This window comes from Carettochelys insculpta, chromosome 30, assembly GCF_033958435.1.
Source record: "Carettochelys insculpta isolate YL-2023 chromosome 30, ASM3395843v1, whole genome shotgun sequence".
Classification (NCBI taxonomy): Eukaryota; Metazoa; Chordata; order Testudines; family Carettochelyidae; genus Carettochelys; species Carettochelys insculpta.
This window is the reverse complement of record NC_134166.1, coordinates 4,997,013-5,067,129: the sequence shown is the minus strand read 5'-3', so window position 1 is coordinate 5,067,129 and position 70,117 is coordinate 4,997,013. Positions and strand designations below refer to the sequence as shown.

Sequence of the window (70,117 nt, the reverse complement as noted above, 5' to 3'; positions counted from 1 at the left end):
GGTATTTATCCAACCTGCTCTTGAATACCTCCAGTGATGGAGATTCCACAACCTCCCTAGGCAATTTATTCCAGTGTTTAACCATCATGACAGGAAGTTTTTCCTAATGTCCAATCTAAACCTCCCTTGCTGCAATTTAAGCCCATTGTTCCTTATCTTATCCTTAGAGGTCAAGGAGAACTGTTTTTCTCCCTCCTCCTTATAACATTCTTTTAGATACTTGTACGCCACATTCATGTCCTCTCTCAGCCTTCTCTTTTCTAAACAAGCCCAGTTCTTTCAGTCTTCCCTCAGAGTTCGTGTTCTGTAGACCTTCAATCATTCTTGTTGCTCTTCTCTGGACCGTATTTCTTGAAACGTGCCCCCAAACGGGACACACAACTCCAATTGAGGCCAAGTCGGTGCAGAGTAGAGAGGAAGAATGGCTTGGTATGTAGAGGTCTTCCAGTGGGTACATTAACTCATCTAGATATTTGCCGAATTTTACAATAGGCTACATAACAAGCACTAACCAAGTCAGTACAAACTAAAATTTCATATGCTGATTTGCTTATTCTGCTGTATCCACTATATGCTGAAACAAATACAATATTTATATTGCAATTGATTTACCTTACAATTACATAGTAAAAATGAGAACACAAGCAATTTGTCAGTAACAGGGGTGGGGCTCAGGTTTCATCTTTCTGTCCTGGGCCTCAGCAAGTCTAACATAGGGCCTGCTCTCTGGTTGATTTTAGAGAACCCTCCTGAAATTCACTCACAGCCTCACTGGGGGGTGTGGTCCCCTAGTTGAGAACTACTGGGTTGTCTAGCACATGACCAACACTACCACTGCTTACTGGGCTCTTAGAAGACATTTAGGGGTAAATTACAGCTACATAACAGCACAGAACACTGAGAGCCAGGGCCGGTGGCTTTAAACAAATTTTATGGTACTGTGGGAAACTTGGCCACACCTATGATTAGCGGTTGCCTGGGTGGCTAAAATCATGCCAGATTACGGCTGGTGCCAGATGAGAGTGTGCTGGATTAGAAAGGTTCAACCCATATCATGAATCCTGAATTAATAATTTCACATTTGCCCAAGTTATCGTGGAAGTCTCCATGTTTCACCTACCTGCATAGAAGTGGTAGAAAGGCCACCACACAGCACTGTTGGGAATATAGGTGAGCAGCGAAGCCACATAGCCCCTGTAGAAGCCTTTCAGGCCATCAGCCTTGAAGATCTGCACAAGGATGTCCTTGGTCTGGCCGAAGACCATGTTACGTTTGCAGTCTTGGTACCTCACTTTGAACCTGCCCATGCTCTCCCCATCACGCTGCATCATGAGGTGCTGGGAGACAACATCTATTGGCACTGTGATGCTCTGCGCCACCAGGGAGGCTGAGCCCCCAGCCACCAGTGACTTGATGACATTGTTGTTGTTGTACTTGGACACGTACTTGCGGGTGAGCTCGTAGGTGGTCACATAACACTGGCCTGAAATCAAGGTGAAGGTGTTGACCAAAAAGCCCCGGTACAGCCCAATAGCCCCTTCTGACCGCAGTATCTTCACAAAGGCATCAAAGGTCCCGTTGTAAAGACTCTTGCCCTTCTGGACCTGCAGCCGCGTTCGGATGAGCGTGAAGGGGTAAACGCTCACCCGGATCATCATGGTCATGCAGACGCCGAACACGTAGAACTTCTTCTTGTCCAGATGCTCCCACTCGATGATCGGGATGTTGCGTTTGTCCTCCATAATGCCCTGGAAAGCAGAGGAAGAAAACAGTGTCCGCTAGATAGTCTGCTCGTTTGAAAGTTGGAGCAGGTGTAAGACACTTTTGAGATTAAGCCTCCCTTCTGCATCGGGCTCATCATCATCAACATCAATAACTGTGGGCTCAGTAAACTTCCTGCTAGCCAAAGACTGGACTAAGCCTGCTTAAGAACCAGTCATTATTATAAAGAATGATCTCAGTGGGACATGAATGGAAATGAGTAAATTAGCCTCCTGGCAGCCAAAACCTAAACTTTGCTTGTGGGACAGTGACGGGGGAATCTGAGGATTCCACAGTCTGTTACCCATCAATGAAAGAGGAAGCTTTCGCAATTACAGATGAACACACATAATCAGAAGACGGCTGGGGGAACTCTGCACATGAGGACACACCTGGCTTATTCAGGCTTCTTGAGCTTAGACAAGTTTATGCTGAGATGGTCATGCAAGAGGTTTTGCCACAGACCTTGTAGCGGTGTTGCTGAGTAGTTACCCCTTGCCCCAACTAACAGGAATTGATTTCCCCCCAGCTGCCATCTTCTGGGATTTGCCACTCCAACATACCACAAGCAGAAAGCGTATCAGCTGCTCACATCAAGTGGGGTGTAACATAGCCCACTTGTGCTACACCAACTGGTTTTCTGTGCATCCAGTAGAAGTCAGGGTGTACCAGTAGATTTTGTCCACTTGAACCAAATTTTTAACTCATAGATTGGAAGAGAAGTGCAAAGGACATATTAAGCTGCAAATCAATGTCATAATGATCACTGACCAATGAAAATCAAAATTTAGGAAAATAACTAAAGTACAAATGGAAAACGTGACTTAAATCATGATTAAAATCCATCCTGCTCTCTAGAAGGAAGGAGAACCCATCACTTCAAGGTATCTGGAGTGGCATAGCTACAATCCATTGTTACAGGCAGGGGACCGACTGGCTAAGTGGCAGTGCAGCAGAAAAGGACCTGGGGATTACAGCAGATGAGAAGCTGGATGAGAGTCAACTGTGTGCTCTTGTAGCCAAGAAGGCAAATGGCATATTGGGCAGCATTAGGAGGAGAATTTCCAGCAGATCTAGAGAAGTGATTGTTCCCCTTTATTCAGCACTGGTGAGGCCACTTTTGGAGTATTGCATTGGGTTCAGGGCCCCCATGTGGATGCACTGGAGAGGGTCCAGCTGAAGGCAATGAAAATTATTAGGGGGTTGGAGCACATGACCTATGAGGAAAAGCTGAGGGATTTGGGCATATTTAGTTTGCAGAAGAGAAGAGTGAGGGGCGATTTGATAACAGCCTTCAACGTCCTGAGGGGAGCTCTAAAGAGGATGGAGAGAGGCTGTTCTCAGTAGTGACAGATGGCAGAACAAGGAGCAATGACCTCAGGTTACAGTAGGGGAGGTCTAGGTTGGATATCAGGAAAAACTTTTTCCCCAGGAGAGAGGTGAAGCACTGGAATGTGTTACCGAGAGAGGTGGTGGAATCTCCATCCCTAGAGGTTTTTGAGTCCCAGCCTGACGAAGTCCTGGCTGGGATGATTTAGTTCAGGTTGATCCTGCTTTGGGCAGGGGGTTGGACTCGATGACCTCCTGAGGTTTCTTTCAGCCTTTGGATTCTATGATGCAGCTGACAGCGCACCCGCTGTTAGGAACAGTAACAGAGAGGAAGCCCAGATTCTACTTCAGCTCTGCTACATCATATTGAAATCTTAGGTGTGTCACTGCATCCAGTGCCTCAGTTTCCCCCTGTAAAATAATACTTGTGAGAGGTGTTGGGAGCTGTGGCTGAAAAACACTAAGTGTTAAATATTACCTCTTATTGAGCATGCAGAGCAGGAAAATTCTTTCGCAACCGGAGCAGTTTCTCCCTTGTCATTCTGAGTTCACTTGTGCGGCTGGCCTTCACAATCCAAACCTTCAGGTCCTAAGCTGTTTACAACATAAAGGGAGATACGATCTGAAATCTCTAAATTAGATCCTAGATTCACTGCATGAGTCACAGCTGTGTTTTTCCATGCACCTCTCCTGATGGTGTCGACTGGAAATGCAAGTCAAAGGGTAAAGTTGAGACTAAGGATTAAAAGGAGGAGATGTAAACAAGTACAGAATGAAAGAGAAGATAGAGAGCCTGAAAAGAAAGTTAGCAAAGGTCATGGTTCCAGGAGCCCCCGGCCAAGGACTTCCAGGTTGTACTTAAGACTAAGATGAGCAAGTTCATCAATCACTTTCATTCCTAGATAATCTTCTCTTGTGCAATTATCCTGAAATACCTGTTATGCCTCCAGCTGTGGCAACACTTGCAGGATCAGGGAGGCAAGAGGCTCTACTGACTTTTGGTACAATACAATGGACATTCATGCTGCAGATCACAGCAGGAGAACACAGGAAGAGGCCACTCACACTTCAATGTTCCCTGTCAAGCTGGACAATCCGATTTAACCCAGATCTCCTCACCTAACCTCCAGGGCCAGATTAAGTCTTCTGGGGATGAAGGGTACTAGATTTTTGTGGGGTCCCTAGGCTCCAGGATGGGGCCAAAAATGAAGTGACCAGCAAGCAGGAGCAGACTGCAGGTTGAGGCAGGAGGATGGGTGCAGGAATGGGGAGGGTCTGATTGGGGGGTGTGATCTCTGTGGTAAGACTGGCGTGAGGCACTTGGGGCACAGGAGAGTGGTCCAGGCTGGGGCCAAGGGGTTTAGCGTGCAGAAGTGGTTCAGGACAGGAGGTTGGGGTGGGAGTGCAGGGTCTGTGAGGGAGTTAGCATGCAAGAAGGGGCTCAGGACTGGGGCGGGCTGCAGGGTGCTCATCTGAGGAAGCTCCTATTTGATCGTGGGGGAGGCGGGGCTAGTGGCCCTGCACTGTCTGGTGATAACCTACGGGCACTGCGCCCCTGCTGCTCCCATTGACCACAGTTCCTGGTAGGCAATTCACCTGATCTCTGTTGAATTGCCTACCATGCCATAAGACAATAAGTTCCAACCTTTGAGGGGATGTATTTTTCTGGGAGAATATTCTGAGCTGTTGGTCCCACCTCCCATTGAATTGTTGAGCTCTCGCCAGCCCTGAAGCTTGAGCTGATGGTTTGATGCAGGCCTAGCTCCTTGAAGGGTCCAGGCACCAAGGAAGGAAGAGAATAAAGGCAGCAGGGGCATCCCAGAGGCACTTTGCTGAGCTAAAAGGGAATGCTAGAGCACAAGTCTTAGTGGTTGAGAGACCTCTCCACTGTCATCAGCGTCCCCAGATGACAAAGCCAGACTCTGCTCTCCCACAGCTGGGAGCAAGCGCAGGTGGGGAACACATTACAGGAAAGGATTCTAGCCTTGATGCACTTGAGATCATTCAAAACCACCAGCCAGTGGATTCCATTTCCTGTGCAGGTTCTAGGAGCAGGGATGGCACCCACCTGGGTGTTCTAGAAGCCAAAGGAAAGCTCAGAATCCGCACAAGAGATCGGCATAGTGGCGAAGAACAGGCCTCCCAGATTTATCACTTGGAAACCTGTTTCCTTTCTCAAGCAAAGCCCCGGAAGGCAGCAAGCGGCTTTTCCTGCTGGTTCCCTTATTCAGTTTCAATCTATCAGCAGAATCAGCTGTTATTTGAATTCACACAATTCCTGTAAAGCGAGAAGAACCCCTTTCCAAATCAGAGCTGAAAAGGTGGGAAGATACAACACCCAGGCAGCAGCTGGAGTGCTCCTAAAAAGCATACAAATGAAAGATGTGACAGAGAGCCATGGCAGTGCCCGTGATTACATCCCTCTTATGTGACATCATTTCTGCTATGGTATCCTCCATGCCTTGTTCTTTGTAGGCTCTAAAGCCTCATGCTAAGGTTGGCCACATAGCCATGGCTTGCAAGGGAACTCTCAGGAGTTTAGGATGTGCCTTTCGCTTTGAAGAGGTGACTGGCAGTGGGCCTGACCCATGAAAAGTGTGTTTAGACACATTCCTAAATTCTACAGGGAATAAAACAATCCAAGCATGCAATAACTTGGTTTCTATAGCATCTATCACCACAGGATCTCAGACAGGACTCTTCACGCACCCAGATATGGACAAGTACAAAAGAATACACCTGTTAGAGAACGTCCTGATTATAAAATATAAAGGGTAGAGCCATTCAGCATCACACACAGTTTGTATAACCTGCTTCATAAGGCTTGTCTACACATGAAAGTTATTTCATATGAAAGCAGGTTAGGAATTTAAAGAGCCAGAGTGCCCTGTGTGGACATACTTATATAAAAGTGCCTTTCTGCACTTTTGTTGAATTTCTTTTTTAAAAACAATAGCTATTCTGGTTAATTTCCCTCTGTAGACAGCCTCTAACTATACTCATCAAAATAGATGTGATAATGCCAGTGACTGCCAAGACCTTATGTTTGCAACCTACCAGGAAACCCAAAGGCAGCCAGGTGGACATTGACATAATTGTCAGTATTTAGTATAAAAGGCCTGATTCTCAGGTACACTAAGGCCTCTTCACATAACTCTGGAAACGAAACTGTCAAAGTGGGCACAACTGTAATTCATGCCTATTTTAAAGCCATTTTATAGTATCAGAATGATAAAAAGAGGTCTGAGTGCAACTAAAAACAAGGCCCCAAATTTCAAGCTGCATCAAGAAAGATCAAGTAACCATGATTATGACAGAAATTCCCTTGATAACGCTATTTACATAATTGCTTATTCCCTTGGAAGGAACTTGAGGATTTTGATGTGATGAAATACCTTCAAAAGTCCTTCAATTTTTTTAAAATGTTTGGTTATTATCAGACAACAAAATATTTACAGGACATCAGCTCACATTGTTATAGGCTGATAAAAACTTCTACTAAGGCTCAGACTGCAGAGGTATTTGCAAACTAGTTCAGGAGGGATTGTTTATGTGTTGCATTTGGAGCCACAATAAACCTGCAGAATTCCCCGAGGACTAGCAAACCAACAATCTGAATGGACAAAAAAATACATCCTATTTTACCTAATACAAAAATAAAACCCTAATTCACTTCTACCACCAACTGAAAGAGATAAAGGGAATGTATAAAAAAGCTAAGGGCTTGTCTAGTAATAAAAGTAATACCACTTCAACTACACTGGTGTAAGGAGCACCTTCTTACCAGAATACTGTGTCCACACTTGAGCTTATACCAGTGTAACCAGGGAACTTTCAAGTGCGGTCCAGGCCTTCAACCCAGTCTGTAACTTTCAAGGCCAGAGAGTTAGAAGTAATACAGCTACGTCACAAATCATATTGACTTTACCTGTGTTGTTAGTACCACCATTGATCATTAAATCCATGAGGGTAGGGGAGATCTAGTTTACTTTCCAGAACATGCTCACTGTGGAGATGATACACTGGTCACTTTCACTTTTGGATTTAGTTAGTTTCATTTGTTTGGCTCACAAGCCTGGCAGGGACTCCTGTCTTCAATTTGTAATGCCTTACCTTCACCTCCACAGAGATTTCAACAACCTGCATCCTACCACCAATTTCAGCCTTGACTATTACACATGAGAAATACATTTCCTGGATACCACAGTACAAATCATTAATGACCACATCGACACCACTCTCTACCAAAAACGTATGGACTGCTATACTTACCTACGTGCCCCCAGCTTCCATCCAGCACACAACACATGATACATCATTTATAGTCAGACAGAGACTGAAAACTACCAGACCTCTGCCAAGCATTCATAAAACAAATTACCCACCAAGAAAAAGAAGGAAAAAAAATTGACAGGGCCAGGCAAATACCCAGAAACCAGCTACTTCAAGATAGGCTCCAGAAGATCAATAACAGAACACCACTTGTCATCACCTATAGCCCCTAGCTCAAACCCCTGCAGTGCATCATTAAAAGCCTACAACCTATTCTGGATCATGATGCTATGCTCCAGAAGGCCCTAGGTGATAAGCCTGTCCTTTCCTAAACACAACCTCCTAACCTAAGAAAGATTCTCACCAGCAATCACAGGCTACACCACAGTAATACTAATCACGAAACTCTTCCTTGCAACAGACGCCGCTGCCAACTTTGTCCACATATTTATTCTGGGGATACCATCACTGGACTTAACCATGTTAGTTACAAGATCAAAGGCACATTCTCGTGCACTTCCAGCAACATTATATACGCCATTATGTGCCAACAATGCTCTGCCACTAAGTACATTGGACATACTGGGGGAAAACCTTCACCAAAGAATAAATGGACACAGAGCAGACTTCAAGAAACTCCATACACATAAGCCGGTCAGTGAACACATCAATGGACTAGGCCATTCTGTTAAAGATCTAAGAACGTGTGTCCTGGAGCAAAAAGAATTCAGAAACAGATTAGACCGAGATTTTTGTGAGTTGGAATTCATATTTAAATTTGACACATTAACATGTGGTATGAACAGAGACATCAATTACTTCATGCATTACAAGGACTACTGCCCTTCCTTTGATGCTCGAAATGATCTCAGGCAGGACAATTAACATCCCCCCTTCCTCCATCTCCCTGTGTCAGTTTTTATTAGGTTGTTTATTTTTTTTGTTTTTTTTTCGGTCCTTTGTACTTATAAATGTCAGTCTGTATTGGAAACGAGATTGATCTGATGAAGTGGGTCTGTCCCACAAAAGCTCATCACCGAATAAATCATTTTATTAGTCTTTAAAGAGCTACATTTCTGCTGTTTTGTTCTGCAGGGAACTGCTCTCCCTGGAGTTTTAAAAGTTCAAGGAAATGTTTGCATTGGTTTTAGGTTCTAGACTGTGTTGATTTTATTACTGAGGCCATCTGCTCCTTGCCAAGAGACCACATTTTCCTTTGTGTCTCGTTAATAACCAGCTTCCTTTGGAATCTAAATCTAACAGACACAATGTTGCTTTAATCACAGTTTGCAGGTGATGGAACCAGAGCTGTGGCAGTGGATTAAACTGGAGGGGGTGTGTGTGAGAGGACTGCCTGGCATCATAGCAGGCAAATTCCTTGGCTCACTGAAATCAGTGGCAGTTTTACCTCTGACTTCACTGGGGCCAGGATTTCACTTCTTATGCTTCCAGAATTTAAACCTAAGGCTGACATGAAAGCAACCATCTCATTAGACTTATTTGTGCCTCAGGCATTCATTCCCTTCCCACCTTTTTAACATCAGCACCAGCAACAGAAAACAGATTTAAAAACTTGCCAAATTCCAAAATAGCCAAGTGCTGCCTAAAAAGCCACGCATTAAAAAACTCAACAACTCACACTTCAATATGAAATTTCCAGATCACTCTCTTAACTCTGCTTGTACCTTCTGTACCTTTCTTCTATCTTTTGCCTTGTCTATTTAGATAGCAAGCTCTTAGGGGCAGGGACTGTCTACTACATGTATTTTAAAGAGGGGTCTCATTCTCAGGTTGCCCCCAGACACTACCATGATTAATGGCTCCCCACCTGGGAGTAAAGATTTGGAGACTTAACTTGCTCTCTCATCTCTCCCCAAAGTCCATGGAATTTGGGAAGCCAGAAATCCAAAAATACCTATGAATAAGTCTCAGAGATGTAGCCGTGTTAGTCTGTAGCTTTGAGAACAACAAGAAGTCTTGTGGCACCTTATAGACTAACATATTTTGGAGTGTGAGCTTTCGTGGGCAAAGACCCGCTTAAAGTCTATACCTTTAGACCAATCTGAGTGAATCACCAGTGAGAACAGAAGGAACTAATTTCTTGAAGTTTTGCCTGTTAAGGCAAATGATTAGGAAGCAGGACTCTCAGGTTCCAGTTACAGGCTCTGCCATTGCCTGGGTGTGTGATGTTAGGCTATTTCTCCTCCCCACCTTTCCATGCCTCAGCTTCCCACAGCTCTAAACTGTGGGCATTACTTACCTATCAATAGCATGTCTGAAGAATTAAAGTACTATGAAATCCTCAGCTCAAAATTAAGTAGAAATGCAAAATAATACAGAATCTGATCATCCCAGTCCTTTGGAAAAATCACTGCATCCTGTAGACTTGGGTATAGTTGTAGCAAAATTTGTGCATTACAAGGCTTTGGTAGTATGTGTCAAAGGCGGCCAACCAATGACTGCAACTAGAACCCAACCTAGTCTCAAACAACTGATCAGCAAAATTTGGACTCCTTTAACACAGGCCAGCCAATCTGTGTCATAAATTTTTTTGCTGCCACTGAGTTTAAACATGATTCTTTGGCAAATGAAGACAGGCCCTTTGTTTGCTCAAAACCAGGAGAGATGTCTAGCCCGCATACTAATGCCTGAGTCTGACATCATGGGAATCATCCAGAGGTGGGCTGGGCAACTGCCTCCACAAGATCAGTGCTGCTTCTGGACTCCCTCTAAAGCCAGAAGGTCAAACGGTCCAGAAAGCAAGGCCACAGAGTGTCTCCTCATCTTAATTCTTATCTCTGCGTTAAGCCAGAGGGACCCTGCACTGGGTAAGCAGCTTGGTGTTACTAATTTTTAACACATACGACACCATTTTATACCATTTTCATCCAAGCCTCAAAAACTATACTTCTTTTACACACATAAGGCCTTACAGTGCCTCTAAGTATCACCCTCTTTTTACATAGTCTGAAAGTGAGTCACAGAAAGGTTAAGGCCCATAATTTCAATCACATCCACTGTTTCCAGTTGTTTCAATTATGAAGCACCCAAATGTGAACATCCCATGGCTGGTTATCAGAAGAGGCAACCACCTACGATACCATTTGAAGTTGAGCGCTGACTGGGGTGACCTGCTGGCTGTGTGGAAACCTCCAAAGCTGCTCTTCTGATCTAGGTACAAATTGTGAATTTCCCTTTGATTTGTGAAATGTGCAGATCAGTTCAAGCAGTCATTGGTGATAGCTTCTTCTTGGCATGCAAGGGCAGGTGCTATATAATTCCTGTTTCCAGCACCAACTATAGGTCTTTAATTAGGGGAACCCAAAAACTGATGCCTCCAGGAGTTAGTGAACATCTAAAAGTTTTGGCAGAAAAGACTCGAACGGAGAACAGAACTCACATGCCCCAGCTTCTCAAACACCACCCATTTTTGACTCCAACATTATAGCTTCACCTGCAACCCTTACACCCAACTGCGCCTCCCCAGCACCCCAGGCTGAGCGCTGCACCCCAGATCCACCCATCCCAGCCTTGTCACCCCAACTACCCCTTTCCCCGTGACATCCCCCAGCTTGGGTCCTGCCCCATCCACCCTTCAAGCTGCCTCCTGGCCAACCCCCCTCCAGTGTTTTCCTCAACTGCCCCCATCCTCCCTTCAAAATGCATCTCGCCTGGATGCCTCTCCTCAACTGCCAGTCTCACTAGCCCCGCCCCCAGCTCAACTTCCCCCACTGGCCCACCCCAGTCTCACCCTGCCCCCTAAGGTAGGCCTTGTCAGAGAGCCCCCAACTGCCGCTCCCCATCCCAGCCTACTCCATCCCATCCCACCCTGCCCCCCAACTGCCGCTCCCCATCCCAGCCTACTCCATCCCATCCCACCCTGCCCCCGTCCTACCGTGCCCCCCAACTGCCCCTCCCCATCCCAGCCTACTCCATCCCATCCCACCCTGCCCCCGTCCTACCGTGCCCCCCAACTGCCCCTCCCCATCCCAGCCTACTCCATCCCATCCCACCCTGCCCCCCAGCTGCCGCTCCCCATCCCAGCCTACTCCATCCCATCCCACCCTGCCCCCCAGCTGCCGCTCCCCATCCCAGCCTACTCCATCCCATCCCACCCTGCCCCCGTCCTACCGTGCCCCCCAACTGCCCCTCCCCATCCCAGCCTACTCCATCCCATCCCACCCTGCCCCCGTCCTACCGTGCCCCCCAACTGCCCCTCCCCATCCCAGCCTACTCCATCCCATCCCACCCTGCCCCCGTCCTACCGTGCCCCCCAACTGCCCCTCCCCATCCCAGCCTACTCCATCCCATCCCATCCTGCCCCCGTCCTACCCTGCCCCCCAACTGCCCCTCCCCATCCCAGCCTACTCCATCCCATCCCACCCTTCCCCACAACTGCTGCTCCCCATCACAACCTATCCCTTCCTATCCCACCCCCCCAACCGCCCCCTTCCCCATCACACCTTGGCCCCCACTGTTCCTCCCCTCCCCACCCTGCCCCTCAAAGGGCGGCCCTGTCCCGAATGCCCCCCGGCCCCTCCCAGGCCCCACTGACCCTGCCCCCCGCTCCGAGCCCTACCGTGGTGCCCCCTAGCCCTGCCCCACCCCACCGCGCAGTCGCGTCTCACTCACCTCGGGCGGACGCCCCCAGGGCCCCGCTCCGCCCCCATGGCGCCCCCGAGACCCGGGCCATCCGCAGCCAGCACCCGCCCCACCCCCCGGACGGAAACAACGTAAGGAGGCGCGGCTCACGCAGCCGCCCGCTTAGCCAATCACTAGGCTGGTCTCGCCGCCATCTTCGGTGCGGGCAGAAGCCGGTGCCCCTTGCGTGATTCCTGGCCTGAACAAAGATGGCGTCCTCTCCCCCCTGCCCTAGTCCAACATGGCCGCCCTCAAGCCTAAAGCGTGCAATGAGCATGCGCGCCCACAGCTTCTTCCCCTCTGCCCCCCCCAGTCTCCTTTCTTGACTGCTGCATGTGCCTTGCAGCCTACAGGCGCGTTGCACGTGGTTGCGGGAAGGGGCTTAGGCAGGAGTGTTTGGAGGCTGGGCTAAGGGGGTCAGTAATATTTCTTGCAGGGTGCGACTGTGTGATGGGCGCAGCAGAGGTGGGAGGGGGCGGGAAATGATATGTAGACAACAGGTTTCTTTTTCTGTGTTGGAGCAAGTTATCTCCAGGTGTTTGGGGCTGGGGGTCGCACATCCTTGGCCTGTTGGGCAGGACGTTCTCGGAATGGCATGGGCCTGTTCCTGCTGGCGTGGCTGGAACACATGGTGCCTGCAAGGTTTTGCTGCACAGAGGGTTTCCTTTCCGAGAGCTCGCTGAAGGGGGGGCGCGGTTTGTAGGTCATCTACAAGGAGGCTTATAGATGACCTGTGCTCCACCCTGACTGCAAGCGTGACATAGAAGGGGGGTTGAGAGGCATTTTTAAGAGCACCCCACCTCTGCGGGTGCAGCCTTGGACACATGGTGCACGCAAGAGAACAGTGCACATTTTTAAGAGCGTGCTGCTCCACTCCTGCCAGCCTTGCACTGTGCACAAGTTCATGCTGCCAAGGTCAGAGAGGCGTGCTCTTCCAAGCGGCATCCCTCAGGCCAGCGGTCTTCACCAAATAGTTTGGGGCCCTTAGGTCAGATTTCTGTGGATCTGCCAAGCAGGGCCTGCGATAGACCCGCTGAGGCCTGGGGCAGAAAGCTGAATCCCCCCTGCATGGGGCTGCAGCCCAGGATCTTGAGCCTTGTCACTTGGGGCTGCAGGCAAAGCCTGAACCACTTAGCTTTGAGACAACGGCGGTATCATGGGTCCCAAGCAGCTGCACTGCTCACGACCTCCTAATGGCAGCCTGGCAAAAACTAATTGTGATAGGAGATTGTTATAGCACTTTTGGGAAGGTCTCGGAAGAGGTTGAGAACCCCTTCCCCAGCCAATACTTGGTCAAAACATGTCTGGTTTTGCCTGAGTACCGGATGGGGGACAAACGGTTGAAAAGCAGGACTGTCGGACAGGTGTATGATGTAATCTGCTCTGGTGGAGTGGCTTTGTTTGGTGAAGGTAGTGGTCAGTATGTGAGGGTGTGTATGCTGGAATCCCTCCTTGCTGCGTATTCTGATTCTTTGGGGTGGTTATTGGATTTGTGATGTTAACTCTCTGCAACCTCTCCCTGCTCAGCCTCAGAAGTGAGCTCCCCCTAGACTAACACCAAACCCCTTGAAGCAGTATCAGACCCTGCTGTAGCAACCTGCAAAGCATGCAGCTATATTGCCCTGGCTACAGAGACCTACCATCCCCACCCCAAATCTTTCATGATCTGGGCGTCCTGCACCTCCCTGCCTCTCACAACATGGGGTGTACCTCACCCAGGGCAGCTGGCTGCCCTGATAACTGTGTGGGTGAAAACAATTGGGTTTGGTTTTGATTTTCTCAAAGAAAGGATGGCTTAGTGGTTAGGGCAAGAGCCTGGGATTTAGCAAACCCGGCCTCAGTTTCCTCTCTGCTGCAGACTTGCTGGGTGGCCTTGGGCAAATTGCTTTGGCCGAGCTCCTGAGAAGTATGTTGGTGCCTAAACACGTTGAGGATCTGGGTGTTAGTCACTCTGTGCCTCCATTTCCCATCTGTCAAAGGAGGATACAAGCACTTCCCTCCCTCGCGTGGTGTACGGTACATGACGATCAACTGTTGAGTGCTGAGATGCTGCAGTGATGGGAAGCAGAGATTGAGTGGCACCTGTAATACTGTGCTCTTGTCCCATCTAAGAGACTAAGATGGGGCAGATTAGTGCTTGGCTGGGCAAGCATGATGGCTGAGCCCTAACCGGTGGGCTGGTGACGCCATAGGGTAGTGCTTGTCCCTGTGGAGGATCTCAGACGCTGAATCAGTGCTACAGCACAGAGTGATGAGCTGAAGGGCACAAAATTGTGGCTCTTTGGAATCTCGTGGCTCCTCAGGGGAACTTAGGAGCCTATCTAATGCTCAGAGTAGGCAACTGGTAATGCCAACCACCTTGGGAGAGTCCGTTCTGCTGCTCTGTGCCTTATTTCCCCTGTGTCAAATGGCGACAAGGAGACTCATTTTATCACTTGAGCGCTGCAAGCCACCAGAGATGTATTAACATACTGGTCCTTCTGATTCAACAAATGGCTCCTCCACTGCTTCCCATCCTATAGCATTGCTGAGAGCTGTGAAAAGACCTTCACCCCAGAGCCGGATGCCTTTCAGTGGCATTTAAGGTAATTCCTACAATATAAAATGATTTGTAAATGCAGTTCCTTTAAGACCAACAGTCAAAGTAAATAAAAGCCAGTTCTTGGCTCTTAAACCAATTCATAGAATCATAGAACACTAGAAGTGGAAGGGACCTGGAGAGGTCATCAAGTCTAGTCCCCTCCCCTCATGGCAGGACCCAGCACCATCTAGACCATCCCTGATAGATGTCTATGTAACCTGTTCTTAAATATCTCCAGTGATGGAGATTCCACAACCTCCCCAGGCAATTTATTCCAGAGCTTAACCACCCTGACAATTAGGAAGTTTTTCCCTAATGTCCGGCCTAAACCTCCCTTGCTGCAGTTTAAGCCCATTGCTTCTCCTCCTATCCTCAGAGGCCAAGGAGAACAATTTTTCCCTCCTCCTTGCAACCCTCTTTTAGGTACTTGAAAACCGCTATCATGTCCCTTCTAAGTTTTTTCTAAACTAAACAAGCCCAGTTTTCAGTCTTCCCTCAGAGCTCATGTTCTCTAGACCTTGAATCATTTTTATTGCTCTTCTCTGGAACTTCTCCATTTTCTCTGCGTCTTTCTTGAAATGTGGTGCCCAGAACTGGACACAGTACTCCAAATGAGGCCTACTCAGCACAGTGTAGAGCAGAAGAATGACTGCTCCTGTCTTGCTCACAACACTGTTAATACATCCCAGAATCCTGTTTGCTTTTTTTTGCAACAGCATCACACCGTTGACTCACATTTAGTTTGTGGTCCACTCTGACCACTAGATCCCTTTCTGCAGTACTCCTTTCTAGACAGTCACTTTGCACTCTGCGTGAAGCTGATTGTTGCCTCCTAAGTGGAGTACTTTCATTTCTTCTTATTAAACTTCATCTTACTTACCTCAGACCATTTCTCCAGTCTGTGCAGATCATTTTTAATTTTAAAAAAAGCTATTGCTACCCCTCCCAGCTTGGTATCATCTGCAAACTTAATCAGCGGACTTTCTATGCCAATATCCAAATAGCTGATGAAGATACAGAATAGACCTGATCCCAAAACAGACCCCTGAAGAACCACATTTGTTATGCCCTTCCAGCATGACTGGGAATTATTAATAACCATTCTCTGGTTAGCCAGAATCACAGGGCTGGAAGGGACCTCAGGAGGTCATCTAGTCCAGCCCCCTGCTTCAAGCAGGATCAATCCCTACTAAGTCATCCCAGCCAGGACCTTGTCCAGCTGAGACTTAAAAACCTCAAGGGATGGAGAATCCACCACCTCTCTAGGCAATGCATTCCAATGCTTCACCACCTGCCTGCTGAAGTAGGTTTTCCTAATATCCAACCTACACGTCTTCCTCTTCAACTTCAGACCATTGCTCCTTGTTCTGCCATCTGACACCACTGAGAACAGTTTCTCACCCTCCTTTTTAGAGCTCCCCAACCAGTTATGCTCACACCTGATAGTTATTAAACAGCTAATTTTACACTGGCGCAAAGGGCCATCAGTTCAGAAGGGTGGTGTTTTATACCCATTTGTTCCAGTGTAACTGTCACGAACGATGCTGGGCCATGCAGAATAAGTCCCCTTTCTCACCTATTAGCAATGCACTCTGTACCGTATGGTACTTAATAAAAAAGCAGCACGTGAGTGTGTCATTCTCTTTTTAATAAAAATAAAATGTTTGAAGACAAGGAAGATGTACATCTTTTTTTAAAAAAAAAAAAATAAGGTTAAACATAATAAAACAAGTAACGAAGGGCCAGATCCCCAGCAGGTGCAAACTGGCCCAGCTCCACTGAAGTGAATAGGATCAGCTCCGTCGCTGTAGATCAGCATAGCTCCTCTGAAGTCCAAGGAGTTATGCTGATGGACACCAGCTGAGGGTCAGGCCCAAGAGGTGCGCTTAGCACTGCAGTACACGCAGCCTGGCGAGACCCTGACGATCAGCGACAAGGGCAGACAGAAGGAGCTTCGTTCCGACTAAAAGCTCAGGCACTGGAGTGAAGAATCCGGACACTGCTACGGAGCAGAAGGCAGTGCAGGACGTTGCACAAACGTGTCTACCTCAGCGCAAAATCCACACGCTGATGAGGCTCAGGTAGCTTTTCCCTCAACGTGGCTTGTCCGAGTGAATCCTTCCCCTCCTGGATTTCCCCCGATTAGCACCATCAAAGTAAGAACTACCTGGCCTTGTCTCCAGCAGGATGTCACAGTCGCATCGCCCTCTCTAAGGAGATACACCCAGTTTTCCCCCCCCAGAGACCAGACTCAAAGAGGGGAAGGTTCCAGGGAAGAGGTTCACTTGGGTGCTTCATCAGGGCACCCATTCTGTCCCAGAGCTCAAACAATACTCTTGCATCAGCTCAGGTGGCTATCGTACAATAGGCTGGGTGGGGATCTGCCCCAGTTACAAGCATCAGTGACGTTGCACGGTTGCAACCCCTCATGCCAACAGGCATTGCCGCTTGAAGTGACAATTTGCAACCCAGCAACTTTCCTCCATGGTTGAAATCTCTCAGGCCTAGTTCGTATGTGTCCTGCAAGAGTGGGGTAAAAGTGGGGTAAAAGGTGTAAATGAAAATCAGGCTCTCAGTGCCTTAGAAGCCAGCTTTGCACAGAGCAGGGTTAATCGGAAAGAATCCTGGATTTTCCAGGGATGTCCTGGTAGAACCTAGCCCAGCGATGGGCAACTGTGAAGGGTGTGCAGGGTGCAGGAGTCGCCTTCCTTTACCTCAGTAGGCTGCAGCTGCTTGTGGCCCTATGGGGTTCCACCTGCAGCCCCCTTGTCTATCCATCTCCTCCATATGCCTCTCATTCACAGGGGCCCCTGAGCTCTGCACTTACCTGCTCCTTCCCCTCCCTCCCAGCACTTTCCACCCACTCGGATCACCTGATTCGTGCTCCTCCCCCTCCGTGCCAGAGATGGACTGCTGCAAACAGCTGATTTGAGGTATTCCTCTTCTAAGAGTGTGAATCAGGCAATTTGCACACGCCAAAAGTGCTGCCAGGGAACAAGGAAGTGCGTGGCTCCAGTGTTCCGGATGCACAAGAGGCACATGGGGAAGGGGCAGCAAGGGGGGTCCATGGGCGGCAGGTTGAGTCCCAGTGGGCCACGTGTGACCGGCAGGCCATAGGCTGCCCACCACTGACATCGCCAGTTTGCTGGAAAATGTAACAAGTGAACCTATCCTGTCTCGCAGTCACTTCATGGCAGTATAACAGCAACATCAGGGCTGCAGCAGACCCACAATGCAGGAGTGAGTTTATCCCTCCCACAGTAATACTGACGCGGTTGAAGAAAGGTTTTAGAACCGAGCGAACCCGTCCCATTTGAGAGGGAGAAAGCCGAGGCTTTTCCTGGGGACATCCACTCACCTGGCTGCATTTAACCCAAGTGCAACTAAGTGGGTTTGTGCAAAATTTGCGCTCCCGCCTGCGAGGCTGCAGAGCTAGCTACCAGGCATTCTCAGTGCGGCTACTGGCCAGCACAAGCTGGGAGCCGCTTTCAATGGCTGCGTGGCTCCCTGGTGGGCAGATGGGGTGAAACAAAGGGTAGTTCGTTGGCTCGTTGCTGCTACCAGAAAAAGGTTCGTTTGACTCTAAAAACATTAAATCACTTAAAAACAACCCAACAACTTCACATTTGGTCACAGCCTCTGTCTCCTCCCCAGCCCCCAGAGCTGCTTGCAGCTCCTCCTCCCAAGCTGATTTTTCAGGCTGTTGACTCCATTACCCTTAGGACTCAGCCTGGTTCTCTCTTACACAAAGAGGCCTCTTTATACTGCCCTGGCAGTGTGGAGGGGGCGTAGCTGTACTCAATGCCCTCTTTACTGGTAGAAAGAGACCTAAGTGTAAATAAGAATCAGGCCCCAAAGCCCTTGGTGTGCACACAGAGTAGGGAGTCACAGTGCAATGCCCTCCGGTAGAAGGATGCTTTCCAGAGCAGAGTGCATTGCAGTTTCCCCCATCAAGGGGCCAGCTAGCAGTGGCTGTTGTGATCCAGACCTCAGGCCAAACTGGAGCTGGACGGGGATCCCAGCTACTCGATGCCCACAGGCCAAGGAGGATCAGGATCGCTAGCAGCCAGGGCTGGATTCAAGGTGCTGATCCTGCACTTGAAGACAGAGCCTCAGATCCTCTAACCAGAGCTGTAACTATCTCATCAGCGCTACACCCAGCCCTGGACGGGCACCTCCCACATCCCACACTAAGCATGTTATGTGCTGCAGCAGCATCCCATGTTCTAATACTTGTCCTTCATTCACAGCCCTTGGGGAGGGACGTGGCAGCTCCCAGCTAGTCCAAGCCAGCGCAGAGATGTCACCAACAACCTACTGCTGGGGCAACAGCTGGAGAGGCGGATGCTACACACACACACCCCTCGAGGTATAGACACAGCAAAGCAGTACAGTCGGCTCCCCGGAGGGGATCCCTGCTGGGCACTGCCAGGAAGGGCTCATGTTCTCTCCAGCACTTCGCCACCGTCTTTGCACTTGGTCACCCAGAGCCCCAGCTGTGCTCACATCTGGACAGCGGTTGACCTCTGCTGGCTCTTGGTGCAGAAACAGAACAGCGAAGGGCTGGCTGTATTTTTCAGTGCTCTGCCTATGGCTCAGCCGCTGGTGATGCCCCCGGTAGGGCAATGAGACATTCTGGGCCCATTGCTTCAGCAGAGGAGTGCCCCAATGTGGGCAGCGGCAGCAGCTGGCGGACTGAGGAGGAGCAGGTGCAGTTTCTGGGCATGCTGCATTCAGACAGAACCAGAAGGTCTAACCAGCTGCTCCAATGTCTTATGCATTTGAGGACTGGACACACACTGTTATTGGAGGGTTGCTCCCATGCGCTGAGCCACCCACACGGGTTTGTTATGGTAGGGTTGTGCCACGCACACTGGTTTGTTATTGTGGGGCTCCTCGTTACCACAACGCCTCTGATTTTGAGGCAGATGCCATCAGCCTAAGCTTTCTCTGCAGGCGCCCCATGGGAATCCTCCCCAGGCCCCAGGCTGGCCTCCAGCTGGTTGTTGTCCGCGTCTATGTTCTGGTACAGCCCTTCCATCTGGATGCAGCAGGCTTTGGCCCCCTCCTGGAAGGACCCTTGTAGCTGCGGTTCCCCCACATACTGTGGGCTCTGGCTCCCATTCAGTGGCACCTTCTCCTGACTGGACACCTTGGTGGCCTCGGGGGTGTTGCAGCCCTGCACCTTGCTCTTGGCATTGAGCCTGTCATGGTAGGAGAATGCGGCCATGGCCAGGACCATGATCAGTGTCACCGCGAGCAACACCGTCACCGTCACAAACTGCGCCCAATAGGAGCGGGGCCTGCCCTGTTGCCCCGCTCCCTGCTCCAGCACCCCCCCAGCCACTTCATCCTGGTTCCAGCCCTCGCCACCTGTGGGGTCCTGCACCACATAGTGGGCCACGACTTGGCGGTGCCCGTTCTCGTTGGCCCAGCACTGGTATTCGCCCGCCGTCTGGCGCTGCATGATGATCACCAGCGTCTTGTCGTCCAACACTGTCAGCTCCGCTGCAGGCTCATTCCCCGAGTAACTCCAGGAGTAACTAGCCAGGGCAGAGAACTGTGGGCACATCAGCCGCACTATGGAGCTCAGCTCCGGGCTCAGAGCTGGAAAGACACAAGGAGGGGAGGGGGATGGTGAATCACTATAGGCTGAACCCCTCTGGTCCGGCACTCTCTTGTCAGGCAGCATCCATAATCCAGCATGATTTTAGTTAGGTGATCAACCTCTTATGGTGGGTGCGGCCAATTTCCCATCCATCCCATAAAATTTGTTTCCAGCCACCAGGCCTGGCTCTCAGTGTTCTGTGCTGTAATTTAGCAGTAATTTACCCCTCAATGTCTTCTAAGAGCCCAGTAAACAGTGGAAGTGTTGGTAATGCTGCTAGGCAATATTGACCTCCCGTGGTCCAGCAAATTCTCTAGTTCAGCATCGGTCAGGTCTTGAAGGTGCTGGATTAGAGAGGTTCAATCCATAGCTGCCCACTCAAACCACTTGATGCTACTGTTTTAAGAGCTGGCCTCTGCCCTTTGCAACTAGACTCAAGGGGGGATGTAGAGTGCAGCTCACTGGGAATTCCCAAAAACCCAGGGAACAAAATTCCTTTCAAATTGGACCAAACCTGATCATTTTCATGTCCAATTAAAAAGTTTAAAAAAAAAAGTCTTTTGGGTCCAATCACAGGTTTTGATTTCCAGCATTTCTGATGTCTAATAAGTGTTCAGATTAAAGGAAGCGTTGAACTGAAAAAGGGAAATGTTTCAATACTTTTGGACGTTTTTAGGGTTTTTATGGACTGAAGCAACTGGGCAAAACTGACAGGAGGATGCACAAACTTCTAGTGTCACTGAATCATTGTTTTCCATTAAAATAGGTTTTTGCAAAACATTTAATCCAGCTCCATGTCCAAAGCTGGGTGATTTAACCACAGCACCTGGTGAGCAAATTGATTTTCAAAGCTACTGAGCAGAGTTCCCCACTAATGATTTCCATCCAAGGGCAGAATAAATTTTGTTAAGCGCACCAAATCATAAGAAGATGTGCACCACCCATATAGCTACATGCTGCTGGCTGTGGGTGCTCTGCTAATCAGCTGGACTGCACCTGTATCCTGGGTGGTTGCCCAAGCGCTCAATTAGCAAGGAAAACTGCTATTGGGCAACCTCCAACCCCCTACCCCTAGACCTGGTCTGGACCAGAGGGACGTGGAGGCTGGCGCTGCTACAAGAGCAAAGCACTTTGGAAAGTCAGGCCAGGAAGAGCTAGATTCTGAGCGCAGTATAAACTGCACAGAAGCAACTGGAGTCACTGGATTCATGCCAATGTCATCGATAGCAAAATCCAGGCCAAACTGGGAGTCCAGGGCCCTGATTTCCCCATTGCCCCCGACCTTGGGCAATCATGATTATTTAGGGCACCCTTGCACCAAATGAGGTAGAAACAGGGAGCAAAGATCTGCACTTCAATGGGTATCTGAGTGCAGCACGAGCCAGTTTGCTGCCAGTCCAACACACTGACTTTTGGTTATCAGTGGCATTTTGCCCGGAGCAGATCCCGTCCCACTGGGTATCCAGCTGGCCACAGGCAGGCTACTGAGTGTTGCCTGGGTCATAAGGTTGTCTGGGAGGTCTGACACCCTGGTGCGGTGTTGTGTGGTTGTCTGGGAGGCCTGACACCCTGGTGCGGTGTTGTGTGGTTGTCTGGGAAGCCTAACACCCTGGTATGGTGTTGTATGGTTGTCTTGAGGGCCTGGCACCTTGGTGCTGTGTTGTAAGGTTGCCCAGGGACCTGACAACCTCACGCAGTGTTGTAGGGTTGTCCGGGGGGCTGGCACCCCGGCGTGTTACTTATTATTGGGCCAAGTGCTGCCTTGGTGACATTTTTGAATAAAGATTTTGTCCTGGGATTTGCTCCACGCTGTTTGCGAGAGCAGCCATGGACTCTGGGCCGAAGCCCGCTGGCAACGCAACGCCGCAGAAGCACTGAGCTCCACGCCCTCCATGACTTCCAGGCTCCAGCTTCTCTCTGTAGCTGATCACTGGACTTGGCTCACCACGGGGCCCCCCAGCCCTGGACCATCGCTGCCATCAGAGTCCCACATGCTGGCCCACACGTGTCCCAAGCGCAGCAAACCTGGATGCCCGATACTCAACTTTTCCCCAGGCTGTTGCGCAAGTCATCCTGAGCCCTGGGCGTGGCCCTGCCTTTCCCGCTCATCCGCTGGCACGTAGTCCCCGGCCTCCCCGTTTCGACATCCTGCAGCCAGTCGCTCCTAGAGACGGAGAAGCGAACCCTTGAGAACTCCCAGCAATGAAGTTGCTCGCGAGCTGCAGGGACCTGGGGATGGCCGGCAAGCTGGTTGCTGTGCTCGCTCCGGGCAGCTGGTTTCAAGTTTCAGGACAGAGCCGTTCAGTTCTGGGTGTCATGGGGCGACCCAGCAGCGCCTGCCCAGCCCTGCTCACACAGGGTGTTCTGCCAAAGCCCAGGCACTGGCCAAGCTGGGTGGGTGGGGGCTCAGGGCTGGGCCAGCAGGATGGGATGGGATCCTGGGGGTTGGCCAGGAGGCATATGGGCTGTGAGAAGATGCTACGGCAGCCTGTGCGCCTTTCTCTTCCACTTGCCCAATGGCACCAGCAAATTGTGTCAGTTCATTTGCTTTTAAAGCCTCCCTGGACGGCGGGATGGTCTCGGGCCTGACCCACCAGTGCCTCAGCCAGGGCAAGGAGACGAGGCCGCCTCGGAGGGTATGTCTGGCCAGTGGTCGGCTGCTAGTGAGGCTACAGGGAGTGGGTTAAAAACAGCAGCGCGGGCGTATCCAGGGAGCCTCCGTGGAAGGGAGGACGAGAGCTGGGATGGCACCAGTCTGGTGGGAGCCTATTGCAGCATAAGGAGGAAGGTCCTCCAGCTGCTCAGAGCAGTGTAGCTAGGGGGGCACATGGCTGTGGCTGGGATCCTGCCTGACGCCCGCAGGGGAATGGGCCATGGCACGTGCCCTAAGCACACGGTGTCCATGGACGCCTGTCAGTGCTGGCACAGGGCAGTCGCGACACCCCCAGGGCTGTGTTCCCCTGGCTTGTGTACAGGGAACACAAGAGGCTTTTCCCCTACCACTCACAGAGACCCAGGAATGGCCCATTGGCCCTTCCAGTGCAGCTCACCTGGCAGGATCTCCAAGCATTTGGCAAGCTCTGAACTACCGGGGAATGGGGGGGAGTGTCGCAAGTCACTTCCTTCAATTCATACGGTGTGATAAGGGAGAACAGACCACAGGGGTCCTGATTCCCCATCCCCTGCTCTAACCACTCCACCCTACCCGCTTTTGAGTTGGGAACAGAGCCAAGAGTCCAGCTCCCTTCCTCTGACCCCCAGAGCAGAGAACAGAACCCAGGGCTACGTCTACACGTGCCCCAAACTTCGAAATGGCCACGCAAATGGCCATTTCGAAGTTTACTAATGACGCGTGGAAATGCATATTCAGCGCTTCATTAGCATGCGGGCGGCAGCGGCGCTTCGAAATTGACGCTCCTCGCCGCCGCGCGTCGCGTCCAGACGGGGCTCCTTTTCGAAAGGACCCCGCCTACTTCGAAGTCCCCTTATTCCCATCAGACCCCTGGGGTCTGTTCTCCCATCAGCTCATGGGAATAAGGGGACTTCGAAGTAGGCGGGGTCCTTTCGAAAAGGAGCCCCGTCTGGACGCGACGCGCGGCGGCGAGGAGCGTCAATTTCGAAGCGCCGCTGCCGCCCGCATGCTAATGAAGCGCTGAATATGCATTTCCACGCGTCATTAGTAAACTTCGAAATGGCCATTTGCGTGGCCATTTCGAAGTTTGGGGCATGTGTAGACACGGCCCAGGTGTCCTGCCACACCACCCTCTGCTCTAACCACTAGTCATGGCTGCCTCCCTCTCTGGGGTTCCCCTGAGCTGTTCCACACCCTGAGCTGCTCACGTGTTTTTATTTGTGGCTCGGATCTCCTGGCATGACTGGCTGTGCCCATCCCAGGCGCAGTAGGGGTCTCGGGCGAGGATGCAGTCGGCACAGCTCCGGTATATGCTGCAGTTGGCCAGTGGCACCTGCACGACCCCTGTGGAGTACCCCACATACAAGAGCCCCTGTAGGATGGGGGTGGGGGACATATGGAAAACATCACCGTTACATCTATGTCACCTACTTAGCACCACCCCGCTGCACACCAGGCAGTGTCTCCCGCCAGCACCGTTCCCGCGTGAGTATCTGCAGACCTCCTACCTTTCGAGGGGAGAAGAGAAGGTTCTGCACGGGTTCCGGAGCCTCAAACAGCTGGATTGCCTCAATGATATGAGCACCGCTGGCCAGAACCACGGCTTTGTGCAGGAACCCTTGGTCTGTGGAAGGAACCACAAGCATGTTTCCCAGGGGCTGAGACCATACAACTTGTCTTGGAGGAGCCAGTCCCTTCTCTAAGCTGGCTGCGTGTAGCACAGCTTCCCAAGTTCCTAATTTCAGTGGAAGTGAGTATGCAGCTCTAAATGGCTAATCTATGCAATTCTCTCCTTCTTAATTTGCTTAATTAAAGGAAAATGGGCCTTTGTTTATATGTGGTCTTTTGCCCCCATATGCCTCCAAAACACTTGGCTAATTAGCTGCCACCAATCTTGATCAGGCTTGTACAAACCACATTGTCCACCAGTAAAATGCAACCACTTCTGGGGTGTGTTTAACAGTGAGCAGGACAGGAAGTGGAGGAGAGCCACGCCTAACTGAAAGGACAATGGAGGCAGGATGAAATGAACTGAACTGGGATTGGCTGGTAGAAGGGGGAAAACACCCCCACTGCTCTGCTAACAGCTTCCATAACAAACACATTCCAAAATATGGCCTAACAACTGGGAACATACAGACTAACAGAATTCAGAATCCCAAAACGGGCCAAAAATAGTCAAAATGTGTCATATTTCCCATTTCTTTTTTTTTTAAACAAGTAAAAAAAGCTCTGAACTTAAATGAAATTTTTTTACACCTTTTTTGTTTCATCCCAAAGCCAAAATAGTTTCATTTGGGTAAACAGAAATGAACTTTTGCTTAATTTTTCAGGTTAAGTCACCGAACCAGAAAGAGAATTACTCAGCCAGCATGTGTTCCGGTTTGCTCATATCATAGAGCTGGAAGGGACCTTGGGAGGTTATTGAGTCCAGTTTCCTGCCCTCACATCAGGACCTATCACCATCCCTGACAGATTTTTTATTTTAAATCTAACCTGCCTCAGACCCTTGAAAGGCCCCCTGAGAGAATGAACTCTCAGCCCTCAGCTGAGGAGGCCAATGCTCTAACCACTGAGCTATTCCCTCCCTGCCTTCCTGCCTCTGTCCCCCCTGAGGTCAGTGGGAACTTTACATTGGGTAACATCAACTGGGTGCAGAATCCACCCTGCGCACAGACAAGGTGCTGTCACAAGGAGCTGCACCTTGCTTCTGGGAGATGTACCTGTTCCCAGGAACATCACCTCGTAAGAGGTGCCCAAGACGCCCTGAGTCCGATCGATGGCAATCCGCGTGTACTTCACGTTCTGCTTCACCAGCAGCGGCAGCTGGTTCATGGGCTTCACCTCCTCATCCATCAGGAAATGGTCCTTCATGAAGGTCAGGGTTTTGTCCATCGAGGGGACCACCGAGCACTGCAGCGGGAGGAGGTCAGAAGGGCTATCAGCACTAGTGGCCGGCTCAGGGGTCTTTTTGATTTACTAGGCACCTTGGCAAAGGGTAAAGGCCAGCTGATTATGCCAGGGTCCTATAAAGAGCAAAGCAGATGGACTACTGTACTGTCCAGGGAAACTGAGGCACAGAGCCATTCTGCTTCTTGCCCAAAGTGGACCCAGATGTTCCAAGTCCCAGCCTCCTGGTTTACCCTGAACCGGTCCTGCAAAGCCATCCTTTGGGGCAGACCCATCCGCCACCCCCCTATGTGCACCTCCCATGGAGTTAGATGTGCTCAGCAGCTGATACTCACACTGCCCGGCTGGGGCTGCATGACCTGCTCGCTGTACGTCACCCAATGGGAGCTCTCCTTTTTCCGTTCCTTGTACTTGCCGTTGAAGACTTTTTCGATGTCCGCCAAGCTGAAGGCGCACACCGCTGTGCTGCTCGCGTCCCCCACCTGCCTGCCGAGGGATGAGCGACCCTGTTATCAGTATACGCCTGCACTACGGGGAGCCCCTCAAGGGGGCAGGTCAGAGGCGGAACCCAGCCACCTGTCTGCTGTGGGTCCCTGAGCTTGGGACGTGCACCTCATTTGAGGCCCCGTGTAAGTGCAGTTCCTCGCCCATATAAACGTCTCATCCTTCTGAAATAATAACTCCAGGTGCTTCTAAACAGCAGCCTCCATCCAGGGCTTCAGCCCTCACCACCCCAGTCTGCCAGGCACTGGCCTAACCCAACTCCTGCCTCCTGCAGCCATGCGTAATCGCTCGCAGATAGACTTGAACTGGGACCCGTGGAGCTTAATGCCAGAGCCTCTACAGTTGGAGCGAAAAGCCGGCTGGCTCTCAGCTAAGGCTGTGGAGGAGACTCGTTCTTTGCCTCTGTGTGTAAGTGGGCTAGGTGCCATTACATGGGACAGCAAACCTCACCTAAGTGTGTGAGTGACACATGCTGCTTTCTAGAGCAAGGCATAGAACCCACAAGCACCTATTCCCAGCGCTCTAACTGTTTGATCACACACACACACCCAGGACCCAAGAATCCTGACCCCCTAGCCACCCGCTCTAACCACTAGACATCAGTCTCATATCAGTTCATTTGGAAATTTACTAAGCAACTTGCTTCAGCAAAACCATGTGGCAAGGAGTTCCACAGGTTAATTACATGTTCTGTAATAACAAAATATCCAGACTGAATCATAAGGCAGAAGGAATCCTACTTTCTGGGTACAGCACGTGCATCTGACTGGGCAAGCTGGATAGACGCTCCCCCAGAAATGGTCCTTGGGGGATTTCTGAGCCCCTGGGGTGGGCGGGGAAAGTTCCTTGTCTTACCATTGCGAGGTGAAGACTCCATAGAAGACAGCGCCCCCTTCTGGCTGAGGTAGGACAAAGGCGTGATGGATCACGTTGAAAGGGAAGTGGCCGGGCTGAGAGCATGTCAGCGGGGCTTTCAGAAAGGTGGTCCATTTCTTCTGTAACACCTTCTCCCCTCCCACGTCACTCTGCCGGAGAGAGGAACGCCCGGTCTCACTGACTGCAGCAGGGCCTCGGCTGGCTGAGAGCACGCCTTGCACATGGGCTCAGCATGCAGCCCTGTGGCCACTGTGCTGAGGTGGGCAGAGGGAGGAGTGAGCTACTCCAAGCAAGAGCTACTCCGAATAAAGGGAGGGTCTGAGAGAAGGAGACCTGGTCTCAAAGTAAAAAGGGGGAATTTTAGTGCCACCACTGTGGTGAGGAAACCAAGCACTAGGCTTTGATCAGCTGATGTCTCAGACAAGAGTTATTGTAGGAGGTCTCCCTATAGCCAGTGGGGAACTAACAGGGTGGAAACAGGAAGGAAACCACCCAGACAGTGGTTAACGAGCTCTTAGGAGCTAATGGCTTAGACCAGGCTCTGCAGCACGTGGCTCCGGAACCACATGCAGCTCTTTAAGGACGACTTTGTGGCTCCCAACCCCATCATTGCAAAGTGCAAAAATCCCTCCTGATTATTTTTGATAAACAGTGAACATTTAAAAGCCTCATACCAAACATCTCCCGGCTAAATAGCACCCGGCGTGTGGCCTCGAATCGTTGGCTAACCCCCACTAGCATCCTCCAGAGAGAGAGAGGCTTCAGGAGCGAAAGTCAGAAGACAGTGGTACAAATACACATGTAAAGTGTGAGGAAACAGACTATCTAACTAGCTTGTGAACGTCCTGCAGTGACCGTGTAACACACGGCAAATCACTGTGTGTGCGCTGTGCTTAAAAAGGGGGTTCCAAAAAGTAGGGTTTGCCATTATTTATTCAGGCACTTTTATAATATTTATTATTATTATTTATTGTTATTTATTTATTTCTTATTTATTTCTTATTTATTAAGCCACATGCACTGTGGCTCTGGAATGCCTGCGGTTTTTACCGAATTGGAAAAATGGCTCCTCCTGCTATTTTGGTTGCCGAGCCCTGGCATAGACCTTTCCCTGACAGACGGACAAGCCCACCATTACATTTCCTTATGGACTGTGCTCCAGCCACTCCATAGCGCCTATGGAGCTATGGGTGCTCAATGCAGAGAATGGCTGCAGGGAGCTGGGAGGCAGTGGAGGCCAGCCAGCTAGTTGGTTCTTGGGCCCTGGCTGGTGCTGAGCAGGGAAACAGGACATCAGCATGAGTCCATGTCTGTAAATAAGCCGGTGACACCAGCAACCAATCCCAGCTGTTGTTAGAGAGGCAACGCTGGACTCCCCACCAGCCTAGCTCTGGGAGGGGGCAGCTGAATTTCTCTCATCAGTGCCACTGTCTCTAATGGCCCCACCTGCTCCATTAGTGCAATGCCCTGGGCACAGATTTGGAGGCAATCAGGCTAGTGAGTCAGATGTCCTCCCTGGGGCAGGCCACAAGGGGGAGAGGCCACGATGCCAGGGTACAAGCCACTCGAGTATGTGTGCACCCATGGCCAGCTTGGACCTGCCTCGTACCTTGCACACGCGAGCCACCCGGGAGACTGTGAGCTTCTCGAAGAAATCAAACTCCTCGGCCGTCTCCTCAAAGAAGAAATAGACCTTCTCGTCACCGGGGACGTTGGCAGAGGCCACAAAGCCTGCGTCGGCTGTGGGGAGGAGCGCAAGAGACCTTAGATACCTGATCCCCACATGCAGCTTCCCAAGGGGGCTGTGTAAATCTCCATGGGAGGCTTGTTGCCTAGGAGACACACCCCTGAGGGCCAGTGGGCATCGGCTCTTTGCCTGTTGGCTGATGGGTGACGGCAACCTGATTAAAGAGTTGTGGGTCTGATTCTCAGTGATGTGAGGCCCAGTTAAGTTACTAATGGCCTTAAAGTGGGAGGAAATGGCCTCCCGAAGAAGGGTCCTCTCCAGCCATCATGGAGCTGTATTTGCCCTGGCTGAGGCACAGACTGTGGGTGGGGTTAGAGTGTATGGTGCTTTGGTTATTCTCTGCTTCCCAAGGGACTGTGGGGGCCATGGTGAGCCCAGTAGATATTAGAGCAGCCCCAAGGCTGCTCTAACTAGGTCCCAGAGCCAGGCCCAGCACAGCCTTAGCACTGGAAGTGTACAAAGGGTGAGGTAGCCCCTCACTCCAGCTCTGCCAGGTAACAGAGTCAGGCCCATAAATGGGAAGCTGTGGATTTCAGATGCCACCTCAGCCCCTGCCCTTGGACCCCCTATTCCCAGGAGAAGGCCCTTCTCCCCCATCCTCACCATTCAGCCACCTGAGGAAGGCATCTGTCTTCAGCAAGGTCCTCCTGCCCAGGGTGCGGGAGATGATGGGCTCGCTGCCATGGAAGTTGTTCATGGTCCCCGTGTAGAGTTCACCGTCTGCAGGTGGAAAGAGGCGGTGAGGGAAACCTGGAGCGGCAGCTGTGCCATTTGGGAGGGGTTATATGTCGGAGAGAGGTAAAGTGCTTGGAGATCACTATAGGAAACAGACCAGGTGAGACCTGGGACTTGTTATCCTGATGGGGCAGAGTGGGTTTCCCAGGCACAGGGGGATAAACCTACGTCTCTGACTTGGCAGCACATCAAAGGAGGACAGCAGGACCTTAAAGGCCTCGTTCAGGCCAGCCCGAGGCCTTTGCACCCTGGACCTGCAGCCACAAATACGAGAGGCACAACTGATTCAGCTCAAGCCCGATCCTCTGCTTTGAGGCACCAGGAGACCCAGGACTGTCCAGGGGGCTGAGCCATGTGGGGCAGCGGGTTCCGCCGTCCTCCCCAGGGAGAGGTTGCTGCACAGCCCAGGGTTCCACAGAGCTCTGTACTCACCCACCAGGATGGCTGTATACTTGTGGCGGGGATCGAAGGGGCACTGTCCCTTCCCGTCCTGCAGGACAGGAACCTGGCTGAAATTCTCCAGCTCCTACGAGGAATTAAACAAAAAACAATCAATCTCAGGAGCAGAACCAACTGACTAGCCTGCGCACTAGGTTGAACACCCCTGGGACTGGGGTTGGGGAGAAGGGGAAATCCAGTGTTCATCATTAAGATAATTCTCCATATTATAATCAACGTGCTTTACCACGAACAACAAGAAATCTTGTGGCACCTTATAGACTAACAGATATTTTGGAGCATAAGCTCTCGTGGGCAAAGACCCACTTCGTCAGATGCATGAGTGGGGGAGTGGTTTCAGAGGGGTATTTAAAGAGTGGGGTCCCAGTAAGAGGGAGGGCCAGAGCTGACAAGGTCTATTCAGCAAGGTGGAAATGGCCCAGTATCAACAGTACTTATCAAAAGAGGAAAAAACAAGTCAGATCAGACAGGGGGATATGAGCCTTTGTCAGAGTCTAATGGAGAGATATTAGCACCCAGAGCAGAGAAACGGCCTTTGTAAGCTGTGAGCCACTCTCAGTCTTTGTTTAATCCGTGGTTAATGGAGTCAAATTTGCAAATAAATTGCAGCTCAGAGATTTCTCTCTCCATTTGATTTTTGAAATTTTTTTGTTTCAGGACTGTCACCCTTAAATCTGCCACTGAATGTGCAGGGAGATTGAAGTGTTCCCCCACAGGCTTCTGTACATTACCGGTCCTGATGTCTGATTTACGTCCATTTCTTCTTTTATGGAGAGAGTGTCCAGTTTGGCCAATGTAAATTGCAGTGGGGCATTGCTGGCACATGATGGCATCTATTATATGAGTAGATGTGCAGGTAAAGGAGCCCCTGATGGTATAGTTGGTGTTAGGTCCTATGATGATGTCACGGGTGTAGATATGTGAGCAGCGTTGGTCCAAAATATCTGTTAGTCTACAAGGTGCCACAAGACTTCTTGTTGTTCTCGAAGCTGCAGACTAACACGGCTCCTCTGTGAGACTTGTCATGGTGCGTTACCATGGATGATGGCCAGCAGGCAGTGCTGGGCATGGACACCAGGCTTCTGAGTCTCAGCCTCCAGGTGTATCCACTACACCACACGCATATAACCCCAGTCAAGGCAAACAATAACGTTAATGGAACCCGAATCATCATGAGACGGGGTCAAATTGGGACACCTGGAATGCTGGAGCAGTTCAGAGCCTAGGCCAGAGCATCGGAGGCCACAGCTGAAAATGTTGACCCGAGATCCTAAACTCACCATTTCTCCCACAAAATGGGCCCTTCATCTGGAAACAGAACTAGCCAAGACCAGGCACAGAAAATATAAGACTGCTCAATGCAGGCGCAGAGGGAGCCAAAAGGGGGCAGGGAAGTTTCTTCTACAGAGACTAGAACTTGAGTCTTGACTCCTCCCCCCTTACTCTGACCACAAGACCACACTACCTCTCAGACCTGGAAATAGAACCCAGGAGTCCTGATCCACCTCCCTTTGCTCTGACCACTAGGAAGTACTACCTCTCAGACCCAGCAATAGAACCCAGGCGTTCTGACTTCACCCCCTTTGCTCTCTTTCTCTGTCTTGCTCACACAGACATGCATTGTCCCTAATAGAGGCCACAGGGAGGCATACATTGAGATCTTCAAAAGCACCTTGGTACCTAATTCCCTTTGAAAACCAACAGGACTTAGCTACCTAACGCACTTAGCTGCTATTTTAAATCCTGATAGACACCTAAGCCCCTATGTCAATTTGGCCTTACATCCCTTCTGTGGCCCCTCTCCATCCAGACCAGGATTTACAGAGACCCAGTGGGACAACCCTATATACTGTCTGGGGAACTGCAGGGCCAGAAAGAACCTCGGGGCTGCTGGACACAGACAGGCTGCAGGGTCAGTCACAAATCAGCCTCTCCTCTGAGCCTGGAGCCATTTCTGGACCCATATAGTCTCTGAAGCTCTGTGAAATGCAGACAGACAGTGCTGGTCTTAGAGCTTCCCCCAGCCCAAACCAGACACTCACTATGTAAGAGCAGGTGGGGCTGAAGGCATAGGTCCCACAGGTGTAGAGGTGAGTCTGGTTCACTGGCACCAGGACACGGATGAAGTTGAAGCATTCGGTCTGTGGGAGATAAGAACACGCCACTTGAAAGAACAGCTTAAATTTCAGATTGCTTCCCAGGCTGCATATAACAGGATCAATATGACCAGTCCTGACCTCTGGGGTGGAATCCAATGGTGAGTTAACAGCTCACAGCAACACCTCACTGGCATCAATTACTTATAATTAAAATGCAGCTGCCTCCAAGGTGGAGTATGGCAGCAGTTTCAAAAGTACATGACAACACTGCACAAGGATTGGTCAACCAGCATTAAAATACAGCCACCTCTGGGGTGGAACTTGGCTAGTTCAATATCACATAGCAACACTACACGGGGATCCTGCTCAACACTAAAGAGCAGCCACCTCTGGGGTGGAGAGCAGCACAGCAACACTGCACAGCAATTATTTACCCAGCATTCAAATGCGGCTACCTCTGGGGTCGGACTTGACAACAATTCAGTAACCTGGAGCAATGCTCTACAGAGATCACAAGTCAGCCTCAGACAGCATCCACCTCTGATATGGAACGCCAGAAGCTGTTGAACAGCTCATAGCAACACTGCAGAGGGATCACTCTGCCAGCCCTAAGAAGCAGCCACCTCTGGGGTGGAGCGTGATAGATGCTTAACACTTTAGAAGAAGAAGAACACAAGTGAGCTGAGCTGCAAGGGGAAGTGAGGGAGGCATATGAAGGGTTGGGCTGCCCACCCGGGTTAACACCCCTATGCATGGGATAGTTTAAAAGACCCCCAAGCACAACTCAACGTGGCTGGGCCCCAGGCTGAGACCATGAGAAAAATGCTGCCTAGTATACCAGCAAACGCAATTACTTCCTGGTTAGCTTGTGCATGTGAGAAACCAGCTCCAGGAATTGCCCCTAGGTGGGACCACTTCTCCCAGCACCACAAAGCCACCAACCCCAGTGCTATCACCCCCTATTGTCACCAGTGCTCCAAACTGCACTATATATGTGCCAAGAATAACAGTGCTCCCTAGAGGCACAATACAACAACCCCACAGCATCTCCACCTCTCCTTACCAGGTTACTTTTCTTCTTAAAGACACACTCCTGCTTTTTCTCAGGGCTGGGCGGCCAGCTTATCTGTAAAGGATTGGGGAAGAGAGAGATTTCTGAAGTGATGAGAGGAAGATGCGGCTGGAGAAAAGGTCAATGGCCTGGCTGTAGAGTGCACTGGAGGGAAAAGAAGCTGCTGAGAGCAAAATTCTGAGGAAGTCAAGTATGGTTTAGTGGTCAGAGCAAGGAGGAGGCAGAATCAGGACTCCTGGGGTCTACTCCAGGTCCTGAGAAGTAATGTGGTCTAGTGGTGAGTGCAAAGGGGTTAGGGAGTCAGGACTCATTTCTATTCTCTCTAGGGGATTCCCCTTCAGGTTCATGAATTACTTCTCACAATCCCTCATCCCTGAGTATCCTTATCCCCACTTTACAGGTGGGGAAACTCAGGTATGGGGAAGGGGAACAGAACCCGGGTCTGACTTCCACCACCACTCCCGGCTAGCTTGCCCCCTTCCTGCACCCAAAATGCTTCCTATTCCAGGGAAACCCAAGGTCTACTCACCAAGTCCATCAGCTCCATGGTCCTGGTGCTATCCACCTGGATGGAGAGGATGGTGTCTCGAGCGCCCACGTACAGTGTGCCCTCATCTTCACTCAAGAGGAAAGTATCGTAGTTGAGGACTCCATCCTGGCTGAACCTTGTCAGAGTCCTCTGGGGGTCTCCTGGTGGGATCAAACAGTGAGTGGTATCATCATAGAGAGGCATCAATATCCCCCATAGTGTAACATCCGCATAGATAGAGTAGCACCTGTATATTGTAAAGTGGCGACTGCATCCCATAACTTAGTACTTATAGTCCCTAACTCAGCACCTTATCAATAAAGAGACACCTACACACTGTAACTTTGCATTCAAGTTGGCTGAAAATTTCCCCACGGAATGACATGCTGCCGGAAACACGTTGATTTCAACAGAATTTTGGTTTGAGGTGAAAACCACCAACACAAAGCATTTTCATCATGGGCCGGAATGTTCGGATTGCTCATTTTGCCCTTCATTTGATATGACGTTTTATACCATTTTTTTTTCAAAACACCAAAATCGGTTGACTCGAGACAAATTTTTTACAAGAATTCATTTGGGAGGAAACGTTGAAATTCGACGTTTCGTTCCAATTCACAACTAAAACCAGTTCTGAAATGGTGAAACTTCCTGAAAAACCCAAAAACTTAACTTCCTACAAAACTCTACATAACACGTATCTGCTGTAACATAAGAGATGATTCATCACAACTTAACCTAGCGTAGTTTGTAACCTAGGGTCTACGTGCAGCTTTTGAGCAGGTATCTATCACAATTTACCATGTACATACTGTAACATAGCGTTTATATGCAGCTACTTACATTTATACATGATAATTTAGCATCTGTATGCCAGAACATAAAACTTACACATGTACCATAAGAGAGCATGTGTGGGCTTCAGTGGTTAGACCTCTGGGCCAACGTACCCTCTAAGCTTTTCCATCCCTGTGCAGAATCAATTTTTATGGGCACCAAGGCATGTGAATGTGCTGCACCAGTAGAAACGCAAAACCTGTCTGTGGGTGCTCTGATAACTAGCTAAGCGGCATCTGAATTTCTTCTGAACAGCCACACAAGCGCCCAGCTTAAAGGAAACACTGTTCTGAATTATGACTCAGGACAGCGAGGTTCTAGCCCAGGTTCTGGTGCAGACCTACAGGGTGACCTGGAGCAAATCACTTCCCCTCCCATAGTTGGTTTGCCTTGTATATGGATGCTCTACAGGGCATGGCCTGGCTGTCACTGGCTGTATGTACAGCTCCTAGCACATCAGGTCTCAGAGCTCAGCCCAGGCCTCTGGGAGGGTAATGCAGCTAAATAATAAATGACTGTACTGTAACAGATCACCTACACACTGAAACACAACGTATATAAATATACACGCACTGAATTACTTAGGGCCCATACACTGTAATATAGTTGGTATATACAGGTTGAACCTCTCTAATCTGGAACTCTCCTGTCAGGAAACACCCATAATCTGGCATGATTTTAGTTAGCCAGATGACAACTTTTCACGGGTGTGGCCAAGTTTCCTGCAGTCCCACAAAGTTTGTTTCCAGCCACCAGTCCTGGCTCTCAGTGTTCTGTGCTGTTTTTTAGCTGTAATTTACCCCTCAATGTTTAAGAACCCAGTGGGCATGTTGGTAATGCTGCCTGGGAAATTCTCTCCTCCGACACTGGTCAGGTCCCGAGGATGCTGGACTAGAGAAGTTCAACCTGAACCACAACGTGACACTTACATGCTATAACATAACATAGATAGACTGCGACTCAGTGCCTATACAATGCCATGCAGCTCATTGTATCTCATAGGCTTTTGGTGCTCTAAGCACCTGACCTGAAGCCCACTGAAATGAAGCAAGGGACTCCCATGGGGTTTTGGATCAGGGTCCATATGCCGTGTGAACATGGGCAGAAGCAGCAGCCAGCATATGCAGCGGGAATGTCCCTGGATCTACAAAGAGTCTGGAGGGGAAATGCGCCCCCTTTCTCAGCAGCAGGAGGTTAAAGATGAGCAGGAAAGAAGAAGGCGGAGGCTGCTCGTCTCTCAGAAGGGGGCCCTTGTCCTTCAGAGTCAGGGCTGACCCCAGTGCCCCACCAGGGTGCTGCAGAGACTGGGGTGGGGGCTTAGCAGGAGGCTGTCTCCCTTCTGTGCCCACCTCAACCTAGTGTTAAGGGACATTGTGCTGGCAGGAGCATGAGCCAGAACAGGTCCCGATCCTTTGTGGATGCTGAAGATCCTGCAGGGCTTTTGCAAGCGTGAGAGCTGCTGCCTGGCCAGATGCAGCCCAGAGCTTTACAAAGCCATTTCCAGGAGGTTGTAGAGCACCGGAAACGCTTCACAGGCCTTTATGGTTTATTTATATCCACCCAAAGCAAACAGATAAAAAAAAGAAAAAAAAAAGTCCCTCCCAGCATTTGCATCCCAAACTGCAGCCACATCCTAGGATTTGTGTGCATGTGTGTGGGAGCTCCACAGATTCACACAGCTGTATGGCCAGGAGGGGACTTCTCAAGATCATCCCCTCCCTCCTCTGAACAGAAATTGACTAGGTCCCAAACCTGATGTGACTAGTTTATTTCTAGAGCTGGAAAAAAACAAAGGATGGAATAAGAAGATTAGATCTTGCAAATCTTGTACTGATTGAATAACCCACCACAGGAAAGGGAAATTGTTTTTATTAGACTATGGGGGAGATGGGAGGCCTGATTCTCACTGTTCTGGTAGCATAACATAAGAGTCAGTGTTATTTACCCACCACTTAGAGGCGTCTTTTCCTCTGCTAGAAGGACATAAAGGAGCCAGAGTGTGGCTCAGGCACATAATTTTATCTGGACAAATTCCAGCTCCTCTCACGACCAGCCTGTCTCCTCCTGTTAGGAAGTACTGCCTGAGAGTCAGCTTGCCTGTACTTCATGCGCTCTGTTCTGTGGCGTTCTGGAGCGCAGGTGTTAGATGTGGGCACAGTGGTTCTATTCCTGGGTTTCAGCAACTTGCCTCAGTCCAGATCCTCAGGGCCGTCCATCCAGTCGGTGAAACAGGCAACCGTGGAGAGCACCACGAAGCCCGGGGCACCAAATTGCTCCAAATTTCATGGTGTCCTGTGCAGCCACCTGCTGCTGATGGGCTCTGGTTGACCCCATCCACATCCATGGCTGCTCCACCTGGCTCAACACCAGTCCAGCAGCCCCCTGCCCCAGCTGTCCCCCACGGGCTCAGCATTCAGACCCTGCTCACTAAGTGGAGGCGAGTGGCCAGTGGAAGCTGGTCCCCTTAAAAACATCACTTCTCTCCAGCCAGCTGTATGGCCGCCTGTTGCTCCTCTGGCCTCCCACGCCTCCCTCCCAGCCCCACTCCTGGTGGCCAACTCTCCTGGACTGGACCAAGCGCATGACACTGCAGTAAACTGCATCCAGTCCACCAAGTCTAGGAGAGTTGGCAACCTCTTTCCGTTGCAGTTTCAGCTTCAGCTTCCTGCCGGAGATGGGTACCAGGGCTGGGCAAATGGCCCTGCTGATCCTCCAAGGTATTTTGGCACCTAAATCCCACAGGTTAGGTGCCTAAATACCTTTGGGGATTATAGAATCATAGAATTCAAAGGCTGGAAGAGACCACAGGAGGTCATCAAATCCAGTCCCCTACCTAAAGCAGGATCAACCCTCCCTAAATCATCCCAGCCAGGACTTTGTCAAGCCAGGACTTAAAAGCCTCTAGGGATGGAGATTCTACCACCTCTCTCGGTAACACATTCCAGTGGTTCACCAGCCTCCTGGGGAAACAGCTTTTCCTAATATACAACTTAGACTTCCCCACTTTAATAGGCTTTAATGTCTCTGTGCCTCAGTTTCCCATCTGTAAAGCTGGGAGAACTATTCTTCCTTTTGTCCCACCCTTAGCTGGTCTTGGTGATTAGCTTATAAGACATCCAGGGCAGAGACTGTCTCTTGCTGTGTCTGTGCAGCATGAAGACTGGATCCTCGAGGTGCTCTACTAAACTCTCTCGCCCCATCCTATCTCCTGGCCATTCAAGTGCTTGTTAGAGGCTTTTCCTCTTGAGTTAACTCAGTCATATTTAGCTCTTCTCATCTCCTAAACCACATCCATCTCCCTCACCCTGCGAGTCCCTTCCCAGCACAGCGGAAATGTGCTTGTGATTTCTTTGCTTTTCAGAAGCAGCTGGAAGGCCATGGGGTTTAAGAGACAGCTGCTTGCCAGAGAGGCTGCAGCTGGGAGGTGTTTTCAGGGAGTGCCAGCAGATGTCAGCGTCATTAGCAGCCTGCCTGGGAGTGCTGGCATTTGCTGCCTGGAGGTCTGGAGAATGAAAAATGCATTGGCTTTGTATAGTCGGGGCCTGATCCAAAGTCAGTGGAAACACTCCTGGCACCCCAGAGGCCCCAGCCATAAGGAGCCATTGTGATCTAGTCTGACAGCTTGCACGGTGAGTGTCAGATTTCTGGACCGGTTCCTACAGGGCCTGCATTCCCTCTAACTTCTTCCATCCCTGAGCAGAATGAATTTTGTTATGTACATGGAAATGTGCAGATGTGCACCACCGGTAGAAAAACACACTGCTGGCTGGGGGTGATCTGACAATCAGCCGTGCAGCACCCGAATCTCTCCTGGGCAGCTGCCCAAACGCTCAGCTTACAGCGAACACCATGCAGGGCCTCTCTGAGATTTGAACTCAAGCCTTTGGTGACCTCTGTGGGCTTGGGATCAGATCCTGAGTGTGCTCCCAGCTGCTCCTTGGTCTGTAACATCTGCCACTCCCCTGCCTGTGAGTATCATTGCTGTCAGCCCCGATGGGAGCCCTGAGTAGCAGACAGCTGGTCACACACGCAGCACCTTTGCAGCAGCTCTGTGAGCAGAACTCAGGTGTCCAAGCAGCCAGTCCTGGGTTGCCTGGGATAGAGACTAGCCCACCAGTCCTGGCAGGCCATGGACATTCTGTGTATGAGCTGAGGAGGAGCCGCAAGGGCCGAGACATGACAAGCTCCCCGTGTATTCGCTCTGCCCCGCAAGCCAGGGCTCCACTGCCCTAGCACTCCATGAACTTGGCTCACACGGAGCGTTCCTGGTGCACTACCCCGCCCCCAAAACACCCTCCCACTCCCTGCCCCATCCTCCCTTTGGAGGCCACAATGCTGCATCCTGCATGTGACTGCAGCTGGCTCGGCACGGCCCTGGGGGACCGATGCACATGCCACCAACAGGGCCTGATGCAAAGCCCAGCAGGAGCCTTTGCACTGAACCCACTGGGCCCTAGATCAACAGAGCAGCACCAGCCTCAAGCCCCTGACACCCCATGCTGGGACCGGAGAGTAGAGCTCCGGATCTGACTCCTCCAACCTGCTCCAAAGGACCTGCCTCTAGCCCTGCTCCCCACACAGGCACCTGAGGGCAGAGGAAAAAGCAGCTTCTGCCCAGTTCTTCACAGGCTGCATGGACAGAGAGATGGGTGATGCACCTCCAGTCCTGGCTGCAAAGAGCCTCTCTCTCTACTTCTGTCCTGGGCCTCTCCCAGGGCCTGGGAGGGTAACAGTGAGCGACAAGGAGGGACCCAGCTCTCTCCTTCTCTTCCTCTCACCCCTACTTCATTTCCTCCTTCTAACTGTCTCTCACGCTTTAGAATCACAGAAGCCTCCGGCTGGAAGGGACCTCAGTCCAGCCCCCTGCCCAAAGCAGGATCAACCCCACCTACATCATCCCAGCCAGGATTTGCAAGCTGGGACTTAAAAACCTCTAGGGATGGAGACAAGTATCAGAGGGGTAGCCGTGTTAGTCTGGATCTGTAACAGCAACGAAGGGTCCTGTGGCACCTTATAGACTAACAGAAAAGTTTTGAGCATGAGCTTTCGTGAGCACAGACTCACTTCATCAGATGCTGAAGTGAGTCTTTGCTCACAAAAGCTCACGCTCAGAACTTTTCTGTTAGTCTATAAGGTGCCACAGGACCCTTCGTTGTTGTTAGGGATGGAGGTTCCACCACCTCTCTAGGTAACACATTCCAGTGCTTCACCTCCCTCCTGGGGAAATAGTTTTTCCTAATCTCCAACCTACACCTCCCACACTGTAACTTGAGACCATTGCTCCTTGTTCTGTCATCTGGCACCACTGAGAACAGCCTCTCTCCATCCTCTTTAGAGCCCCCCTTCAGGTAGTTGAACGCTGCTGTCAAACTTCCCTTCACTCTCCTCTTCTGCAAACTAAATAAACCCCAATCCCTCAGCTTCTCCTCGCAGGTCATGTGCTCCACAGCCCCCTATAAAGCAGGGCTCCACGTGAGGTTTGAACTCACAACCTCAGCATATGCATTTACAGCACTGCCCTAGAAATAGCATAGGATAATCCTCTGCATCGTTGGAGCCCTAACTTGCTTTGTTTGCTGTGGTTCTTTTATCCCTTCTGTCTTCTGTTCATCTACACCTGTTTGTCTTTGCACCTCTCTTCCCTTTCTTCCCACGGCCACCATTTTTTCTGCCCCCACCGGCCCCTGCTTTGCTTACCTCTGGGGAAGGTGATTCTGGGGAGCAGCTCGGTACACAAGAAGGCAGCAGGCATCAGCAAACTGCCCAGGAGCCAGAGCACCCAGCCATGCATGGCTGGTTAGCAGCAAGGGTGAAGCCCTCAGTGAAATCTGCAGGGGCCTGGCCCGGGTTCTTGGGCTGTTGAGAGAGCAGAGATGGGGAGTGGGTGGAAATAAACAAGACAACCACAAGAAAGAGTCCCGGCCCCAACACCCCACCTGCACAGGAAGTGCTAGGCTGAAGAGCAGGCCATGCGCAGTCATGCTGCACCCGGAGCAGAGCTTTCCACCTTTCGCCCCATCGCAGGAGCCTGGCAGGCAGCTGCACCACTGGGGAGGAAAGGAGCTGAGAGCAGGGCTGGAATGGGGCCACAGCGCCCATGCAGGGCTTTCCCCACAGCTGGAGCTACAGAGAAGCGTCTCAGGGCTCGATTCCCAGCGGCTCTGCTCTCAGGTGTGTGGGAGGCACCTTTAAGCTTTTGCCTGCCTCCTGTTCTGGGACTGTCCAGGGTCTGCCCAGCTACCCCCTGTATCAATTAGAGCAGCCTCAAGGCTGCTCTGATTTACACTCTGCCCCCTTGCATGGGCCGTGGGACTCAGAAAAGAGCTCCCAGGACTCCGCCTACAGCCCCTATGCCGGGTGGGCATGTCACATGGGTCCCTGCTGGCCCATATGCAAGATAAAAGCCTACTGCTGCTGCCAGTTGAGGGGGCAACTCTTTTAGCTCAGGTTGGTGCCGAGGGGTGGAGTCTTCGGGCCCAGATTAACTCTCTCTTCAGCAGTTCTCAGGGAGCGTCTCTTTCCCCAGCCCCACACTGATGCTTAGAGAGTGGCCTCATCCTCCTCATGTCCCAGGCCCCTCTCCACCGTCCCTCCCCTCGTTCCGGAAGCCTGAGCCCCCCGCCCCCACCGCCGCTCGTTTCTCACGCTCTTTTCGGGGGCGGGGGGCCCTCGATGGAGCCCGTCCGGCCAAGCGGCCCCGGGCCTGCGGTCCCCAGAGGGCTGGGAACCAGGCATTGCTGGCCTCGGTGAGCTGGGAGTCAGAGGCTGCATCTTGAGGGCCGGATCCAAGTCTGGATCCAACGCTGGCTCAAGCAGTGGGCTACGGATCGGGCCCCAGGGGCCAGCCCTAGCTCCTCACGTGAGCCCTGTGGCCCCAGCACTTCAGGGGCACAATGGCTCTGTCCGGTGCAGCTGGGGCTGGGGGGCCTTTCCATCGGGAACTCCCAGGGAGCGGAGAGCAGCTGCTGCCAGCTGAGAGACAGGCTGATCCGGCCCCCGCCCGGCTGGCTCCCCGGCCCTCCCTCCTCCTCCTAGCCCCAGCCAGATTGCAGCAACCGCGGCCGCTCAGCTGTTGCGCTTGTTGCTGGAAACGGCGGGGAAGGGAGAGGTTGTGAAACGTGGGGCGCTCCTGGGTGCCTGTCAGGGAAACGATGGCCCCTTGCCCTGAGCCTGGCAGGGCTCCCAGCCGCTCCCGCCCAACCTAGCACTGCCCCAGCTGTAGTGCAGGTGCCGGGGCCCCTGGAAGCTGCCTCGGTGCTGACCACCAGTGCTCAGCTCAGCCCCACTGCCTCTGCTCTGGGCAAGAGAGATCATCGCTGGCCCGAGGGGCTTGTTACTCCGCCAGGCCACGGCCTCACCCTCCTGCTGCTCTGCTTACGCCCGCGGGGACTGTCCTGCAGACCAGAAGGGTGCGGCCCACGCCCCAAGTGGTACACCCGGGCCATGGGCTAGCGAGGGACAGGGCCAGCGCACCTACTCTTTTTTATCCACCCATGGGCGGAATACATTTTGTTATATGCACAAGACATGTGTGGGTGTGCACCACCCACAGAAACACACGCTGCCGGCTGTGGGGGCTCTGCTAATCAGCTGGGCACCCAGAATCTCTCCTGGGCAGCTGCCCCAGTGCTCAGCATACTGGGAACCCTGGACAGGACCCAGTGTTGGATACTGCAGGGATTGGGGGAGCAGTGAGGGATTGTAATATGGGGAAAGAAAACCTCCTCCCTTTGAGTACCTGCTCTGAAAGTGCCCCCCACAGAGCAGCACTCAGGAGCCCCTCCAATTCCCCTCCATCCTCCCCGCAGACCTCGGATCCCCTCACCTGGCGCTTTATCCTGCCCGCTGTATAAGAGATGCTGATCTTAGCACCTGCACAGAGCCACTCTCCCCATCCAGGTCCAGCCCCTGCTTTCCCCCCAGCCCTGCCAGCAGATCCCCACCGAGCAGGATCCAACTGCTCATTCTCCAGCATTACCTCTCCTGGGCGGAGGTCAGAAGGCAGGGGCAGAAGCAGCTCAGAACTAAGCCCCTGGCAGATCCCCCCAGCGCTGGGGGGACAGACTCCCTGGCTGATGCATGGTGCCCTTCGGAGATGTCCTGGGCCCACCGGCCTGGAATGTCCAGCTGAACTCCTGCTGGAGGGGCTGGTTCCTGCGCCCACCCTGCTCCCAGACACTCCCTCAGTTCCTTCCCCTCCTGGGCTCGTGGCCAGCCCCAGCGAGCTGAGGCTGCTTCCAGTCCCGGGCTCACACTGACAGCGGCCTGGGCTGGGGAGGGGAAGAGTACCATGCGCTCTGTGTCACACACCATGAGTCAGGGAACCAGAAAGTCCAGCCTCTGGAGGCAGGTCCTGACCACTCCTGGGACCTGCCCCGGCTGCCTGCTGCCAGGCAGGCAGCTGCTGCCTTGAGTGATTGCCCGGGTAGGAAATGGAGCTTTTAAAACTTTTTAAAGCTGCTGTTCCCAATGGAGGGAACAGAAAGGAGGGCCAGGGTTTGGGGGTTCTAGCCCAGCCCCGAAGAAAGAGGGTCCAGTGCTTAGAGCAGGGGGAGAGGGAGCCAGGACACCTGCGTTCTATTCTGCCCGTTGGGAGAGGAGTATTAGCTAGTGGTTAGCGTGAAACTAGGCAGTTCCAGAGTCCCTTATCCGTTCTGCTTGTGCTCTTCAATATCCCCAGTGATGGAGATTCTACGACCTCTCCAGGCAATTTATTCCTGTGTTTAACCACCCAGACAGTTACGAAGTTTTTCCTAATGTCCAACCTAAACCTCTGTTGCTGCAATTTAAGCCCATTGCTTCTTGACCTGTCCTCAGAGGCTAAGAGAAAAATTTAACTCCCTCCTCCTTGTAACACCCTTTTAGATACTTGAAAGCTGTGATCATGTCCCCTCTCAGCTGTCTCTTTTCCAGAGAAAATAAGCCCAGTTCTCTCAGTCTTGCCTCAGAGCTCGTGTTCTCTACACCTTTAATCATTCTCGTTGCTCTTCTCAGGACCTTCTCTAATTTCTCCACCTCTTTCCTGAACCGCGGTGCCCAGAACTGGACACACTACTCCAGCTGAGGCCTAATCAGCGCCGAGTACAGCAGAAGAATGACTTCTCCTGTCTTGCGCACGAGTCCCCTGTTACTGAACCCCAGAACAATGCCTGATTTTTTTGCAACACTGGTGGGGTTTGCCAGAGGAAGTTCAATGGCTGCCCCCTGGTCCCCTAGCACTTTGAAGCTTGGCACACTCTACCCGACAAACGTTGACCAAGCCGGACACCAAATCTCTCCTGTCCCAGCCAGGTCCACATTAGGTGCCCTTTGCAGGTCCAGCTATACCCATACGCTGCACAGGCAAAACACAACTGGAACAGATGCAGCTATACCAGCTGAGCTGATTTTTTCTGGCATAGCTTATTCTATCCATCCCACCCTGGGAAAAACAAGCTATCCCAGTCCACAGTGCAGTTGGACCAGTAGAACTGCACCTCCTCTATCGACTCCTGCCAGCCTGGCTGTGACAGTCAGGGATCTCATTTCTCCCCGTCCTGCACTGAAAGAGCAAGAGCCGTGAGAACAGAGGTGACCTTAGACACTGCGATGACGGAAAACGTTATTGGCCAACCCCAAATCCCTCATCTTGGGAGAGGCATTTACTGCCTGTAAGTATTTATGGCTAATTATGACCATTATCCTGACACTAACTACCCAGTCTCCACCAGCACGTCAAGGACACCGTTAGTCACAAGCTGTTTGTCTAAGCACATTTGTAGTTTAACTCATTTTTCACCCAACGCTTCCGCCGGGAGCGTGCTGGGCCTGTGGAGAGCTGCACCAGGGGTTCGCTGCTGCCCTTTGGCCTCTCCTGAGAAGACAACACCCGTTGCTAAGTGCGGCAGTTTTCAAGGCAGGGATCATTAGCTCCATTTTACAAATAAGGAAACTGAGGCACAGAGTCCGGACTCGACCTGCTCAAAGTCACGCAGAGAGTCAAAGGAAGAACGACCAAAACAGCCCAGTTGTCTGGGCTACTGGTCCCCCAAACTCTAACCACTAGACAAGACTGCTGGAGGCTGAATGAGAGTACAGGAGACTACACTTTCTGTTCCCCCAGTCTAAGCCCAGGTCCCCAGAGCAGGGCGCAGAAATCAGATGCCCTCGTTCCCTGACCCGGCTGACTGGAGGGATCTCCCCTGGCCTGGCAGTGCCCTCCTGTTATGGTGATTCTAGATCCTTTGCAGCACTGCCCCAGACAGGTACAGCTCCTCCGCAGTGTCCTAGAGAGGTGCGCCTCAAGCAGTGTGCCGTGGCACACTGATGTGCTGCAAGGTGGTGCTTAGTGTGCCTCAGAGCCATGCGCCCCATCTCTTGGTGGGAGAAGCGCGGGGCAGCAATGGTGACAGCAGTGGCTGTGGGAGGGGGCAGTGGGGGCTCTGGTGAGTCACCAGCATTGAGCTAGAGCTCGGTTGCGGGAGATGGGGCACCTGGCTCTGGGTGAGGGGAAGGGGATTGGGTTAGAGCTGGGGGGCAGAGGGTACCTGGCTCTAGGGGATGGGATTGGGTTATGTATATTTGGTGTGCCGTGAAATTATGACGAGTGGCTGAAGTGTGCCGTGAGGTGACAAAGGTTGCTGAGCACTGCCCTAGAGCCGTGAGAGAGGATCCAGGGGTGTGGGTGCGACTTAGAGGAAAGCCCAGCTGATCCAGCAGAGGACCGCGCAGCAACAGCTGGGTCTATCATCAGCTGCAAAGTCAACAGGAAGGAGGAACTGGAACAAAGGGCCGGAAAGCAGAAGGGTGGAAAACTGCCCTGAAGAAACAAATCCCTGGCTGGCTCCCTGCCCAGCAGCAGGGATGGGCCACTAACGCCTTTGCTCTCAGCACTCGGTCCCCCTGTAGCCGTAGGAGGGCTTTTTGGTGGAGACCAGTTCTGGGCCTGATGCAGATTGGAACCATGGCTCCTCCGCTGGAGCTGAAGGAAAACAGTCGGGACTTTTTGGAAATGCTGCAGTGACGCCTCATGGGGGGTCGTCCTCAGGGTTCCCCCTGATTTTTTCCATCCGTGGGCAGAATAAATTTTGTTCTTTGCACTGAGGCATGTGCGGATGTGCACCACCCACAGAAACAGGCTGTGAGCGATCTGCTAATCAGCTGGGCTGCACCTGAATCTCTCCTGGGCGGACGCCCAAGTGCTCATCTTATAGCAATGGCTCGCACACTGGGGGGGCTGCAGACCCTTGTGGTACATGAAGGTATTGCAGGGGGTTTGAGGCCAAAAAAACCCCAAAAGAAATAAAAATGATCACAGAAAATGAGTTTTAAACAAATGGCAAAGTTACAATCTATTATTGTTTTTAAATGAAATATCCCCCAATCATATTCTTCATCGCCGTCCTAAAATCTCTGCTGGGGTTTCCTTCTTCATTGAAGGAAGTGTACGTAGCACCTAGAATTGGCTTTGATGGGGGTCCACAAATGGTTTGGTGAGCGATTGGGGGTCTGTGAATGGTATTGGGGGCTTGCACTAGTGAATAGATTGGGAACCGCTGGCTTACAGGGAACTTGAGTTGTAGTCCAGCTCCTGCACGCTCCCATTCTCCTCTATAGGGCAGGCTTCCAGGTTGGACTACATCTCCCATGATGCTTCACAGCACCCCCACTCTTGTAGAGGGGAGGCAATATATCATGGCAGCCTCCTAGCCGTGGTGCATTGTGGGAGATGCAGCGTGGCTAGGAAGGAGCAGGGGACCTGGGACCCCCTGAAATACAGTTCCCATGAGACACTGCAATAGTTCCCGCTCCAACTGCTTTGGTTTTGGGGTCTTAGGACTTCACTGTACACAGATTTTCTGCTAGGAACAGCCAGTGACAAGAACCAGGCCTTCTCTCTTGTGCTGCGTTGGAAGAGCCACCAGCTTGGTCTAGCGAACTGCACCCAGGCCGTGGCTGGTCTGGAATAAGAAGGGTAGCAGAGGAGTGAAAGGCAGGACTCTGGGGCCTGGGGAGAGTCGCACCGCTGCTCCGTGCCTCAATTTCCCCAGGAGCCAAATGGAGATCATCCAACCCCTCCAAAGGGCTGAGGCCTCAGTTAGGAGCAGAACTAGTTTCCCAACACCCTTAATGATCCCTCACCACTCACTGGGCGCCGTTATTTCAGGACCTCAGCACCCTTTCTACATAGCCAGCAAGCGTCTCAATCTCTGTGCGTGGGAGACGCATATTCACATTGCAAAGGGCAGGCAGGGGGAGGAAGCAGCATCACTGCCCCCTCAAAGGGGTCTTTTAACTGTTGTAGTTGTTGGTGGGAAAGGTACAAAAAGTCTTGTCTATCTGGGAAACATTCTCCCCAGACAGGAGTCTGGCCCCGTCCCAAAACTCCTGCTGACCTCAGGCAGGGCAGGATTTCACTCCGTATCTTTTGGCACAACAAGCTCCTCGTCCTTGCCTTGGAGAAACTGGGGCAAGATAAACCCTGCATCAAACCAATCCCAGCCAACACAGCTCCACCCACCTTTCACTTCCCTTTCAGCAATTTTAACTCTATTGCACCAGGGTTATGCCTAAATGGAGGGTGTGAGTTGGCCAAGGTAACTCGGTGAGTCAGAGGCAGAGCTCAGGATGTAACCCAGCCGTCCCGGTTCTCCTCCTCCCATAGGCAGGGGTAGAATCCAGGATTCCTGAATCCCAGCTGCGTGCTATAACTACTAGACTCCACTCCCTTCCCACAGCCAGAGCTAGACCTGAGGATTCCTTACCTCCCATCCTCCCTGCTCTACCCACAAGGCAACATGCTGCCCAGAGCCTAGGACAAATGCCAAGAGTCTTGATTCCCAGTCCTCCACCACACGTACTAAGTCACATTACATTACTCAGTGCCTCAGTTTCCCCGAATCAAACTGGAGAATATTCTCCTTTAGACAGCACTTATAGGGCCTTGCATGAGCAGAACTTCCACTTGCGAAGTACATGCATGATTATTGTCTTACATGTCGACTGCTTGCTCCTTTTTAATCCATCCCCATTCTCCTTTAGCCATTCAGCGTGCATCCTTCACAGCCAGGACAGCGACAAATATTTCTGTTTGTCATGGTAACAAACAGACACACAGCATGAAAGCACAGTGCATCACTTCCTGCCTCCCCCCACCCCAGCCAAAACAGCCTGGATCTCCCCAGGCCTGGCCAGTTCCCCATGGGGCTACAGATCCAAACTGTAGGGAACAACCTGATGCTTCCACCTCAGATCGTCTGTCCGGAGTGGGAACAAGTAAATCATTCCTCTTCTGCAGCTGGTGTGTGAGAATTGGATCGTCTCCCTTTAAATAACTTTGCATACCAGCTGGGTTCTAGACCACAGAACTTTGCATGCCAGCTGGGTTCTACACCACAGAACTTTGCATGCCAGCTGAGTTCTCAAGCACAGAACTTGGCATGCCAGCTGAGTTCTCAAGCACAGAACTTGGCATGCCAGCTGGGTCAAGAGCACAGAACACAGTAAGCACCACCATGGGGCTCACACACACTCTTTAAAGGGATACTACCACATTCTTACACACAATGCTGCTTCACAAAGATGCTGTTCAGCCTTTTGTTGCCCCTAGTGGGAAATGCACTTCGCTGGTAAGAGGGAATAAGGGAGGCTCAAGGCCTGGTAGGTGCCTGGCTCACCTGCCTTGGCAGACGTGCAGGAACTCTGCGGAGAGGTTCCAAGAAGGGGCATGGCCCAGGCTGGCTTTGGCATGGGACCAGCTGTGGGCCAGCTTCCCCCTTTGAGGAGCCGATTGCAGGGATGTGTGTGGCTCAGAGCATTGTCTGAAGGCCAGGAGGGAGGAGGAACCCCTCCTGTTGCTATTCGGCCGGCACAGAAAGCTCCTTGTGACACAGAAACTAGGTTACTCTGCCCTGGAGCCGTTGGCTGAGAAACGGGGCCCCAGGGAGCTTTAAATTAGTCCCATTGTTCTGCGCTGGGCTGGAGCCACAAATGGAGTATGATCAAGGGCCAGGATGGGGGGCTTGGTCTTCCATGATACTAAGGTCCCTCTGGCAGCCACTGGGGCCTTAGAATGGTGGTAAAAGCCCTCCCGAGGTTCCCCCATACACAACTGACTTCCCTGACCCATGTGGACGTGGCATTAGGGTTAAACACCTGCAAATAGCATGGGAGCTCCTTAGAGCCACCAAAACAGAGGTGCAGACTAAAGGCGCACCCCAAATCTGAACAGACAGCAAACACATGCCAGCATGGTGAAATAACTAACAGACCCCACTCTCTTTTAAAATTTGAACGTCAAATCCCCGTAGAGCTAATAGGTGGACAAGGTCAGGCAAGAAAGAACTTCAGCTGCAACGTTAGACACAAAAATGTAAGGTCTGATATTTTCTTAAAGTGCCTCAGAAGCAGAACTCCTGGCAAACCAGCAGCAGGACCCCGACATGAGCCAGGTGTGAAAGGAACACCCGAGAAAGACAAAGTCACTGTGGAGAAGCTGATTAATTTCTTTGCCTCCGTCTTCCCTGCCGAGGTGGTGGGGGAGTTACCCACATGGTCCACATTCTCCTTTTTGCTCAAGTGGCAAAGTTTGCAGGTGAGGAACAAGTATTCCAGATCGTTAAGGCCTAAGCGCCCCCAACCCGATCCCCTCGAATGGCTGGGGGGTTGAAATACAACATCCAGGTTTGAGTCCATCTCAGAAGCAGGGAGGAAACCCATGACGGTGGCAGGAAACCACTGGCAGAGGGGAAGAAAGGATTAATCCTCCCTTCCCTGGACAGATTCTGGGGGCCCTCCTATCCCAGCGTTCTATAATGTAGCACTACCCCCCAGATGCGCTGCATTCATCAGTTCAGAATTAACCCACACACTTCAGTCACTGAGCGGGGTTCTTTGCCGAGGAAGAAATCTCACCCCTGAGAAACAGATTTCTCCCTTCCAGATCAGCGGATCTGTTGCAGTGGATCTGACACGGGCACCTGTGAGTCTGCAGCTGATCCAGGGGGCTTTTCTGTGCCGCCTGCCTCCCCACCACCACCGCGCCAACCCTGGTTTTATCTTCCTAACCAGAGGAAATAGCAGCTCCTTTCCTGGTCTCTAGGCTGGGCATAAAAGCTCCTGGTGGTTTCTTGCTGCCACTCGCCCTTCTCTGGAGAATGACAGCCGGTCTTCTCCTGGTTCTCCCTGCTTCCCCATCCCGCCCCACCAGTACCAGAGAGAGGATGTGTCCAGCTGTCTTTATCTCACAGCTAGCAGCCCAGCACTGCTCCCCATGCCCTGCTGGAGCCACGCCCATCAGGGAATTACTGACCCTTAGTCTAGGAGCAACCCTGCCCCGTCTGAGCCTTGCAGGTAATTCCTAGCTGCTGATCAGTGGTGCCCAAGGAAGGCAGCAGCACTCCGGTTCCTTCCTGCTTGATGTATCACCAAACATGCCCTCTCCACCCATCCACCTCCCTCCCATCATCCTTCCACCCATATCCCTTCATTCCCTTCTGTCCACCCATCCTCGTCAACCCATGCCCCCTACGCATCCAACCATCCATATCCCTCCACCCGCTCCTATGCACATCCCCCGTTCACCCATCCATCTCCATCACTCTCCAGCCGCAGTTTCCATCTGTCCATATCCCTCCCTCTGATCCAATGAGGATTATTACCTTGTCGATCTAATAAACTAATAGGCCATTGACTCCAGTGCAGTGATGCCGGTTCACACCAGCTAGGGAGCTGCCCCCACTGTCTGCAGCAGAGTTAACCCTGTCTGCACCAGGTGGCCCTATGTTCCCAGCTTAGTAGGTTCTTCCCAGTCTTAGATATCAACATGACCGGAAGGCAAATTTCTTGGGAGAGGGTGAAATAGAGAGCGGTGGGGTAGGGGTCTGAGTTCAGAACAGAGTTCTGTCTCTTGGCTCTTCCACTCCCTGTCTGTGATCTTGAGACAAGACACATCCTGTGTTCCCACTATTTTTTTTGCTTCTGGGGTGGAATAAATTTTGTTATGTGCACCAAGGTATGTGTGGATGTGCACCACCCATGTGCACCAGCACTGTGGGTGCTCTGCTAATTACCCAGGTGGGAACTGAATCTCTCCTGGGTGGCTGACCAAGTGCTCAGCTTACAGGGAACACTGGTCACGTTCCCCTCGCCATGCCTCCGTTTCTTCACCTGCCCTACTGAAACTGACCAGGATCTCAGTTGGGGATTCACTAGCGGGATTAGCGGAGATAAGTAAGACATTGAGTAGCGCGTGGACAGGCCTCTAGGAGTTACCGATACCTGCAGCCTTGGAGCCAAATGCAATGGGCAGCAAGGACCTTTTTAAAATGGAGAAGGGACGAGGAATCCTACCAGGCAACAGGTCCTGGATTGTCACTGCGTCAGCCCGTCAGCCTCATCTGGCACAGGGCTGAGTCCAGCTCCCAGCTCAGCGCTCCCACCCAGCCAGTCACAAACCAAAGGGCCACATCCCCAGCTCCTGCTGATCAGCACTGCTGCACTGGAGCCAGTGGGCTAGATTTACAGGGTTAGATCTGGATTGCTCCATCAAACCCAAAGCAGCAATTCTGATCTGCGTCTGGGGAGGATCTAGCTCACAACCCAGAGACTCTTTTTGGGTCATTCGCCTTCGCATCCTTCTCTCCATCCATCTAGGTCCTGCCCTGCCCCTGCTCTGCCCTTTCCCAGGCTCCCCTCGCTCCTAGGGGACAGGATCCCCAGTCAGCATAAATCAGTGCGGCTCCGCTGGAGTCAACAGCCAGCGCAGCGACTTCCCTGGAGTTGGCAGATTCCCGCCAGCTGTTCTCCTCTGCCACAGACGATTGCCCATGGCGTTAATTTTCAGCTCTCTGGAGAGCAGCCCTGGCGGGCACAGGCATTATTTCATGCCTCTGCAGTGAGCTGGCCATTCACACAAGTCTGTGGCAGCTCATCGATTTGCGCCAGCAGCGAATCTGGCCCTGCCTTCGCAGCCCTGGGGAGCGGCTCGGAAAACCCATCGGCGGGGCTGGTTCAGAATTTCCCAGCCTGGCGCTGCCGGCAAATTCCCTCGAGAGGCACGGTCGGAATGCACGGTGGAGCCAACAGTCTCTGGGGCCTCGTTTGGCTCCCGGATTAAGAGGTAACGCGGGCGGTGCTGCCGGTGGGAAGGGGTGTGCTTTACCACCGGCTCCTCATTGTTTCAGCAGCTGAGATTTTTCCAGGAAGAAACTGGGCGCCGACGCTTCGCTGCAGGAATACCCAGCTGGGAACCCTTCTGGAAACAGCCAGTGGTGGGTTCCCCCCTTCGCCTGCTGTCAAACAGCCTCTCCTCCCCGATCATTCCCAAATACAGAACGTCACTTTCTTACCTGACGCTGACTGGCACCTGGGCACTAACCACTCGGCTTCATCCTCCCCCGAGAGGAGCCCAGATCTCTCGCACCAGTTCCCTGGTAGCACCAATGCCTGGAGCTAACTCTCCTGCAGCTCCCGGCGTGAGGCAGCCAACCTGCTTGGAGCAGGCTGCTCCCAGCCATCAAGAGGAGGAAAATCCCATCCTTGCCTCGCATCTCTCCCCAGCCTGCTGGGGATCCTCCTCGCGTTGCCATGGTTACAGCTTACCTCCCAGCAAGCCAGCTGCAGCTGGTGTGTGACGGACACACACAGGCACACACCCCAAGCCAGGCAGTGGCCGAGCAGGAAGATGGGTGCGTCTTCGGTTGGGATCCAGTGGAGTGGATGGCGTTGACGCAAAAGTCTCAGTTCCTGTCCCCTGAGTGGCAAGGCCTGGCTGGAGAGAGAGAGAGAGACATGACTCACATGTAAGACTTTCCCTGTTTCACTCTGTCGCCCAGAAACCCAGCGACACCCATGCACAACGACAGCACAGGCTGAGTGGTTCTGGCGCCCCATGGCTGTACGCTGCCCCTCACCCCCTGGCAGCGTCCCTCTAATTTTTTCCATCAATGTGCAAAATAAATTTTGTTATGTGCACGGAGGCATGTGCAAATGTGCACCACCCATAGAAACGCACGCTACCAGCAACATTCCCTCTAATCCAGTGTTTATCAACCTTCTGTTATCCGGTACCCCCATTGAAAAATAAAGTGTCCCCAGACTTCTCTGGCATACCCCGAACAGCCCAAAAATCACTGGTTGAGAAAGTGTCAGAGAGGTAGTCGTGTTCATCTGTGTCTTCAAAAACAAAAAGAAGTCCTGTGGCACCTTTCAGACCAACAGATATTTTGGAGCATAAGCTTTCATGGGCAAAGACCCGCCTCATCAGATATCCAAAATATCTGTTGGTTTATAAGGTGCCACAGGACTTCTTGTTGTGGTTGAGACACATGGTCCTATGGTAATCTGAGGTCTTGGGACAAGTGCCGTTCAGCCTTTCCAGATCACTGTAACCTTTGCAGGCGTTAGATTTGTTTTGTGTACCACCAGGTTACAGCTCACTTAAAAACCACTTAGAAAAACACAAAAATATCCCAACAGATGACTACTGAAAACTTGCTGACTTTCTACCACCTTATTATCGAATCAGTGAATTGGAATAGAAACGTTGTACTTTCGTTTCAGCATTAGGCATACGAAACAGTAGAAATAAGTCATTGTCTGAACGGACTTTTAGATTGTACTGACTTTACATACAGCCTGTTGTAAAACTAGGCAAATATCTAGATGAGTTGATGTATGCCTGGAAGACCTCGGTGTATTCCCCCAAGGGCACACATGCTCCTGGGTGAGAAACACGACTCAAATTTTCCCATCCATGTGTGAAATAACTTTTATCATCTGCACCAAGACATGTGCCGATGTGCACTGCCAAGAGAAACACACGCTGCTGGCTGTGGACCAGCTCTGCTAATCAGCTGGGCAGCACCTGAATCTCTGCTGGGAGGCTGCCCAAGTGCTCAGCTTACAGAGGACGCCAGCCTGGCTCCTGTGGGTCTCCCCAGCTTTCAGAAACAGGGTAAAAATCATATGACTTAGCACCCACCTAGCTCATTTGTGATGAGGCCTCATTGCACCCCTTGCAGCAGAGCAGCTTGCTGCGCCTGGCAGGATGGTCCCCCAGGCCACACCTGTGGCTGCATGCCATGGAGCAGAGGCTGCCCTGTCTAGTCCTTCATAGGCCCAAGCCTGGCATTGCGCCGCTGACATCAGCGAGGTTGTTCCTGACCCACACTGGGAGCAGCTCCGTGCCCCATTCTCACCTGTCCTGCTGTCGCTCACCCCTAGGCCAGAACCGTGCCAAGCTCAGCACAGCGGGGCCCCATCTGTCCTGTTCAGCACCCAGTCCCTGTCCCCTACAGTGCTCTTGGCAGAGCTCTGCACTTGGCCTCCGTAGGGTTTTTTCACCCATTTGGCCCAAGCTGCAAGACCCTGTGCTGCCTTCATTTTCCCTGGTGTAAATCAGAACGATCAAAGCTGGGGAGTGAGCAAGCACAGGACTGGGCCTTCTACTTGCTTGGTTATATCTCCCCTCCCCTGCACTCCACCCTCTGCAGCCAGGGTCCTGATCCTGTCCCTGGTGCTCCCAAACAGGGTTGGCCTCTGGATGCAACAGGAGCTGGGAAGGTGAAGCCCCCCAACATTTTCCAGGCTGCGAAGCTGGGGGGAACGATTCGAGTGGGGAAACGAGCTGAGACGGGGCCTCTGGAATGCTGCTTCAGACCAAGCCCAGCGTATTCCTATTCCTGTGCCGGGTGCCGTACAAACACAAACAGCAGAGTCAGCCCCTAGCAGCTGTCCTCACCCCAAACACTGTGCAGCATAAAGAAGAGCATGCTGAGGCCACCTGTGCCTGCTGAGGAAGTTTGCATTGCACTGGGCTGGACACTGCCTGCTTTCACCGCAGAAGACTTCAACGTTCACTCAGTTAAGGCCAATAATGTCTCTGCCTGTCCCCTTGCAGTGGTAACTCTGGCCTCCTGGAGGGTTTCTGCTAACCGAGCTTACTTCCACTTGTGCAAACCCCGCCCCCCCCCCCCCCCCCCCCCCCCGCTCCGAAAGTCTTTGGGGAGGAACTTATGTCTCACTTCCCCTCCTTTTGAAAACAAACCACCACCACCAAGTTCATGTGTTGTTGCTGGCACAGACCCGCTGCCCTGCTCCGCCCCAGAGGTGGCTGCATGTTGATGGCCAGCAGTGCCAAAGCTGCACCTGCTTTGCTCAGAGCAAGGGAGTGGGGGACAAAAAGGAAAGGGTTGCAGACAGCAGTGTTGATCTTCCCCAGGTGGCATTCAGAGAGGCAACCTGGCTTCCTGTATGGAGCTGCCGTTGCTCCTTGCCAGGCACGAGGCTGGGCTAGCGAGCATCTGGCATGAGTCATTGCTGCTCTTATCAGAACGAAAGGGGAAGCTGGCAGGAGCATTTCCCCACCACCGTGTACCTTGTAACTCAGTGTAAGCGCACATCCCTATTTCAGCCCAGCTGGCAGCAAGGCAGCATTAACACGCAGGCTTCTGAGAACATCCGGTCCTCAGCTAGCCATGAGCGTGTGACAGGCCAGCACACATTTTGGGCACCGATGCAATTCCCTGGCTGCCCCAGGCTCACTAGGCAAGTCACTTACACCTCCACCCTCAGAGATATTTAGGCTCCCAACTCTCATGGGGAATTAGATGCCTAAATACCTTAGGGCAATGTTTTGCAAACTGTTTTTATAAAGAACCCCCTTTTAAAAAAAAAAAAAAAGTACCCGTATTACCAACAAGTTTCAGACACACATTTTTTTTTCTACCATTGCAATACAATTATTTAAACCACTTAATCCTAACTGGGTGTTTGGAAGGAATAGCCTAGAGGCAATGAACTTGCCGTCTTGCTTATGCTTGTGCAAAGAGGATACATTAAAAAGAAATTAGATGAACATAAAATAAGCCCAATTATTTTATCTATAGAAAGGGTTGAGAAACACCAAGTTAACATACCCTCTGCAACAGCTCTGGGTATCCTTGGTTGGGAACTGCTGCCTTAGGGACATTCAGATGCTCAGAGCCTCAGCTTCCCACTTGCAAAAGGGAGATAGTAACATTTCTTGTTGAAAGACAGCAAGTGCTCAGACAGGGCATAAAAAGTCCAAGGAGGAACAAACAAGTTTACAAAGCCAGTGGATACAGGAGCTGTGCCTTGGTCTCCAGTGTCTAGGCCCTTTAAATTCCAGATAGGCTGCTATGGGGGTTCCATTTGGAGTGGGACCTACGCACTGTGCTCTCCCTGCCTGGGGAAAGGCTTTTCTCTACCCGCCTTTCGCCATTTTCCCCCGGTTCAAAATAAAAAGCAGACTGTCTGCCCTGACTGCAAGAGCAGGAAAGCAAGACACAGCCCGAGGGATCTCACAGCACTTTGTGGCCTGAATAGCGTCGCGTCTTGTGGCACAGGCAAACCAATTTTGGATGAGCAGACCCCAGCGTTATGGGTCTTTGGATCCAGGGTACTGGGGAGCAGGAGTGCATCTCTGTCAAACAGGGTAAACGCACTGTGCAGCTGCACATGTTGCACAGACACACTCTCAGGGCAGAGCAGGGGTCATCTTGTGTCTGTACAGCGCCTGACACAGTGCGAATCCTGCTCCACAGCTGGGACTCCCTGGTACTACTGCAGTACAAATAACCAAGACTGACAGTCTTCACCACTGAGATGTAGCCCCTGCTGGGTTGGAGCGTGGCAGCTGTCTGAACAGCACCTAGTAACGCTGCCCCAAAATCAGACAGGAAATGACAAATGAGCGAGGAATTTAGGAGTGTGGACGTGACATCACACACCGGTCAGGAAGCCCCGGGAATCTTTTATAACCATGATGGGTTAGCACTTTCTCTCTGAAAACAGTGCCTGGAGCTGGGCTTATGATTCACCGCTGCCTCAGAGGGGAGCGTGTGCCACCTTCTGAATCACCCTCCAGCACCAAACTGCTTCTTAGAGCTTTGCCGTGTGAGTAACAACCCAGCCAGCTCTTGTGATCTGACTCAAGCAAACACTTTTTAATGGACAGGCCCGTTTCTACTCCGAGGCTTGTGTATTCTGCCGTTATTTGCAGTCCCACTGAGAACGTCTGGCTTTTTGCTCAGTCACGCTACAGCCCATCCTGCCAACCCCAAGTGTTAAAAAAAGACATCAGCCAGGCCCTCAAAACCCCATGAGATTGGCTTGACCACAATCCAGGAGATTTTACATGTCTGGCATTTTTTGTTTGTTGTCCAGCTTTTGCACTGGTTACATTTTCCACTTTTCCCTGGCAAACATGAGCGATGAGAACTTACTCTTCCTACTACACCAAGCACCTGCTAGATTCACGCAGCTCCAGGATCCCAGGGTGACATGTGGAGAGAGGCACGCGGTGGAATCATAAGCAATGTTCCTGCTAATTTTTCCATCCATGGGCAGAATAATTTTATGTGCACTGAGGCATGTGCAGACGTGCACCACCTATAGAAACACAGGCTGCTGGCTGTGGGCGCTCTGCTAATCAGCTGGGCAGCACCTGAATCTCTCCTGGGACAACTTACAAGGAGCACTGGTCTCATGTACCCTAGCAGCACTCACTGGAAGCCATGCAGGGGGAGGAGGCAGAGCAGGGTTAAGGAGAGAACAGGGCATGAGTGGAGCAGGGCTGGGGCAGGACAGGTGATCGGCAGAGCAGTGAAAGTGCAGGACAGGGGCATGTGGTCAGTGCCAGCCACACCAGAACCCGCCTCACTAGTTACCACTGCACAAGGCCCTAAATATCATGAGAGTCGCGGTGAAACTCTGGGCGCTGGGGGACCCCGTCTCACCAGTGCTCCCTGTAAGCTGAGTGCTTGTGCAACCACTCTGGAGAAATTCCAGTGCTGCCCAGCTGATTAGCAGAGTGCCTGCCGCTAGGTTGTTGTTTCCAGTGGTGGCGCACATTTGCCTCGGTGCACATAAAAATTTATTCTGCCCATGGATGGAAAAAACGTGCACGTGGAGGGAAAAGCTGAGCGGGAACATTGCTGCCCTCCTACCTTGGCTGCACAAAGGGGCCGTGGTTCAAATGTGAACAGGGCCCAAGGTGCTGTCGGGAGAACATCTCAGCAGCTCTGCAGCCCTCTGGGCCCTCTCCTTCTGCACAAGTAGAGCAAAACACGCTCACCCTCTGCTTCACCAGCATTTCACACCTGCTCTGCACCCGTGCAAGTGGCAGCCCAACATCACAGGGTCACGGAGAATCAGACCCTGCTGCTTTAGGCTGGGGCGAGGGACAGGCTCCCCGACAGGCACTTGTCCGAGGTGCTTGTGGCTTCTGCCTTCCTTTAATAACAGCGAAGCAAGAAAGCAGGCAGCAGCCACCAGAATGAGCCTTCTCCCACGTGGCAGGTTAGTGGTGCAGAGAGGCCATGCGTCAGCCCCAGTCAGGGCTGGCCATGCACACCGAATCCCCAGGGGGTAGCCACGCACCTGAAAGTGACAAAGAAGAACGGAGCCCAGTGGAGAGGCCAGCTGGGAATCCCCACTAAAGTCAGGGGGAGCCTTCCTGGGTGTTTCAGTGGGACCTAAAGGAACAGACCAGGGCATCACAGGAGCGACAGACCACAGAACCTCATCACAACAGAGCCTGCCAGAACAATACAGCCTCCAAACCCACCCTCCCTCTGCCCGCGCAAGCATCCATCAGTACAGAGATGGTGTAAAAATCAAGATTACCTTCCAGCTGGTATTTGACTAGCCGGGTTGGCTTTTTCAGAGATATACTAGTGTTCCCTGAGCCCTTGGGGGTGGGGCATTCAGCAGAAATTCAGGTGCCACCCAGCTGATTAGCAGAGCGCTCACCGCTGGTAGCCTGTGATACTACTGGTGGTGCACATCCACACCTGTCTTAGTGCACATAACAAAATTAGTTCCACCCACAGATGATTAAAATTAGAGGGAACCCTGCCAGTTGCCAAAAAATAATTATAATCTGCGGGGGGGGTTTTATTTACATGGGTCTAAAATTTCACAGGCCGCTGGGATGTCTCATGTGAAGAGTTTGTGTGTCCAGCTAGAGATTGCCACAGCTTCAGCGATGACAGCTCAAAAGGGGTGAAAGAGCCACAGTCCATCTGTCACCACGCGAACGCCCTGCGCTGTGCGAGACTCAGGCAAGAGTACAAAAACCACAATGTTATCAGTCTTGGCTGCACGTGTGCTCTCTCTAGATACAACCAGTGGCTGTTTGGAGGATGTTTGTGTGTGTGGCTAGCTTGTGATTGGGGGTAGTGCTGTGGTCAATTTGCCTGGTGCAGTGGGGGCCATACTGATGGGTTTTATTCCCTCTCCCCGTCACTGCTAGCAGAGCTCCTATCAAGGCCCAGCGTGGGAGGTTTCATGTTCCTTTTCAAGTTTGTCATTAATTCCAACCATTTCCTTGAGGTGGCGAGTTCCAATCCAGCCCAGGTGGGAGCAGCAGTCAGAGTGCAACAAGTTTGCTTGTTCTCAGCCCCAGCTGAAGGGTGTTGGTCACACAATGCCTCACCACATCATAACAACTGCCCCTGTTGGGAGCCGTCAGCAGAGGCCCCAGGGATGTTTGGGACCTGCATTACCTATTAGCTGAGCACTGGGGTGGCCACCCAGCAGAGATTCAGCTGCCACCCAGCTGATTAGCAGAGCACCCACAGCCAGTGTTTCAATGGGGGGGGTGCACATCTGCACATGCCTTGGTGGACATAAAATTCATTTCTCCCTTGGACGGAAAAAATTAGAGGGAACGAACACTGTCCAGAGCCCTAGAGTTTGACTCTCTGCCTTACTCCAAGGAGGGAAGGGGGTTAGGCTGAGCCAGCCAGTGCCACAGCCATGGTAGAAATAACTGGTGTAGAGGGGCCTCTTGCACTCCTGGGGCCCAGGCCCCTGTTCTGTCCACAAACAAAGCAGAGACCCCTCCAATGCCAGGCACCTGCACTTCTATGATGTGTGAAAGTCCCACCACCTCCTGGATACACTTGATCACAGAAAACCCCCACCAGCTTACCCAGCTGCTGAGCAGCAGAGCCACCCACATCTCACCTCCTCTGGCTCATCCCTTTTTCTGCATGCCCAGCTGCTTTTTATAACCCTTCTGCTCAGGGGCTCACAGCTGCTGGCCATCAGGCCTGGCTCTGCTCAGCCAGTGCCCATAACCCTCTTTGGGCAGGGCTGCCGTGGCAGAGCTCTGGCTCAGACTCTCCGACCTCTCGCGGCAGGTTGCCCCACGTTCCTGGTTCGCATCATTTGTACCACGGGTGCAACCTCTGACCACAGCCCAGGCTGGGAAACAACACAAACTGCCCTTTGCATGGACCTCACGTCAGGTTTGCTGCCAGTGTGTTGGAATGGCATCGCTAGCACTGCCTGAGCCACAGCAGCTCAATGCACGGGGCACAAGCAGGCTTGTACAAGTGCCACTTGGTGCACCACTGCTTTGTGCACAGATGCACTTTGCACGGCGCATGAGCGGGTTTGCACAGCGACTCCTCACTGCACGACAGCTTCATGTAGGCTGCTGGCTGTAAGGTGTGCTGATGCACCTCTACTTTGTGCATGGCTGCTCTTTGCATGGTGCACGAGTGGGTTTGCACAGCTACTCCTCACTGCACAAAGGCTTCACACATGCTGCTGGGTGTTGCACGGAGCTGCTTGCACGAGGATCACTCCGTGCACAACACAGCAGGTACTCAGCAAACAAGGGCAGGTCTGGCACAGCCTCTGCATCGTCACAGGTTTTTTGCTCTCCTGCTTTGAGGCCAGGGATCAGTCACTTCTGGCCACAGGGTGGTCCTTGTGCAAACATCTCCTGCAGTGGAGAAACCACATGCTAGGGTGGGATCCGTGGGGATGACAGCAGGTTTGCGGGCCGGGGGGGCGAGCCTTGGCGATTCTTATCGCTTCCTCCCCGGTCTGGCTCATTCCAGGCTCTCTGCTTGAGACAGAGACGGGGCACGTCGCACTGCATAGACCCAATACAGCCGGGCTCAGTTGTGATCATTCCCAGCGGTGCATTTCTAGCTTAGCTCTTTGCAGCCCAGGCGCTAAGACCGGGTGGACAGAGTACAGCTCGCAGGCCTGAGCTGGTCCCCGGACCGTCTCAGACACACAGCAAACAAAGGCTTCCTGTTCCCTGTACCTCTCCGCTCCGGACACCAGGAAAGAGGGGGCGGCTTCATGGGCTGCTCCTGCCCTCTTGCAAAATCTCTCCGACCCCTTTGCACACCCCTAAGAGCACTTCCTGAGATGAATCATTCTCACTGACCCGCATCATTTTACAGAGGGGAAACTGAGGCATGGCAAGGGGGCATTACAGCAGGTTAATCCTGGAACCAGAAGCTAGGGGTGCAACATCCCTGGTCAGCACCGCCTCCTTTGAGACCACTGCTCCTGGGCTGTGTGGGACCGAGACACAGCTGCTGAAGGGGCCTGAAAGTTCTTCCCATCCTCCGCCAGCTGTGAACAAGGTGGCGGAGGAGGCGGAGGGTGAAGGATACTTGGCTGGTGCCCAAGAACAGAGGACAAGGGGCCTGCTGCTGGGGATTCAGAGAGGGGCGGGAAATGGGGCTGGATTGGCCAGGAGCTGCCCAGTGCTCAGAGAAAGGGCCCCAGCGGGAGGCAGGGGGCTGGACCATTCCCAGGGGCTGTAGGCCCAACAGAGGCTGGCATGGAAAGGCAACGGAAAACTTCCTGCACGGACAGCCCCCCCACGTCGGCCAGCAGGTCGGGCAGCCCTGTGTGCCAGAGGGGGTCAGATCCCCACCCTACAGCACCGGTGGCACTTACAAACCTTAAGTGAGCCCCCACAGCAGCCCTGTGACTTAGCCCTATTCCTCAGCCAGGGAAACTGAGGCACGGGGAGGGACCCATTCCTGATCCAAGAGAGCCTGGGACCGAGGCAGAGATAAAACCCACAGCTGCAGCCTGATACCTACTTGCCTGCTCCAGCCATCGGTTAGAGAACTGGAAAGGGAACCCGCGAGTCCTGACCACACCTCCCCGGCAAACTTCCTCACGCTAACCACGGTGAGCACTGTCTCCTAAAGCCTTAAATAGAAGCCAGGAGTCCTGACTCCCCCCGACCCCTGGCTGCTCCCATTCTGTGGGATTTAGGGGTTTGCTCCTTCTCCCACCAGGCTGGTTTCACATCGCGAGGGTCGTTCCCTTTGAAATGGCAGGAGGCGCCTGATGGGCTGGTTCCCAGGGGGCTGTGGGACTTAATCTACCTTGCGTTCATGTGCCCAAAGCATGCTTGAGCCAGGACTCACTGAACCAAACAGAATCCACTGACCCTTCCTCCACCACTGGATGCCACCTTCCCCATCCTGGGCTGGAAATAGAACCCAGGAGTCCTGCAACCACCCTCCCCCCATTCCTCACTCGAACCACTACCTCGCCTGACACCTTGAATGAGCCCAGTAGTCCATATTCCCAGTACCTTGCTACAAGCACTGAAGCACAGTCCCTACCAGGGTTCCCGCGAACTTTTTTCCCATCCCTGGGAGAAATAAATTTTATGTGCTCTGAGGCATGTTGTATGTGTACCACCCATAGAAACACCAACCTGCCTGTGGGCACTCTGCCAATCAGACAGGCAGCATCTGAATAGCTCCTGGATGGCTACCCAAGTGCTCAGCTTACAGGGAGTGCTGTCCTTCCACCCAGAGGTGGGCACGGAACCCAGGAGTCCTGGTGCCCAGCCCCCTACTCCAGCCACTAACCCAGCTCTGTCCTAGAGTCTGGAATTGCACCTTGGAGTCTTGACTCCCAGACCGACTCCCACGCGCCATTTGCTACCAAACAAGCCCTATGCAGAGCATGGACAAGACCCCAGGAATCCTGGCTCCCAGACAGACCTCACAACTCAGCCTTTTCACAGCAGCTTTTCTCTGCCCAGAGCACTTTCCCACGCTGGGCTGTCGGAGAAAGGAACCAGGGAACAGACTGTAGCCAAACAACCTGCTCTCTCCACTGGCATTCCCTGTGAGCTGGGCACTTGGGTGGCCACCCAGGAGAGATTCAGGTGCCGCCCAGCTGATTAGAAGAGCGCCCACAGCCGCAGTGTGAGTTTCTATTGGTGGTGCACATCTGTATATGCCCTGGTGCACATAACAAAATTTACTCCACACATAAGCAGAAAAAAAATCAGACGGAATGCCATGCTCAGGCCTCAAGCCCCCTTAAGAACCCCTTATCCTACTGCACATTTTGGTGCCTGCAGTGCTCTTTATCAGCTAATAAAAGCTGAACCCCAACGTGTGTATAACTCAGAGGCTCCCCTTCACACAGGCTTGGATTCACAGTGAATCCAAGAAGGTGAGGCTCTGGGGCAGCGTTTCTGCCAATGTTGCTATTCATTTGCGGAATAAATTTTGTTTTCTGCTCTGAGGCATGTGTGGACGTGCACCACCCCTCAAAGCACAGGCTGCCAGTTGTGGGTGCTCTGCTAATCAGCTGGGCAACACCTGAATCTCTCCTGGGTGGCTGCCCCAGAGCTCAGTTTCCAGGGAACACAGCTCAGGGGCTGAGTTTCATTCCTAGGGCTGGGAGAGAGGTCACCACTAGGTTCATGGCCTGCCCCATCTGTGGACAGACGCATGCAGCTCTAGGTCCCAGTGCTAGGGTGGAGGTAGCGCTACTTAGGCCCTGCTTGATTTGCCAGCAGGCCTGGGAGCTTTCCTACAGGGCAGCAAAATGTTAAATGAAGCAGCTGCCTTGCAGTTAAAATGCCAAGCAATCCAATGTGCCGTTTGAGTGACCCAAAGTACTGACCCCTTTCAGAGCAATGCCAGGGCACAGGGAGTCTCAAAGAGCAGCTTTGTAAGGCTGCAGGGGTGCGGGAAGGACTCCGCTTGTGAATTTGTCAAGGCTCAATCCAATTTGCAAAGGCCAATCAGCTGCAGAACTCCTGAGTTCTACTAACTCTGGGAGGCATGTGACTGCGACTAATAATTAAGATGAGTGTATGCGTGGCAGGTAGGGGCTGGGAGTCAGAACTCCTGGCTTCCTCCGTCAGCTCTGAAAGATAGGATTGACTAGTTGTTAGAGTGGGACAGGAACTTAGTTTGATATTGCAACAAATCTGTGGACACTGCTGCCAACATGTAGAGGTCACCATGCCAGTCACAGTGGCCTTCAGATCAAAATCCTCTCCCTCCAAAACTAGCCTTTCACCATGCAGCAAGAGGAGAATCTTCACTATCTGGTAGCAGTATAAGGCTCATGACACACAGTTGAATGGTTCAGATTCCAGCTGGCAGAAGGTAAGCAATCTCTCTCGCCTTTCCACACACAGCTCTGTCACTATCAAACATGCTAATTGAATGAGTTTGGTAATTATGATGCAGGGGAAAGGACTTTTTCTGCTTAGCAAGTCACCCCTGACTCAGAGGCCTGGAACTTTGGCTTAACATTCACAGCAGGTTCAGACTCTAGAGCTGCTAGTTGGTGGTCATGGGCCATTCATCATCAATAACCGTGGGCTCAGTGCCTATCGGTGGCTGATGCTTTTCTCACTATTTCCTTCTATCTGTAACACTGACAGACCCAGGCTGCCAAAACCAGGGACAGAACGTGCGAGCATAGGGTTCAAAGCCCTGCACTCTACCACATGAGATAAAGGCCAGCTGGCTCGCCGCTGAGGCTATAGAGCAGAGACTTCACTCACCCTAGTATGAGGTCTCTGTGTACTACACGTCTTTCCCTGCCCAGTGAGGAGGGGTTCAGTTTCTGTAGACCAGCTCCGCGCCAATCTACTCTATCATCCACCCATTCTCTGTGGGGGCTGCCTCTCCTATTCGAACCGCCCATTATGTCAAATACCAGGGTCTTGATCTTTTGTTCGTCACTGGTTCTGCAAATGTGTCGTGGGCCATTGCTCAGCAGTAAATACCTGGGGTGACCGAACTCTGCTAATCTGCTTTGTTTAGACCCACTTGTAATTTCCAGGCACCTCTGTCGCACTGGCAGAGTTGAGATAAAGCCCCAGTATCTCACCCATGCAACTGGTCAGCACGCTTGAGCAGTAAGCATCAAGAGCCCAGTCCCGGCACTGCTGGAGCTAATGCAAGGGGACGTCCCATTGCCTTTCAGCAGCAGCAGGCCTCGGCCGCACGGTGCCACGTGTATCTTATCAACCCCGCTCAAAGGCAGCCAAAATTCCTGTTGTGTAGCGCTCCCCCACGTGACCCTCAGGAGCAGATCAGGGGCACCGCCAGCCCCTTGGAAACCTGACGTGGGCTGAGCAAGTGCAAGAGGGAGGCAGCGGAACAATCCCAAGGCCCCAGATGGGTCTGCGGCTGCGGGAATCAGCTCTAGGACTGCCGGCTCTAAAGGCAGGAGATTCTGTTGCTTGCGTGGAAAGGCCCCTAACTGGAGGCCCAGCTGGGGTCAGGGGTGGGGGCTGAATTGGCAGTAGGGGAAGGCTCGCCCTCCCCCCTTCCCACCTGCTGGCCCCTGTCCCAGACCAGCACTACCCTGGCTACCCTAGCCCTGGAGCAGAGGGGGCAGCTGGGTCACAGCTAAACCCACCAAGCCCATCTCCTCTGAAACATGCCCATTCCTGCTGGCAGGATTCTGGTATCTACCTCCCACTCTGGGGGCCAAGGGAATGCCCCCCCCGGCAGAGGCACGGAGTACCTGCAGATGCCCTGGAGCTGGGGATGCCCAGTGTGGAGTGGTGGAGGGTGACGCTGCTGCATCACCCTTGGCTGGCACGCCAGGCTAGGCATCTATCCCAGTGCAGAGCATGAATGATGGCCCAGCTGGGACGGCAAGCTGCAGCCACGCCCCTTCTGCCCCACCCCTTCTGCAACCTCCCCTCTCCCTCCGTGCAGCCAAGCCTTGTCCAACCCCAGACTGATCCTTCCTGGCCACCTGGAGGGTCAGGGCTGCCCCACTGTGGCCTCAGCCCTCCCCGGGCGGCCAAGGAGTGTAAGCAGTTTTGTGGGGGGCAGTGCCTTCCCTGGCCTACATTACCTATTGCCATTGCCTTACGTGGCCTGTGAGCCCCAGCCACCCCAAGTCCCAGCAGCAGGCTGGCCAGCCCCACCCCAGTCCAAGCCTGCCCCACAGACCATGGAAGAACTTGGGGTGTGGCTCCTGGGTGGGGCCAGGCCAGACTGTTTTGGGAGTCTCAGCCTCCTGCTTCCTATGATACCTGCCATCCATGGACCCAGCCCTCGGCGTGGGGGTCACCATCCCATACAGTGGCACCTGCACCGCTTACAGAGAGAAAGAACGAGTGTCCTAACCTTTCGAGTCTGCTGCCTGGACGGTGATAATATCACACCGCTCCGTACCGCCATCCCACCCCCATTCACTGCATGTTTCAGGGCTAACGTCCCCGCTAACCTTTTCCACCCAGGTGCAGAATGAACCTTGTTATACGCGCCAAGGCATGTAGGGCTGCGCACCACCGATGGAAAGGAAACCGAGCTGCAGGTGCTCTGCTACTCAGCTGGGCAACACGGGAATCTCATCAGAGCGCTCAGTTTACGGGGAACCCGGCTCAGCGCCCCTCAGGGGTTGATGGATGTCACCTCCCCACAAGCCGCAGGGTCAGCGCAGAGGCAAAGCCCTCACCCACCCCCCACTCTGAGAGGAAACGAGACCTGAAGTAGTGACCTGGCCAGGGATGCCGTAGCCACACCACGCTGCCTTAGCCCAGCCCCCTCCCGCTCCCTGGTGAGCTCCCAGCCTTCCATCGCTGCGTTGCCTCAGGCTAGTCACCCCCTGCCTTTGTGCCTCAGTTTCCCCATTTGCCAAACAGGGACAATACTACTGGCTCTGCCCACGTAAGGCTCTAGGGACCCTGAGCAGGTCTGGGAGTGCCAAGGCCAACACCAGCAAAGAGAACTGAAGATAACTTGGCTGAGGTCGCAAGGTGTGGAACAGAACCAGGCCCCCAACCTCTGATTGTCTCTGCCATGTCCTGGAGCAGCTGCAGAGCTGCCCGTGAAGCCGAAGTCCCTTCTTCCCACCCTCTCCGGAGTCCTTCATGCAACAGCTGTAAATTTGACCACAAAAGGCCCTGGAGCGTGACTGGCAGTCACCGCAGTGTTGCCCTCGAGCCTCGAGCTTTGGAAATCTGCCCAGAGCGTTGCTTGTGACTTACGCTGCTGCAGTGCAGGCCCTGCTCCGCTCCGGTGGCCCCCGGGCTGCATGATCGCTCCACCAGCTGCTTCTCCTCACTGTCCCAGGACCTGTTGATGCAGCAGCTCCCCAGAGCTGTGGGACAGCTAAGCAGATTACTAGAGAGCTTTAAGGCCGCTCTTTGCCTGAATTAGTGTCGCTGCATAGGTGGGTGGGAGGCTGCCAGCAGAGCACCGCCTGGTACTTCCAGCCCGGGCTGCTGAAAGAGCCCAACACTTGCGCAACTTCCCAGCGTGAGAAACTTAGGAGGGCTCTGACTGGCTGCTGGGAGCTCTTCCAGCCCCAGGCGATCCAGCTTGAGTCCCAGCCAGGATAGACACAGCATCTGATGGAGGCTCTGAGCAAGAGATTACAAGACACTATGAACAATCTCCATGCTTTGGACCTGCTCTGTGTGTGCGCGTGTGTGTGTGCCCGTGCGCACACCCCCCTTATGGACCTGGGGTTCTGTCCTCCAGCACCCTCCGCTGTCCAGCATACTCGTGCCAAGTAGGTCTAACCTGCCACTGAATCCCATTGTGTTCACAGGGTTCAAACGGCAACGTGAGCTAAAAGTATCGAAGGCTGCAGTATGATGCCGCTGTTATTCTTTCCTCCCTCTTATTCGCAACAATCATTCTCTGTTTGTCTATAGAGTGAGAGAAAACAGGCTGCTCCCTGAGAGAGAGAAGCCCAATTCCTGCAGTTTGTTGTAGGAGGGTCTTACTGTTGCTTGATTACACATCACTGCAGAGAACCCCAAGTTTAGGGATGGGGGACCTTGGAATAGAGGGCATCATGGAGCCACAGGCATGCTAGATCTTTGATCTTTCTACAGCAGCTCTGGCCATTTATCTCCTCCAGAGTTCGGTCCTAAGCCTTCACTTCTCCTCTGAGACTGGCTCTCTGGCTTTAGCTCTCACTGTGGTACCAAAATACGCCTGAACCCCCTGCTGCAGACTTACCTTTCTTGGGAGCCATACAAGCTGCCGAAGTTTTGCTGGGACACAGCACAGCCTTTGCAGAACAAGTCAGAACTGGAATAGAATGTGGAGAGCCCCTGAGGATAGGTCTATGCTGGCAGCAAGGTTTTCACCAGGGCGGGAGTACTTAACCAAGACAGCTTACGCTCGGCTTCTCTTCACACTCCCTCATGCACGAGAACAAAATGTTTCTTTCTGTTTGTTCTTTTGAAACCCCGCTCGGCATCCAAGTTTCCCATAATTACAATACCGATGTGCCAAAAAAGTCTGACGATCCAAACATACCATTTTAATGCTGTTGAGAAGCAACATGTCAGCCAAAGCATCCCTCCTCTCCCCCCCCCCCCCAAAGAAAGTTGTTTACCAATGTTTCAAGTCTCTCAGTGTTCAGAAAATTTTCATTTTGTGTCCAGCCCTAAGCGCTGCCTCATCTGACTTTCTAGACTGGGTAACAAATGGAAAAGGCCGCTATTGGCTCAGTTCCGTGTGGAATGTGGGAGCTGTTTGTAATCATAGGAGTTTGTTCATGGTACCACGAAATCGTTTTCGAAACTGTATCAGCGAGAAAAATTGCTCTTTCTGCTGGATGTGATGATTAAACTCACGGTTTTAGTGTTTCCTGTAAGCTGAGCACTTAGGTGGAGGCTCAGGAGAGCTTCAGGTGCCACCCAGCTGATTAGCAGAGTGCGAGCAGCCACTCACAGCTGGCAGAGTGTGTGTCTATTGGTGGTACACGTCCACCCATGCCTTGGTGCGCATAATAAAATTTATTCTGCCCACCAGGGATTGCAAAAATTAAAGGGAACCCTGCATGGTAGCAATGAAAGCAAACAGTACTAATGAAAGTTAGTCAAGTCCTTCACGCAAATGAAGCCGCAAATGAAATCAAGGGGCGTTTTCCTGGCTCAAAACTGGACATAAATGTAGGAACGCTAACCCTGGGCTTCTTAGTCAGGGGTCATTTAGTAATGAAAGGTACAAGATCGCCCCCTACTGGTCAGAAATATGTCAGTCTGCCCACGGAGATAATTTCATCTTAACCCTGTAGCAGAGGGGCAGCTGTGTTAGTCTGTAGCTGCAAAAGCAACAAGAAGGCCTGTGGCACCTCATAAACTAACAGACTTTTTTGCAGCATAAGCTTTCATGGAGCAAAGCCGCTGCCTCCAGCCACAAAGTTACTACTTGTAGGGTGACCCCAAAACATGCCCAGTACTGGATTTTCCCAAAAAATGTGTGTTCTGCGTTACCCTGCCCGCTCCTGGCCCAGTCAGTTAACAGCAGTTCATTGCCCCTGGAAAGTTAATATTCAACAGTTTGCTACTTTAAAAGGCGTTAACAAACAGGTCAGCTATTAAACACAGCACTGGGTTGGTTTAAATTTTAAAAAAATAAAAGAAACAAGTTTATTAAAAAAAAATCAACGCTAACAGATATTATGGGGGCCATGCATGGGAGGTTTAAAAAACAAAAAAAAAAACAACAACAAAAAAAAAAGCCAGTAGGGATTCAGAGCTGGAAGTGTTACAACCGAGCTAATTCAATCGAGGGGATGTGCATAGGATGATGAGCAATTTAAAGGGACAATTACTTACTGCACTGAGAGAGCCATTCCCAATCCGTATTCAGCCCCATTCTGATGGTGTCAAATTAGTGTATATTAATCAGCGGGTTAGTTCAGTGCAAAGAGTCCTGCATCATGTGGCTCAGAGTTAGGCTGGCACCTAGCTGTTACATGTTTGGAATCAACATCCTTTCTCCACAATTTTTAAGAGACTTGAAGAGCATGTACTGGGTGGACCTCCCTGGTCTGGCATCCTCAGGACCTGACTGGGCCTGAACAAAGGACCTTGCCAGACCAGAGGAGGTCCACTGCCTCTGCCGCCACCCCCCCCACCAGATCACCCCCCCCCTCTTCTTTCCCAGCTCCCTGCCCCCACCTCTACCCAGCTGGGCTGCCAGCAGCCCTGGCCCCAGACACTGGCCCCTGCTGGGCTGGCACTGGCCCCAGCCTCGCCAACACAAGCTTTGATCCTGGCTGTACAGATGCTCGCTCTGGCCCTGCAGATGCCAGCCCTGGTGGGCTCCCAGCACAGCAGGGTCATTGCTCATCCCCCACTATTAGGTTCTTAGCTGCCAACTCAACCCCCCTCTAGGCTCCTGGTTCCAGGGCTCTCTGATCCAGGAACATCTCTGGTCCAGTTTTGGGAGATGCCACCTGTATTAGAGCAGTCTTATAACGCCTCCATAGTTAGTTGTGATGAATGTGAATCAGAACAGGCTTTTTTTTTTTTTTGGATTGTGTATGAATTACCTCCCAACCCCAGGAAAGTGGGACAGACAAACACTCAAAAATTTGGAAATACCAGGACAAAGTCACCTGTGCAACTGGACTTCAGCCCCCTTGTGTACCTGGATTACTGCTGGAGCAAAACGAACCCCTATTGTAGCCATAATTTAGACTTTAGTCTTGCTATAAGACTG

The 70,117-nt window shown here is 52.2% G+C and overlaps 2 protein-coding genes across 8 annotated transcripts in view; both read right to left on the bottom strand.

The window, feature by feature from the left end:
* Window positions 1–12,073, bottom strand: part of SLC25A44 (solute carrier family 25 member 44) — a 22,198-nt gene extending 10,125 nt beyond the window's left edge. For 3 of the 4 annotated variants that reach the window (XR_012642888.1, XR_012642889.1, XM_074981171.1), the window contains exons 1-3: window positions 11,995–12,073; window positions 3,569–3,684; window positions 1,121–1,748 (exon numbers count right to left, since the gene is read on the bottom strand). Coding sequence is in view for 2 of the 4 variants with exons in the window: in XM_074981171.1 (XP_074837272.1) it covers window positions 1,121–1,742 (622 nt within the window). In the remaining 2 variants the exon portion in view is untranslated. Of the gene's footprint in view, window positions 1–1,120; window positions 1,749–3,568; window positions 3,685–10,762; window positions 10,852–11,994 lie in introns of those variants that run through there. The other variant, XM_074981172.1, reaches the window with a different exon arrangement.
* A 4,144-nt stretch (window positions 12,074–16,217) lies between these two features.
* Window positions 16,218–67,782, bottom strand: SEMA4A (semaphorin 4A). Of its 4 annotated transcripts, XM_074981257.1 has the most exons (17): window positions 67,619–67,782; window positions 66,637–67,011; window positions 52,173–52,341; window positions 40,290–40,448; window positions 33,756–33,916; window positions 33,218–33,280; window positions 32,098–32,196; window positions 30,029–30,122; window positions 29,465–29,581; window positions 28,724–28,854; window positions 27,094–27,263; window positions 26,070–26,220; window positions 25,548–25,737; window positions 24,333–24,448; window positions 24,033–24,196; window positions 22,238–22,356; window positions 16,218–20,191 (listed from the first exon to the last, which is right to left on the bottom strand). In XM_074981257.1, the coding sequence occupies exons 4-17, from the start codon at window positions 40,381–40,383 to the stop codon at window positions 19,524–19,526; spliced, it is 2,337 nt and encodes a 778-aa protein (XP_074837358.1). In that variant the 5' UTR covers window positions 40,384–40,448; window positions 52,173–52,341; window positions 66,637–67,011; window positions 67,619–67,782; the 3' UTR covers window positions 16,218–19,523. The 4 variants fall into 4 exon arrangements, with proteins under 4 accessions (XP_074837358.1, XP_074837360.1, XP_074837359.1 ...); XM_074981259.1 differs by lacking the exons at window positions 52,173–52,341; window positions 66,637–67,011; window positions 67,619–67,782 and adding an exon at window positions 51,920–52,147; XM_074981258.1 differs by lacking the exons at window positions 52,173–52,341; window positions 66,637–67,011; window positions 67,619–67,782 and adding an exon at window positions 42,571–42,826.
* Between the last annotated feature and the right edge of the window lie 2,335 nt (window positions 67,783–70,117).

What these genes read in the sequence shown, in the direction of transcription:
- SEMA4A (XM_074981257.1), bottom strand. Translation starts at nt 40,383, where the DNA reads ATGCATGGCTGGGTGCTCTGGCTCCTGGGCAGTTTGCTGATGCCTGCT. An exon ending in GGAGTCTTCACCTCGCAATG is followed by an intron (nt 26,221 to 27,093) that starts GTAAGACAAGGA and finishes ATCCCTCGGCAG; the next exon opens with GCAGGTGGGGGACGCGAGCA. An exon ending in TGCAGCCCCAGCCGGGCAGT is followed by an intron (nt 25,738 to 26,069) that starts GTGAGTATCAGC and finishes CTCCCGCTGCAG; the next exon opens with TGCTCGGTGGTCCCCTCGAT.